Below are 72089 nucleotides of genomic sequence, written 5' to 3'. Positions count from 1 at the left end.
CAAGGGTGTTTAAGAAGACAAATTAGGTTTAATGAACAAATATTAAAAAACAAAAGGTTTAAAGAACCATAAACAAATAAAGACGTGTTATGTATTTAAGGTAGACAATGTGAGATTTCTCGTTTCTTCGACCAGTGATGATAAGAAAAGACAGAAATATTAAAGGACTAGAGGGGGCATGCCCCCTCCCCCAAATTGATTATATATATTAATTTCTTAAGTTTTTTTTTGAATGGAAATGAGCCTAATACGAAGTGTTAGACAAGATTAAAAAGGCGAATATAAGGAGGTCCTAGAACATCATGAGATAAGATCCCAATTAAATCTGTTGGGTAACTGTCTGAGTTTGCCATCGATGTCACCATTGGTCTTGGCCATAAAATCAACAACCATATTAGCTTCAAGTTGGATGAGCTTGGATTCAATCTGTCAATCTCTCTTGATCAAATCAAAGATACTACGGATCAAAGTAATCAAACTATCTTGGGTGGCTGAAGTGACCATCTCAAAAGCATCTAGCTCACCCCATAACTCAGACTGAATTACTGTAGAGGAACCCCAATTTCGATTGAATCTTGTAAAAAATATTCATCATGATTACAAATAATTCTATCGGCTGAACAATTATTATCTATACCTACAGACCCATCCATATTTAAACATATAACATCAAGAGGAGGAGGTTCCCATTGCACTTCGACAACATTAGGTGTAGTGCGAGTAGCAGTAGCTCTGGAGGAATAAATGTTTTCCTATATAAGGCTTTGGTGAAGCAAAGAGTCGATAGATTGAAGATTAATAACAGAAAATTCTGTTGTTTTCCCATAGTTTAGATTTAGTTTTTCAATTTGTTTTATTTTAAAGTTCTTATGTTTTCTTATTTGTTTGGTTAGTAAGAAAATTGAAGAAATGATGAGACAATAGGGAAATAAATTAAAAAAAAAAATTTGAAATGGAATGGATAGGGTTTTTAGTTTAAATTTTGGGTCAGTGTGGGATCGGATGGAATCTTTCAAAATTGGAGACGAGTCGGGAACGGATCAAGGGCAGTACTTCTCTGGTTAGTCGGATGGGTGAAAAATTAAATCGACTCGACCCATGCCCATCCCTAGAACTACGTGATTGAAGACGAAGAAAGGTTACCAATAATCTAGTCATTAAGTTGCAATGTAAAAAAACCTGGAATGTTACTTTGATGAGCTATGGAAGCTCATAGATCCTTGATCGAAGGGTAATCATGAAGAATGTGAACATTTGTTTCCTTTGAAGAACCACAAATGTAGCAGAGGGGTCATGGGCAATACCGCGTTTGCATCTGTTGACATTGGAGAGAAATTTGTCTTGAACCACAAGCCAAAGAAAAGTTCACAATCTTTAAGGAATATCTTGATTTCGAATCAACACCCATATTGATTGTTCATTATCTTATGACTCATGAGCAAGAACATCATAGGCACTACTAACCAAAAAGACAGCCTGAGCATTATGCTTCAAGTGGCAGCGATCAACTCCGAGGATAACATTTAGCGGACGGATACACCGAATATGAGAGATGTTAGTTGAAGCCAATAGAGGATTTCGGCATGACCAGTTCCAATTCCTATTGACATCCACAAATTCTGAGTCTAAGGCATCGTTGGCATCCATTAAATCATACTTTTTCAAAGAGGAAGGGGGACAAGCTACGGGACCCACATATATGCCAAAAATGCATGGAATTTCCATTGCAGACTGAGCAAGAAAGGTTGGCGTAAAATTGTGGCCAAGTTTCTGAGAGTGATCACTATAGCAAGGAACAAGAAGATCTATAAAGAGAGATAGAGGGACCAAATCTGAAACCGAGTATTTTTCACGCGTAACTATGATCCAAAGAGCTTCTGGGATCGTGATTAAGGCATTACAAAATTTTCAAATAAGGCAGTGTTATGCAACAGTTGTTTCTTTAATCCCAAACCACCATCTTTGAAAGGTTGACATACAATGCTCTATTTGACTAAAGAGAAAGCCTTGTCCTTGCGTTTGATTTCCAAATAAAATTTTGGATTAGTTGCTCAATGCTATTACAAACATGAATATGAAGCAAACAAGACTGCATGAAGTATGTCGGAATTGCTGATAAAACAACTTTTGTCATAGTGATCCTCCTCGCAAGGGAAAGAGTGGAAATGACCAGTTGAAGAGTTTTAACCAGACCTTATCAAAGATGGTAGAATAAAGCCTAGAGTTGGATCCTTAATGTCGAACTAAGGTGTCCAAATACGTACCCATCTCATCGACTGTACGAAACCTCAATTGATTGCAAATGACTTGTCTCGCAGCAGAAAGAATGTTTGGTGAAAAATATCTTAGTCTTCCTTTTATTCACAGCGTGACCTGTAAAAACGAACAGAGATGTCAAAAATATTGTAGACACTCATTTTCTTTTAGGGATTTGTTTCGAGTTTTAATTTAATTTAATTTAATTTATCTTAGTATTTTATTATAGTATATATATAGTGTATTATGTAATACATTTTATACATATATAGTTTATATATATATATATATATTATTTGAAAATAAAATATATAGTTATTAATATATATATATATTGTATTATATATTATATATATAATATAGGTTATACTTCAAAATGTATAGTTTTTAAAATACGCACATATATACACACTATTATATTGTATATTATATAATATATATTATATAAGTTATTTATATTGTTATATTATTAATATTTTTATTTTTTATTTTTCTTTTAGGTCCAAAGGTCTAAGTTTAATCCAATCTAATTTGGGGTCCAATTTCAAACGGTCTAGAAGAGGGGTCCAAAGATCCAGGGTCCAAAACATACATACTCGTCTACCTAACCCAACAGAGGGGAGCCTAGCTAGCATACTCGTCTGACCCAGTAGGTTGTTATAGCAAGCCCAATAGATTAGGGTTTCTGATTTTAACAAGGCATCACAATCACAAGGGTCACATAATCAAGGAGTGATAGATAATCAAGATCAAATATGACTAGGGTTAAAAATTATGTCTCATGCGCAGCTCATCAGGAGCCATTAGATATGATCCCATGATCCAATTACTAGAAAACATCCAGGAAACATAATGAGTCACCCAAACAGTGCGTGAAGGCCACACGCTGGATAAAATAGAAAGAAATTACTTTCCCATGATTTTGATCGAAGCCCACAAGGAATCAAAGACCAAATTCGAGATAAAAATGACAACATTATCAAACCATCAATGCCAACATAATCGAAATCAACTCAAAAAGGGAAACATAAACAAATGGCATCTAATCCAAAATCAAAGGAATAGCTAAAAAAAGGAAAAATAAATCTTAGATATGCAAACAAAAACAAGTTAGAATCAAGACAACGGGAAATAATATTTCCCCTAACTTGTCAATCTTGTCGGTTTAGGCAGTGAGATCACCGATTTTCAAAAGGAAATGAATCTCCAAAAAAACAAAAAACAAGGTTTGAAGTGTAGTTTTAGTCTCATTTTTCAATTTAATCCATTAATTTTAATTTTATTTCAATTTAATCCTTTTTATTTTACTTTTATTATATTTTTTTACAAATAGATATCTTGACTCATTTTTTTTTGCAGTGTTTTAATTATTCTTTTAATTAACTTATTTATTTTTTTTACTTATTGCATATTTATTTCTTTTTCTTTTTTAATGTTGATTTTACTTTTTAAGAAACCCACTGAATACCCAAATGATCATCAAAGGTAAATAAATCAGATCAACTTTAAATTAAATTTGTATTTAAGTTTCAATTTTTGTAATTAAGAAAATCGGGTAATCAAATGGTACCAAAAGAGTGACTTGAAGGTGTTCATCATTCCTTGATCGTAAACGACTCTTGAAGCCAAAAAAAATCTGGTAAGACATAGATCCAGTAAATGGTAAGTTATAGTTGTCTGATCCACATAATTCAAAAGCGATCAATGGAGAATCCATCAGAAATCTAAGTTAAAGCGCGAACTTGAGACCACCTGTAGAACAATTGCAATAGCTTGGTGACTCCGCTGGGACTTAAGAGGGTCAGAAAAAAATTCGATTACAGGTTGTCTTCTTAAGAGAAAATTATAAGGTTAAATGTTAATTTATTTATGATCATTTTATTTACGTTTGATCATTTCACTTTCCAAATAAATAGTTGGATTAACTGTTTTCTAATGATTTCAATTTTTTTTTTAAATGAAAAGACTCTCTTTTCAAGCTCTATACCCGAGCTCCAACCTTTTTTAAGTGGAGGTGAAAGCAATGCCTTCGTGAGAATGATTCTCCATGTCAGGCCTAGCAATTAGCCCTTAGGATTTGTAGGAATTTATTCTTCGTGTCAGACATAAAGGAACGTGTCCCATCGAGTTTAACTCGGTTCACATAAGTCTGTGATAGGTTTATGATCGAGGGTTCGTCAGGCCCAAGCGATCACATGCAAACCCAAAGATGCTTGTTTATTCTTCTGCTTTAATTTCACTTTTCCAAGCATGCGAACTAGAACTTCATGCGCTTAGGTTATATTTCTGTTGAAAAAAATGCGAGATAGAAAATCATGATCGAATAGGAATGAAAGCATGTAGGGTAGATATAATGTGGGGTATGAATTGCTATAATGTTTGCCATTATTATTAATTCATCGTACTAACTTATTTTTTATTTTTTTATTTTTCTTTTTATTTTCTATAATTTGCATCATCACATAGAGATGTTGATCTGCAAAGTATTTGTCAACTTCGAATAGTTTTCATTAATGAACAAATGGGTTGTGATGCAAGAGGTTAAAAACACAGAGGTATGACTATGGTCTTAGAAGACTCAAAAAGATAAAGTAGGGAGTTTGAGATAATACTACGTGTCAAGAGTTAGCTGACTACACTTATATCGAGCATAACAACATCTAGGAGCTACGAAGCATGTGGGCAAGCAGAAATATGAGAAGAAGTAGAAATTCTATCAACATTTGACAAATATTGTATGACTTTTTCTATAACAATCTAGACATGTCGGGTCCATTTACAACCTGAAAAAGATTGTGGGAGTAGATCAAGTCAAACAAAATATGATGAGTTTAAAGAAATCTTCCCAAATGCAAAGAATGCATTGGACATGGAATTTTGAAAAAACACAAAACATCATGGAATGACAAAAGAAAAAGAGCGAGCTCCAGATAATCCCATACATTGAAGGACCACAGTATTGCTTTCAATGGGAAAACCCAATAAAAAATGAAGGTAAGAGATTCAGGTTAAGGAGTTCCGAGATCAGGTTTGCATAACTGTTGATCACATGTATAAAGAAGTTGAGGCAGTGAGATAGGATATTCAACTATTGACTACTGAAGCATGTAGACTTGTCGACCTACTGAAGTTGTCTAGTGTTTAGGAGATCTAGATCAAGTGTACCATTAAATGTTTTTGGCCTCATTGTAATAACACTTTTGTCTCAATGAAGGCTATTATATTATGACATGCACTTTTTGGATCAACGCCTCGAATTCGTCATGCATTTTGCATCTTAAATCAACTAACTTCTTACTATGCATTCATGATTAAAACTTAAATTACTAATAAATATTATTTCATTCAAAAAGGAAAAGCACTGGATCCACTATATTTATATAACACCTGACTCAAATCAAAACAAATAGAAGCAAGACTTAAGGAAATTGAGGACTACTTCACTAAGCTTCAAAAAGATCTAGAAAATAGATTAAGCTAGAACCATAAGGACACTATGGATACTATCACTAAAATCAGAGTACTTGGTCGATCAGATTGTGGTCATGTTGGTATGGCGAACTTTACAAACGTCCCTAGGGCAGGGGGATCTGAAGAAATAGTGGAGCCACCACCATCATCAAAGTTAGTGATCACACTCGAAAATTTCCAAGGGCACCTAGGGGACTCTTCTACTAATAAGTCGCAGGTTTACTGACAAACCCTCTGAACGATCCAAAAACTATTGCATCCCGAACTTTGATGAGGAGGCCAATTCTAGAAAGATTAAGTAAAAAATCAAATATTTAGAGGAACAAATGAAAACTGTGAAAGGAGAAGACAGTCCCTACAAAATTGATGCTATGGAATTTATTCTAGTCTCGTATTTGATCCTGCCTTTAAAGTTCAAAGTTCTAAACCTCAAAAAGTTTGATGGGAATAACTGTCACTCTGCCCATATCACAATGTTTTGTCAGAAAATAATAGGACATGTTGGAAACGACCAACTTCTAATCAACTGCTTCCAGGAAAGTTTAACGAGTTCGGTGATATTTTGGTACAATAAGTTGAATCAAGTTCGCATCAGGTCATGGCGGAATCTCGCTAGGTCTTTCCTGGAAAAAAACAAGCACATGAATGATACGATATCAACCATGTTATGTTATAGAGTATGTAGAAGAAAGAAACAAAAAGTTTTTGACAGTACGCATAACAATAGAAAGATGTAGATGTGCAGGTTCATCATTCCTTGGACAAAAAAAAGACAAAGAAACTCTTTGTGCATACCCTGAAAGCTCCTTTCTTTGGATATTTGGTCGCAATCACCTACGGAGGCTTCACATATATTGTGATGATTGGTGAAATAGTAGAAATGGACTTCAAGCAAAAAAATATCGAAGGGAGTGAATCTCATAAAAGGAGAACCTTAAAGGATAAAGTAGGGAGGCCAATAATGTGAGCACCTATAGTTTTGGAAAAGATGTTATTGTCTCTCGGTCAAAGTCAACAATGGCCGAAATCAAAATGTTTGATTCGTTTATTTGATATTTAGTAAATTGATATTTTGCTTCAATTTTTTAGGCATCATCTTTACATTGAACCTTTCAATACTTCTTTTAAAAAAAAGACATTTTTCAAATAAGACATATTTTCTCAAAGATTGACTTAAGAACTTAAAATGAAGCGGGGCAACTCTAGAATCTCGCCATCTTCTATCAACATGTCTCTTCATTACATTGTCAATTATAAAAGAGTTTTGTATGTGACAAAGAATGATATTTAATCACGAGCCAAACTTGAAAATGTTACATCTAAATGCAAACATTGATAGCTATGATGAGCATAAAATGATCAATTCAAACCTTTAAAATAGAGGGAAACCTTGTTAAAAAGGTTTCATACAAGAAACCTGAAGCATCTAATGTGTTTGACATCTTTTCAAGATAATCGGGATGTCGATTAGGTTTTTCGGTTTTTTTCATACATTAGAGTAGATATCCCATGTGGAAGGAGTTATTTTTTATTTTCAAGTCACCTAAGGAGATCTCTAACCTAATATTAATTAATGAAGAAACCCTAACTTGTCAAAATAGCAAAGATTCTAGTCCCATCAATGAATCCAAGACTGAGTAAGTGCCTCGGGATGTGAAAATAAAAGTTAACAAGAGTAGAAGATTTCTGAGTTGAGAATATTGATCAACTTATTTTCTAAAAAGCAATGTCATCTTATTTATAATGGTTGTAATAGTGTTGAGGGAAGATCAACTCCAAGAAACATAAGAGAATATCAAGATTAACAGAAGAAGATCGAGACTTCTCTTTGAAAATTATAATGCCAAAAAATGATACATTTACATACTTTAGGATATTAGATTCATGATATCACATTCATATATACAATTTTGCATATTGTTTGAGTTAATTTCAACTTCACGACAAAGGATATTGCACTCGAAGCACACCTAGGATCGACTTAAATCGCAATTATGAAGTCATCCATAACATAACATAACATAACACAACGATGAGGAGCTATCTTTCAATCAAGGTTTTCTAGTCAAATTTCAACTCCACGATGAAGGATATTTGAAGAAACCCCAAAATTGATGGTGATTTAACTTCAATCAACAACAAGGAGCTCATTTCCAGCCCGAATTTTGAGTTATATGTTAACTTCACGAAAAAGGATATCAAGCTCAAATGACCCAGGATCGATTTAACTCGCAATGGAGGAGTCATCCGTAACACAACTCAACGACGAAGAGCTATTTTCCAATCAAGGTCTTCAATTCGAATTGGAATAGAAGAAGACCCAGAATTGACTCCGGTCTAGCTTACTCAACAGCGAGGAGCTAGTTTCAAGTTGAAGTTTTCAGACCAAGTTTTAACTTCACGACGAATGATACTTCACTCAAAACCAAATTCAAAATTGGTTGCAATTTGGCTTAACTCAGCGATGATGAGCCATCTTCTAGTTAAATCTTTTCGAAGTTAATTTCAACTCCACAATGGAGGATATTGGGTTTGAAAGTCAATTCAGAATCGACTGCAATCTTGTTTAACTCAACGATGAAGAGCTAGTTTTCAGTTGGAGTTTTCAGACCAAGTTTCAACTTCACGACAAAGAATACTTGACCCCGAAGCACATTTAGAACTGACCGCCATCTGGCTTAACTCAACAGCGAGGATTCATCTTCTAGTCAAATCTTTTCGAAGTCAATTTCAACTCCACAATAGAGGATATTGGGTTCGAAATCCAATTCAGAATCGACTGCGGTCTAACATAACTTAGTGACGAGGAACTAGTTTTCAGTTGAAGTATTTAGGCTAAGTTTCAACTTCACGATGAAGGATACTTGACCTGAAAACACATTCAGAACTGAATGCAATTTGGCTTAACTCAGTGGCGAGAAGCCATCTTCTAGTCAAAGCATTTTGAAGTCAATTTCAACTCCACAATGAAGGATATTGGGTTTGAAAGCCAATTCAGAACCGACTGCGATCTAGCTTAACTCCACGATGATGAGCTAATTTTCAGTTGAATTTTTCAGGCGAATTTTCAACTGCATTGTGAAGGATACTTGACCCAGAATTGCATTCAGAATTGACTGCAATTTGGCTTAACTCAGCGGCAAGGAACCATCTTCTGGTGAAATATTTTCGAAGTCAGATTTTAACTCCACAACGGAGGATATCCGTCTTAAAGAACAATCATCTACAACTTCGACTCAGATTTTAACTTCATGACGAAGGATATCGAGTTCAAAGAAAGTCTGATTCGGTAGAAGTTTGATCCGATCCCTAAAGAAAAACTAAATTTCTCAATGCCAGATGAGCAAGCTTGCTTCCGGAATCCATATATTTTTTAAACCGAACAAAAATTCATGTTTTTCTATCTTTGTCCTATTATCGTTACATGATGATAGACAAAGAGGAACAACTATAGACACTCACTTTCGTCTAGGGATTTGTTTTGAGTTTTATTTTTATTTTATTTGTCTTAGTATTTTATTATAGTATATATATATTATATTTGAAAATAAATATATACTTTTTAAAATATATATAGTATATATATATTATATAGTATATATTATATAAGTTATTTATATTATTATATTGTTAATATTTTTATTTTTTGTTTTGCTTTTTGGTCCAAGTTTAGGCCAATCCACTTCGGGGTCCAGTTCCATATGGTCTAAAAGAGGGGTCTAAAGATCCAAGGTCCAAAACACACAAATCGGTCTGCATGACCCAACAAAGGGGAACCCAGCTAGTAGACTCGCATAACCCAACAGGCTGCTATACCAGGCCTAATAGAATTAGGGTTTTTGATTTTAGAAGGCATCGCAATCACAAATGTCGCATTATGAATGATCAATGGATGGTCAAGATCAAAGATGGCTAGGGTAATAAAACCTTAAAAATTATGTCTCATGTTTAGCTCATCAAAGGCCGTTGGATCTGATCCCTTGATCAAACAACTAGAAAACGTATAAGAAACATCACGAGTCACCCAATCTGGCTAAAATGGAAAGAAATTACTTTCCCATATTTTTTTATAGAAGCCCACAAGGAATTCGACGCAAAAAATGACAACATCATCAAACCATCAATGCGAACAAAATCAAAATTAAACCAAAATCAAGGGAAACACAAACAAATGGAAACAAATCCAAAATCAAAGGAAGAAATAAGAACAAAAAGGAAAAGATCTTCGATATGTAAATAGAAACAAGTCAGAATCAAGTTAAGGGAGAAATAATTTTTCCCCGAAGCTGTCAATCCCATCGGTTTAGACAGTGAGATCATCAGTTTTTGAAAGGAAATAAATCTCCCCCATGTTTATTTAATCTCTGCAAAACACGAAGAGAGTGGAGGAGTTCTTCAGAACCCAAAAAAGATTAAAAGATCGAAGGAAGGGAAAAAATTAGCTTTTGGTAAGAACAAACAGCTGCCGGAGAGCCAAAGGTTGTCGAGAAATCTAATAGTCACCGACGAAAGGGTAAGAAAGTTGTGGTTCTTCGTTTAGATCTACGTTGGTGTAATTGTTTTTTTTTTGGGATAAATGGCGGTTTGATTCATGTTTAAGGTGGCTCAAACGCTCTATGGTCATATTGAAAAGGTAAAGAGATAGGGAATCCCTTTGTTGGATGCCCTTCTCAAGAATAAAAAACAAACTTAGATCACCATTCAGTTGGGTTTGCATGGTGTCAGACGAAATGCAACTCATGATAAGGTTAACAAGAGAGACGAGAAAAAAAGCTTCTATGAGAATCTCACGGATAAAGTCCCATTAAAGATATTTGAAGGCCTTCTAGAGGTCAACTTTTATAGTCATTCAACGAAACTTATCTTTCTTCAATCCCTTAGTGTAAATCACCTCTTCGTTGATAATAATATTTCCCTAAATGTTTCTGTCGGCGATGAAGCTTGTTTGGTGTTCACCCACTAGCTTAGGGATAATACTCTTAACTCGTCGAACAATGATTTTTATGACGAGCTTATAGAGGACCGAACAAAGGCAAATAGGTCGAAAATCATTTAACTTTTCGAGCGTCGAAGATTTTGGGATGAGAACGAGGATGGTGTGGTTCAGAGATGGATCCATCATCGAACTCATAAAAATGCCTTGAATTGCCTTGCAAACTGAACCCTCGACAACATCCCAATGCCTTGGAGATTGCGTTGCGAATTATCGATCTCATTGTGATTTAGTTGGTCATTTTGACAAATCTAAAAAAAATTGATTAAAATCGTATATTATAAGGCATTTTTGGTCAATGAGGTTATTTTATCTTTTTTAAATTTCTAGAGGGATCAGAGAGATACGAGCTTCCGAAGAGATTTTCATACGCGACTTCAATTGTGTGAATTTTTATTAAATTCTTAAGTTATTCTTAAAAAATATAATAAGTTATTAGATTTGATTATTTCAAAATATATATACCATTTTAGAATTTGAAAAATTATTCGAATATCGTTTATTAAAAATAATAAACATTTATTTTTGATACATTTGCCTAAAATATTAGTATGATAAACTAATGGGGTCACGTCTTTATTTTTATCAGTATGCTATTTTGATATACAATTTACATTGACAAAACTATTAAAATATAATTAAAATAATCTCTTCAAAAGATAAATTGAATTTAGTCGCTAAGATACACGAAAATGGTCACTTGATGATTCATCAATAAAAAACAAACACGAAGAAGGAAATATGATAGTTTCATGTATAACTGGAGCTCAAGAACTCAGGAGGATATACGACGAGCAGTCGAGAAGGTTCAGTCCTACAAGGAAATGAAGCTTAATGTGAAGATGCGTAGAGAAGAGTGAGTGAGTCAGTGAGCTCTCTTTACTCCGACACTGCATTTTTCTGTTTATAAAACTGCATTTTTTTTTGGGGTTCTGCCTACATGCCTCAAGTAGTGTAAAACTTGGACAAAAAAACTGTGTAGCTCTTAAAAAAAATATCATCAAAGTAGCATTGAAACCAGTTCATATAAATCCAAACATATCTTAGACAAATTATCCTTGAGGTAACATTGAAATCAAATCACACAAATCTAAATAATTCTTAAACAAACACTGTAGTGACGTTGAAATCTAATCACACAAATCCATTAATCAAGCAACACACAATAATAACACTTGGAATCATAGATAAAGCTCATCGAAAGTTTTTGAATATCCTTTCCCTCGCAGTAGGAACGGAATGTGAAATCATTCTTGTTTGTGAACTCCTTGGATTCGATGAGTTCTCTAAACCTTTCGTTTTGAACGAAACACATCTACAATCAGGAACACAATAAGCAAAACCATGCAAAGCCAATAGTAATTGACGAGAATAATGACTCTTTAATTGTTTAAAGAACTTACCATAACATTTTAAATTATATAAATAATCACATTTGCCGTGAATAATAGAGTCGCATATAGACTTGTACACTTGAGAATTTATTTTAAGCAACATTGACCACAAGATGAGCAGTTAGGGAAATCCTGTCTTTCTAAGAAATCGAAGATCATGATGATGTCTGTGACGATCTTGAGGCAATGTGATCCCATCCCCATCCTTCTAAGAATACAATTGGGATGAGTAGAAGTATTAGAGATCAAACAATAATAATATCATAAGCTTAAATCTCTTTTTCCTTCATGGATGTTACACTTCTCCAGAAACTCTGGTTGTTGCCAAAACCATTACACGCTTCCAAAAACAAGTGTTGGTGTCTTCGAGTTTCAATGACATCAAGAACTTTAGCACGCCTTAAGAAAACATGGTAGAATCCTCCGATAACGTAGAAGAAACCACCACAATATCAATTGCACAAGTCATGGTACATGAAGCTTTTGGAGTCGAGAGTGGCGGTAGATTGACGAAACCAAAGACACTTTACTCTTGGCAACTCAGCACAAATTTTGTGAAGATGAAAATGGCATTCTGATTCTGAACAATAAGAAAACAGAGTTGAGACAAGTAGCATGCACCCATCACATTTTCTCTCTGTTTCCTCCATCTTGTTTGCTGCTAACATCGAGCTGTGTTTTTCGAGGTAAGATGGGGATCGATCCAACTTAATTTTAAAAAAAATCAAGTTTTTGAAAATAAATAAAATTAGAATCAACATTGACCTTTGGGGTAAATAGATCGAATAACTCAAAAATATCTTTTTTAAAAAAATAAATTAAAATATAAAATAACTTGCGTATAACCAAAAATTCATTTTTAAGAATTCAAGAATCAGTTACACGTGGAGAAAAATAAACACCTCACAGTGTCCAAAATTGATACCTAAACAATTATACGCCATCTAAATATGAACTTTACGAATTCAAATGTTTTTAAATTATGATCCTTCTAATATGAGGAATTAACATAAATCATCATTTTGTCGGTTAGAACACTATCTTATCAATTTCCTAAATTGTAACCATATTGCCTCGAGATTTATTAAATCAAATGGATGATAACAAATTAAGCAAATGTGACGAATGCATTAGATCAATACATTTGATACTTATTGCAAATGCAAATACGAATGCAGTTGGTATTAATATAGATAACCACTTTTCAGTTCCACATTGAAGCAACGCAAAAATCATAAAGAATCTTATATAAAACTGAAAGGGGAATCGGTTCCCCAAAGATTCTCAACTAAACCAACAATTCCTTTTAAAAATTTCAAACCCTTTTAGTACTACAAAACTTGTACTAAATCTTTAAAAAAATATTTACAATCCGCCGGTATGTTTGTGGTGGAAGCAATTGACAATGTAACAAACAGATTATACTGTAAAAATTAAATTTGAAGTAATTGACAAAGAACATACAAAATTAAGAGTCCAATTGATTACCATGTTACCTCGCTGTACAAATCCAGAAACAGACTCAAAATGTCGCAGCAAAGCCCTCAGCCTTTAGGTGACTCTTTCATGCTTAGAAACTTCGGACGGACTATGCTTTGACACTGCAGGTAGTAAACGTTCCATATGCTCTGAATTAAACTGACAACTTCGTTGGCAGTACTGCAGAATGCTGTTGATTTTTCATCTTTCTCGACATTGGCTTTTAAGGATCATTCTGGTGCAGAAGATGAGGTTTCCTTGTGACCATGTTAAGATGTCATCCATGAGAACTGCAAATTATGGGTCTTCCAGCATGTAGCATTTGCATATGCCTTCTCTGCGGATTGGCGTCTGCTGTAAGTTATAAGAACTGAGCAATTATTTTATGCCTCTGATCCTACTTCATCTTTTTCCATATCTTGTAGTTCCACAGATAGAAGATCCCCATATTGTGAGAAGCGTAGCTTCAAAACATCAACCTAATTGACATACAGATTTCAGTAACCTCTCATTGATAACAAAGAGAAATATGAAAACCTCTCATAGAGTTTATGCCATTGGGTACGTTTTAATTTGAGTTGTTGGTAAGTTTGGGGGACAAGAACATCAGCCCCAAAAATAAAGCCATTATCCTACAATATGCCCAATGGATCAAAATGCTATGGTTAAAAAACAGTGTAGTTCGGTTATAGATATCATGTAAAAATTAAAATCTAGAAAGCATAATTTGGATTATTCATTTTCTTAACGGGTCAAACAGTTTTCAAACATACGCATGTGCATATGAGGACCCTCAAAGTAAATAGGAAAACTCTGAAAAAAATGAACACACCGATATTGGGTTCCGGATACATCCCCGCATCTGACACTCATAAATTTGTCCAAGTAACATAGCATAAGTATATTTGAATGTACACCTATATTTTGTTTAAAAGAAAATAATTAATTATCACATGTTTTATGTTATGCCTTTCAGGCTTTCACCTTTGGAGTAATTATCATTACAAACACACCAAAAAGTCTATGTGATACGTGTTTCCTTTTATTTTTACCATTTTCAAAATAAAATAAAAGAATAATTAAGGTAAAATCTCATTATAAAATATGGATCGAACGTAAATTTATTAGAGGAAAAGGCAAGAGAAAGATAAACTCACATTGGCAAAACCGGAAGGCAATGGTGGAATAACTCGAAAAGCTAGGTCGGTTGTCCAACTTGTATTTGTTCATCGTGACTGCATGCTGAACAGGTGCCGACATCATTGAGGTGGTAGGTTCTAGCAATGCCATGGGGGTAGATTTTGGACTCTGAGACACGTCATTCTCTGTTGATTTGTTTTTATCCGTCATCCCTACAGTGCATGGTGTTACTACAAAAGCACCGGGTTCTGAGGAACTTGAAGTTGAAGCTTTTGCAGGATCAGCCACAATTTCCACCTTCTGCCTCTTAGCAGCCTGCTCAGACAGTAGCTCACCCTTGACAACACTAGACTGCACAAAAACAAAAATAGATGTTTAAACCAACTAAAATAAGGAGTAATTTCCTATATCTAAACTGCAAAACCCTAATGTTCTGTTTTTCCATTGCTACCAACTCATACCGGCATGCTGCATGCGTATGTATTATGTGCATAAATGGCAAATGCCCACCATCGAAATTTTTCATATCACTGGTGAAAGCATTATGGTTCCTTAAAAAAAACTATACTGTGAAAATATGCAACTTCTGAACCTGCTTGCTTTACACAACAGTTCAAGGAACATGTAAATTTACTCAAGCATTTATTAAGAATCATATTAGGACTATAGTATACACAGATAAACTTCTAAACCTGCTTTGCTATACACAACATTCTTGGAACATGTAAATTTACTCAAGCATTTATTCAGAATCATGAATTGTCTGTCTAGCTCAGTTAGTAGAGCGCAAGGCTCTTAACCTTGTGGTCGTGGGATCGAGTCCCACCGAGGGCAATTCATAATGGAGGTCTTCCACGGAAGCTGCTCTCAACCTGGCGTTGGGAGCAGCCTACTACCCTACCTCACCTTACCTCATTACATATGTGTAATGGGAATAGGATCAGCTAATTTTTTTTATTTATTCATAATCATATTAGGACTATGGTATACACATATAAACTTTTAAACCTGCTTTGCTATACACAACAGTTCTTGGAACATGTAAATTTACTCAAGCATTAATTCAGAATCATATTCGGACGATGGTATATATAGGTAAAGAGAATTCTCAGTACTTGTTTCTGAAGCTTGTCTAACTGGTGTCGGAAGTCATTCCGCTTCTGCTCCAGCATTTCCTGCTTCTTGCATAGTTCCTTTTTCATCTGCTTCAGAGTCTCTAACTTTTTCTGCAATGGAGGTGGAACCTTGGGACCATTCATATTAACAGGCTTAGGAGAATTCGGAGAAGGCACATCAGCACCATGGACAACATTGCTTTTATGACCAACTGATTGAAGATTATCCTTTTCTCTATTAGCAAAAGGCTGTACTTGAACAACGGGAGCTGTTAGACCATGTGGATTTACTGCTATGCCAGTGCCACTATTTACAGTATCATCAGGAATGCTATCCCGATTAGCCCACCAGAGCTTAATAAAGCGGTTCCCATTACAGCATCAGGTGACTTCAGAGCAGCTTCTGCCTCTTCCCTCTTTGAGAACTGGACAAAGGCACGCTCACTTTTTGATGGAATATAAATGTCAATAACCTGTCCAAACTTACAAAAATGAGAGAGAATAGCCTCACTTTTGTTGCTTTTTTGGGGAATCCCATTGACAAACAGTGTACGAAGTGCCTTCTGAGTTGGTTTTCTGCTATTATGTGTACTATCATTCTGTGACTTGAGTGACAAATCCATTTTGGAGCCATCATCCTGAGTTCTGGTCTGCTTTACCTGACGGGAAGTGCCTTGAGAACTTGGAAATGTTTCTTGTTTTCCCTTGGTTTCATCCTGTGTGTGGTTGGTCATCTGTTTTGTATATATTCTACTACTACTTGAGCCACAAACTCTACCCCAACCAGGCAAACTTGTTCCCTGTGACCCAGCACTTCTAATTAGCAATTCGTTATCGTGCAAGGACTCCGTTTCATGAACCTTGGGTGAATATAGTCCTGAGAGAGAAGCCATTGCTTCTGTCCCATTGTTATTCCACAAAGGCTGATCAGGATCATATAAATCAGCCCCATTTGCACCAGTAGAAACAGTATGTACACCATTTGAACCTGAGCGTCACCAGTCATTCCGGGTTTGCTACTTTTGCCATGTATACCATCACTGTTCATTAAAGACGTTGAGGGAGGAACACCTGATGGTAGTGGTCCAGGTACAGAAGAGGTTGCCAATAGCTGTGCAGTTGGAACTGTACCAGGAAGGTTAAACTGTGACAGACTATGCAAATCAGAAAAGAAGTAACTGGCAAATTAATAATGGGGAGGGTTAGATGTTTCAAGGTGATAATAAAAAATCAAATTCAAAAGAGTTTCCGACAGCATGTACATTATGAATTGGATGTTCAGTTAGATGACACCATAAATTGGAAAAGAAGCCACTCCACCCGTCAATATAGATCGTGGAGCAAATACCTATGATGTTAGAATAGTCTATTTGCATTGATCTCTATTCATGTAGTGCATTTAGTCAAAAATTAAAGAAGAAATATATATGTAAGAATAAATTTCTTTATTGGTGTAATGCCACCATGCTGTCTGGAGGCATCCCTTCAACAAGATGCTAAAAGAGAAACAGTGAAAGAATTTAATCTACTAGTGAATCGAAGCAGGTAATCTATCTGGTATGCATGTCCCTTTTGTTAGTTAGGGCATTGTCAAAAAGATAAATAGAATAGCAGGGCCCAAGTAATGAAACTAAAGCAACAAGAATATAAGCCCTGCCTTTGGTGGTAGTGAAGCACTGTGATGAAGGTAAATGACAACATAAAATGTGTCAGAAAGGAACTGTTAACAGTCAAAAACCTTCTTAGCACATTGTCCATCCTACACTGCTGGTAGCCTGACAAGATAAACCAGATGAACATGGTAGCCTAACACATCACCATATGAATTTTTTTTATCTATATTATTGTCAAGGCTCTGGAAAACCGAATAAGCCACCACAAGTCAGAATCAAGACAGACATTAGGGAAATCCTTACCTTAACATCTTCCAAAACAATGTGATTGACACCATGCTCCATTGGGCACATGTCTCCTTGTAGACAAAAACCACGCTCCTCAGAATCTCTACAACGCTGGTGGTGAATGCCCATATTCAATGAAGAATTCATCGGATGCCTGAGGACCCCTTGAAAGCCAATAGGATTGAGAGTATCTAGGCCATTTGGTATTCCAGGCATAAGCCCAAAGGCACTCCATGATGAGCTGTGTGCATTTGAAACATTTGGTCATCCCCTTCCTGGAAAGAGACTTGGAGCAACAGATTCTGGCTGAACCATCTGGGAAGCAATATTAACTGAACTGAACCTAGGATCACATTGATTCCAAGAAGAGATATCCCTTCCTCTTCTCCTATCACTACCAGGACCAAAATCTCCACTAAATGCTTGGTTCGACCTAATTCTCTGGTTCAGATCTGAATTTCCTCTGGGAACTAACTTGGGGCGTCCTCTAACAAAATTGGATGTCAAGTCTTTGTCAAGAGGCAAACTGTTATAGTTTTTCCAGGTTTCACCTGCTTGAGATTCATTTTCTCTCATAGGATGGCCATTTTCAAAAGGTTTGTTGTGTTTTCTGTATGACCTTCTAAAAAACTGGATCCATAGAATCTGTCTCTAATGATTGAGAGTGTATCACGCCGGCGATGCTTGGGGTTGTGATCTGTTGGGAAATAAACCGAGTACGATTAATTTTTCCTATAACTATATTAGTGAGAATGTGAAATAAAAGCAAAAAAATAATACTCGAAATTGATAACGGAGTTTAGTCAATTATGCCTACGTCTCCGGACTGCTGCAGATCTTTTACTAAGAGAGAAAATTTATAGGTGTTTACAAAACACTCACAAGAAATCTCTCTAGTAATGGGAGAAATAAATGATTTTTGGGATGATTTTGAAGCTAAATGGGTTAGGGTATTTATACTTGAAGCTTAAGGACTAATCTTGTAAATACCCTAAAGTGTGCAATGGCTAAAATGTAATTAACCCTATTACAAAATAAAAAAACAAATTGATTGCACCGAATTCGGTGGAATTCGGTGCCCCCATGCTCCCCCCATTCGGTGCCCCCATGCTCCCCCCATTCGGTGCCCCCATACACCCACAATTATTGACTTTACAATCTCCCACTTGAATACTGATTTTAATTTGTCTTCACACCTCGATCAATGCAGCAGCATTTCTGGTCTTGTTACTCTAGCATGTCAACTGAAGCTGAACACAACTTCAGTTTGTCCGTAGTCACCGTCTTTGTCAACATGTCTGCCGGATTTTGAGCTCCACTAATCTTTTCAAGTTTCAAAATCCTATCTTCCAGAAGAGATCGGATAAAATGATATCTCAATTGTATGTTCTTCGTTCTGGAATGAAAAGACGGATTCTTTGCTAGATGTCTAGCACTTTGACTATCGCAGTACAATACATTGTTCTATTGTTTCTTGCCTAACTCTTCCAAGAAACTTTGGAGCCAAACCATCTCCTTGCTGGCTTCCGTAACAGCGACATATTCTACTTCAGTTGTGGAGATAGTAACTTTATTTTGTAGTTGAGAAACCCAACTCACTGCAGTACCTCCTAGAGTATAGACATATCATGTAGTGCTCATTCTGATGTCAACATTTCCTGCTAAGTCAGCATCTACATAGCCTGTCAGTATCGTATCTCCACCTTTGAAACAAAAATGCTTTTTTGTGGAACCTCGTAGATAAATGAGGATCCATTTGACTGCTTCCCAGTGTACCTTGCCCGGATTATTCATGTACCTGATAATAGCTCCCACTGCATGAGCAATATCTGGTCTGGTACAAACCATGGCATACATCAGACTTCCAATTGTTGAGGCATACGATACCTTCACCATGTATGCACATTCTTCCTCCATCTTTGGTGACTGTTCTTTGGAGAGTCTAAAATGAACACCTAAAGGTGTACTTACTGGTTTAGCATCTTGCATGTTGAACCTGGAGAGTACTTTGTTGATGTACTCAGCCTGTGATAACATCAAAGTCCCTGACTTTGTGTCTCTCTTAATCCTCATCCCAAGAATCTGCTTGCAGCGCCCAGATCCTTCATAACAAACTGCTTCGACAATTTTTGCTTCAAGTTTATAATCTCTTGCATGTCTAAGCCTGCAACGAGCATGTCATCAACGTACAATAATAAAATAATGAAGTTGTTGTCGAACCTCTTGATATAGCAACAATGATCTGCTTGGCCTCTGGTAAAACCACTGCTACTCATGAAATTATCGAACTTCTTGTACTACTGTCTAGGAACTTGTTTTAAACCATATAAACTCTTCTTCAACCTACATACCAGGTTTTTCTTCCTTGCCTCTATGAAGCATTCTGGCTGCCTCATATAGATTTCTTCCTCCAAATCACCATGAAGGAAAGCTGTCTTTACATCTAACTACTCAAGATGTAAATTCTCTACAACTACAATTTTCAACATCAGTCTGATTGTAGACAATTTTACGACTGGAGAAAAAATTTCATTGTAGTCAATACCTTCTTTTTGCTGAAAACCTTTGACAACCAATCTTGCTTTGTAGCGTTTGCTCCCATCGTGCTCTTCTTTGATCCTGTAAATCCACTTATTATGGAGCGTTTTCTTGCCTGGTGGTAATTCAGCTAATTCTCATGTCTGATTTGACATAAGCAAGTCCATCTCATCTTTCATGTAAGACTCCCACTTGACTAAATCCTCCACCTGCATTGCTTCATCATAGCACTCTGGTTCACCATTGTCAGTCAGCAACAAATAGTGCAAAGAAGGTGAATAACGTTGGGTTGGTTTAGGAATTCTGGAGGAGTGTCTCAGTTCTAGCGTGTGTGGTTCTTCTTGAACTGGTTCAGGATTGATATGAACATCATTTCCAGATATTTCCTCGAACTCAGCAAATTCCTTTGTTTCAGCTTCGGTATTTGAGCTACTTGATTCTATGGTTGACATGTCTTTGTACATCACATTCTCATTGAAAATGACGTCTCTGCTTCTGATGATTTTTCGATTTTCGTAGTCCCAAAACTGGTAATCGAACTCATCACCACCATAACCAACAAAGACGTATTTGTTGGACTTGGCATCAAGTTTATTTCTTTCAGCAGAGTTTATGTGTACATAAGAAATGCAACCAAACACTCTTAAGTGTGAAAGGTTTATTTCTTTCTTGCTTCAAGCTTCTTCTAGTATTCCACCATCCAAGGGAATTGAGGGCCCACAGTTGATCAGGTCTTTTGGTTATGAATTTTGTCAATTTTTTTGCGAGATTATTATTCATTACTATTCATGTGAATAGTGAATTTCATGAATAGTAAAAATTTTATCAGCGATACGAATTTGTCGACGGAAGAGTTCTAATACACAGTGGAATTCGGTGCTCCCATGCGCCCACAATTATTGACTTTACACGATCATCATCCTCTTCATCACTAACTTCCTTCGCCTGGGGATCACCAATACAAGCAGGAGGAGAAAGATCACCAAGTTTAGGTGACGAAACTTTCAGCTCCATTGGATCCTTCAGAAATAAATAAAAAGCACATGTTCCTTTACAGCCTGCACAGTTCCAGTCCAACCAAATGCAGCAGCAGACAACATGAGAAGCAATTTGAAGGAAAATCTAAAATTAAGGGAAAGAGTTAAGGTATGTAATAACAACAGAAAATAGTATTAAAAAATAAAAGCAACTAAACTAAAAGATGTTAACTTGTTAAGAACATTTACAGTAAGGGATGCCTGAGGGTAAAAGACACATGACCATTCAAAGAAACAATATACAGCAGTTCATATGATCACAAACAAGAGAACTTGATCTATAATACAACCATTGCAACGAAGATAAGGACTAAAGCTAAATTAAGGAACACAAACAACACAGATCCACAATCAAACTGAATTTCCATTGTTTTGTTTATGATGACAGATATTAGAAGTCTTTTCAAATAGAAATCTATCTATTGATGCTACGGAACACAAACAAAACAGATCCACAATGCCACTATAGTTTATCTTTGGGTAGTTAGTATGACCTCTATCTAACAATCTTACGTCTCCATCAAAAAGCACCTCATCACTAACTCAGGAAATCAATCTTACATTTTCTAAAAAATATGACTAGCATAAACTCCAAAGAAGACCTTACACTAAAAAAACAAGCAAATCAATCGCCTACAACTGATACTAACATAAATACCAAATAACATACAGCGTACAGCGTACAGTAAATGAAACTAAGAAAACCATTATGTCAGCACTAAAGAGGTTTTCATGGTCCATGAAATCATAGCTAACTAATGTTACAGGAAAAGCATTTGGCGAGTGTCTGTGGAACTTCTTTTTCGTGTGCTTTCAAGTTACCATATCAACATTGTCAAATCAAGGATATCAGTGCATCAATAAACAATAATTTAAACCAAATACTAAACCACCTATCAAGCTCGATCAACCAATGACTTGCAATCATTTACACATTTTAATGAAAACTAAATTCGACATATCAATCAGTTTAAACTTAAATTATGATTCCTCATCTTTAACCTAACGGAAACAACTTTGATAACTATCTCTAAAGTAAACTACTTAAAACCACATATTCCACTTAAACTACAATAAAGCTAGCCTAATCCAAAAATGTCTATGAAATAATGATATTTAAGCTCTTAAACCTATGGATTTTATTCCCATAAAATTTCCAGAAATCTAAATTCGAATAATCAAAGAACCAAAATAATTTCTTTTTCGTAGGAAAAAAACAAAATATATATTAGTTTTTCTTTAAAAAAAGAAAAAAAGCTTACAGAATATTCTAGAAGAATAGGAGCATTGTCTTCGGGGATATCATTTGATTCCGGATTGAATCCAGTCCGACGTCAAAAGAGGGGAGAAGGTAATTTAGGAGGCAACGGTAGGGTATTTCGGGAAGAAAATATATGACGGCGGCAGGAGAAAGGGTCAGGATCGTAAAAAACGTTAGGGTAAAGTATAGTAATGGTCACTGAATATTTTTGAAGTTTGTATTTAGGTCTTTAAACTTTTAAAAATTACAATACAGTATTTTAATATTTATTCTGTTTATAATATGGTCCCGCCGTTAGAAGAAGATGACGTAGCAGTTAGAAACCGTTTGCATCTATGAAAATTAGGGTAAATTATATAAATGATCATTGAACCTTTTAGATACTTGAATTTAGGTCTCTCAACTTTTAAAACTTACAAATTAGTCCTCAATTTCATTTTAAACCCCAAATTCCAAAATAATTCGATTTCATTCTAAACCTTAAATTCTAAAATAATTCAATTATATTCTAAAACCCAAATTCTAAAATACTTCAATTTCTGTCTTTTTTATAAACGACGTCAATGTCGCTAAATTATTAATTAATTTACTTTTTATATTTAAAAATATATGATAATTTTTTAATATTAATTTAAAGACGTGAAATTTTTTCAATAGTAAGTATATATGATAATAATTCATTTATTTAAAAAATAAATATATTTATGATTATTTGTGTATTTTTTATATCTAATCATACGTGTTAATATATTTTATATCTTTCACATAAATATTAAGATTACATAAATAGCAGAGTCAAAATTTTATATATGAGTTATGTTAATTATAGTAATAATGTATAAATATATTGTATTTTTATATTATTTCTATTATAATTAAAATATAAATATTACCATGATAATTAAATATTTATTTACTTATTACATCGAATATATTTTTAGAAAAATTATTTAATAAAATCATAAAAAAACACAATCAAAAAATAAACTCCGAAGTTGACTACTTCAAAAATAAAATTAAAAAATCAATAATTTAATATAATATACCCTAAGTTGATGATAAATTGATAACAATCAACTCAAAAGAGATGGGGTTTGTGCCATGTTTTCGTAACGTACATAAACTTTCTATTTCATGGTCATGTATTCTTTTAGTTCTAGCACGATCTATTTTTTAATTTTCTAATACACTTAACAAAATTATATTATAACTCGTTAAGTGATTTCATAGGTAAAAAAATGTTATTTTCTTTAAAAGTTTTAAATTCAAACAATTGTGTTTGTAGGGTATATCTATATTGTTGATAAATTAAAATTTTTTGAATAAATATTATCTTATAATCACATCAAACTATTAAAAAAATAAAATTATAATTGAAATAAATAAAAAATTATAAGGTTGTCAATTGGGGATTTTGATTCTTAATTTTTTCATTGAGAGATTAGGTTTTTTATTCAATTTCTTTCATAATCATTTTTTATATTTAAATTATTGAAGATCACTAAATTTACGAGGAGAGAGTGTAATTTTTTTCCTTCACAAAAGTAAAAAAATCAAAACGTTATCACATTTTTAAAGATAATCTAGTATATTCCTCCTTAAATTAAAGTATTTTAGAATTTGGGGTTTAGAATGTAATTGAATTATTTTGGAATTTAAGGTTTAGAATGAAATTGAATTACTTCGGAATATGGGTTTAGAATGAAATTGAAGATTATTTTGTAAGTTTTAAAAGTTGGGAGACCTAAATTCAAGTGTCTGAAAAGTTCAGTGACCATTTATATAATTTACCCTAATATTCATAGCTGCAAACGGTATCTAACTACCACGTCATCTTCTTATAACGGAGGTTTAACAGCGGGACCATATTATAAACGGATTAAATGTTTGGGGATTGTATTATAAGTTATAAAAGTTGAGAGACCTAAATGCAATCTTTAGAAATATTCAGTGACCATTACTATATTTTATCATAAAGTTATAACCGATGGTGGGGTTATGAAAGAATTTTAGAGGGTTTGACGAAGCAGTAGGAATTTCTTTTTTCCTTTAAATAAACAAATATATATACTGTCGAGATTTTTGACAGAAAAAGAGAGACACACAGAAGGAGTCCGTAAAAGGAATAAATGAAAATTTGTTTGAGGGCTAATTTTTTGTGTATCTACATTTTGATCCCTTATGTTTTGAATACTATGCTAAGTTAGCTTTAACTCCCCCCCCCCCAACTTTTTAAAATTAAATTTAAATACCTAATTATAACTAGGTTAATATGATTATCGTAGATGAATTCAATTTTTTTAAAATTCATAAAAATATATATTTAAAATCACAATTTTCTTATTATCGTAGTAATAATTTTTTTTAAATACGAAGGAGACATAAGCCATTCGTAATAATAATTTTAATAAAATTAATTTTATTAATTACTTCCCTATATTCCTTAATATATGTTTGGATTCATCCAATAATTGAAAAGATTTGAGTCGAATCAACATATTAGATCGAGTTGAGTAAAAAAAAATGAATTATTGGAGTTACGAGTCTCATTTACAATTCAAATTTTATTTGAAATTTTTTCGAGTCGAGTAAGCTTATGAAATTTGAGTCAAATCAGATCGAGTTATTTGAGTTTCTGTTTAAATTTAACTGAAAAATTTTATAATATTATGTTAATATTTATTTCCAAGTTAAATAATTTTTTATAATCATATATGATAAACATATATATTTTTGTATGTATTTTTTCATATATAATATATATCATGCAAAATTTAGAAATTCGACTCAAATTTAAAAACTAATAACTAATTACTAACAAATTTAAGTTATTCTAATTCTATTTTATAACGCAACTCAAACATAATTTTTTTTAAGTTAAATTAAAAAAAATCAAATTAAAATTTTTAAAATTAAATTAGATCGAAAAATTCAATTTTTAGAAGTCATCGAAATTTGCTTACCCTAATATTCAGCATTCAATAGGTCCAACATGAACCCGATTTTTTGAGCAGGTTCAAATTACATAATTTAATATAAAAAATTATTTATTATTAATAATTTGTAAGTAAATTAATAAAAATAAATTCTTTCAAATATATGTTTATTTATTTGATGGTTTGATGTTAAAAAATCGTAAATAAAAAATAATAAAGCAACGATAAAACAATGATGATTTTCATATGTATATTATCATTAAAAAATGACATTTTTATTACACCACACAATTTAAATTTTGTCTTACAGTAGACAAAATATAGGAAAGATTACCCCTTTATGCACTTAAGTTCCACTTTTTGCTCCACGGCGAGCTCCTAGAAGATACTGTTCAACGGGGGAAAACGAGAATCATATAACATATGCTAGTTAAAGAGACTACTTTACGAGATGACTGTTGGATGGAATATGTAGTCATGTTAAAATGCAAGACTACGATCCGACCCGTCCCCAATACATATTAAAATCGTGCCGCCGGACAAGCATGTGCCATTAGGGCAAGAGAGTCGGAAACAAATAGGACAATGGCTTGGCACATGAATCGTAGACGTCTTGGCACATTGGAAAGACCGTGGTATCATTTACAACAACCTCTGCATGCTTTCTTGTTAGCACAACCCACTGCAAGATAAGAAAATCATATGATGATTATAGTCAAACTGTTGTGAAATTTGGGTTAATTTCCACCAATAACAATTCACCTTGAAAACTATTATCTAGGTGACTAGTGCGAAAACGATTGTACTAAAAATCACCCCAAGGTAGATTCCCAGGAAAGAGGAGGGGTCACAATGGTCCCTCTTAAAACCCACTTTCCTTAGACAGAACTACCAAGACAAGTAATTTTAATAGGACAATAATTAACAACAACTATACCCGACAATAGCTATTAAATAGACATAAAAGAGAACACATAAAAGAGAACACCAAAATATTTCACTAATAGAGGAAATATTACAAAGAGAGAAAGAATACAAATAGCCTTTAAAATAGAAGAAGGTTTATCTTTGTGGGATGATTAACTAAGGAGGAGGAGGGCTTTATTTATAACAAAAGAATTTCCCCTCCTCCTTATACACAACCAATGTTGGACTTTTGCCAAAAAACCAACAAATCTCCACCTTGGCAAATTCCACACACATCTCCAAAAAAACAATCTTTTAATTTGTAACAATATTGACCAAGTCTAAACAATGTTTAAACTTGACCGCAGTTACCACTTTTGTCAACACATCAGCAGGATTCTCAGTGGTCCGAATCTTCTGGATTATGACTCCACCTTCTTCTAGAATCTCTCGTACAAAGTGATATCGAACATCGATGTGCTTCGTCCTTGCATGGTAAACCTGGTTCTTTGCTAAATGAATAGCACTCTGACTATCACAGTGCACTTTGATGTGCTTTTGTTCCATTCCCAATTCACCAAGCAACCCTTGAAGCCAAATTGCCTCATTCACAGCCTCTGTAACTGCCATATACTCTACCTCTGTAGTAGACAAAGCCACTGTTGACTGTAAGGTGGACTTCCAACTGACTGGTGCCTTTGCAAATGTAAACACATAACCAGTAGTTGATCGACGCTTGTCCAAATCACCTGCATAGTCTGAATCACAATACCCAACTACACACTGACCATCTTGTTTGTCCTGCTGAAAGACCAAACCAATATCTACGGTGTTCAGAATATACCGCATAATCCATTTCACAGCTTGCCAATGCTCCTTTCTAGGATCATGCATATACCTGCTCACAACCCCAATTGCATGTGAAATATCGGGTCTCGTACACACCATTGCATACATCAAGCTACCAACAGCACTTGCATACGGAACTTTTGACATGTATTCCCGTTCTGCATCATCCTTAGGTGACATGGATGCACCGAGCTTGAAATGAGGAGCAAGAGGTGTACTAACTGGTTTTGACATCTCATTTATGCCAAAACGTTTTAGTACCTTCCTCAGATATTCTTTCTGAGACAAACAAAGCCTCCCCAATTTCTTATCCCTTGATATCTCCATGCCTAGAATCTTCTTCGCTTCACCAAGATCCTTCATCTCAAACTCCCTGTTCAATTGAGTCTTTAGTTTCGCAATTTCTGTCTGACTCCTGGAAGCTATCAGCATATCATCAACATAAAGAAGAAGATATATATAGGATCTGTCTTCTAGCTCGCGTAAATACACACAATGATCATATTTGCTTCTTGTGTACTTCTGCCCTATCATAAACTTGTCAAATCGCTTGTACCACTGCCTTGGAGATTGCTTCAATCCGTACAACGCTTTTTCTAATTTGCACACCATCTCTTCTTTTTCAGCAACTTTGAATCCATCTGGCTGAGTTATGTAGATTTCCTCATCCAAGTCTCCATGTAAAAATGCAGTTTTTACATCCATCTGAACTAGTTCCAAATCCAACTACGCTACCAAAGCCAACAAAATTCTAATGGACGAATGTTTTACAACTGGAGAAAATACTTCATTATAATCAACTCCCTCCGTTTGAGCGAAGCCTTTAGCCACCAATCTTGCTTTGTAGCGGATGTTATTTTTGTCAGGAAATCCATCTTTCTTTGCATATACCCACTTGCACCCAATTGCCTTCTTTCCCTTCGGGAGACTAGCTAGTTTCCACATCTGATTCTTTTGAAGGGATTGCATTTCTTCATTCATGACGATCCTCCACTTTTTATGTTCTGAACTTTGAACTGCTTCATTAAAAGTGGCAGGAACGTCATCAATTGTAATTGGTGATGCAAAAGAGACCATATCAGCATAACGAGCAGGTTGTCTAATGGTTCTCTTTCCCTTTCTGAGTGCAATTGATTCATGTTGCTGTGGAGGTTCTTGGGTCTGAACCTCTTCTTCATCTGACTCTTCTTCTACCATAGGAGAGTCAACATCAGTTTCTTTACTAGTTGGGACAAATTTGCTTCCTTCAAACTCCACCTGTTTGGGAGTTTCATATGTCTGCTCCAATTTTTCTGAAGTCACCTTTCTCAACATGGTAGATTCATCAAAGGTAACATCCCTGCTGAAGATTATTTTCTTTGTTTCTGGACACCAAAGACGATAGCCTTTTACACCAGAGGTGATCCCCATAAAGATTGCCTTCTTTGCTCTTGGATCCAGCTTTGACTCCTTAACATGGTAGTATGCAGTGGAACCAAACACATGTAAGGAATCATAATCTGTAGCAGGTACCCCAAACCATTTCTCTAATGGTGTTTTACCACCAATAGCAGTCGATGGTAAGCGGTTGACAAGGTGACAAGCATAGACCAAAGCCTCAGCCCAAAATTCTTTGCATAACCCAGCATTAGACAACATACACCGAACCTTCTCCACTAATGTCCGGTTCATACGCTCTGCCACCCCATTCTGTTGTGGTGTACCTCTGACAGTGAAGTGCCTAACAATACCTTCCTCTTCACAGACTTTCAGAAATGGATCATTTTTGTACTCTCCACCATTGTCTGTACGAAGACGTTTGATTTTTCTGCCTGTTTGAGTCTCCATCATCTTTTTCCATTTAAGGAAAAATCCTAGCACCTTATCATTTGTCTTCATTGGATACACCCAAACTCTCCGGGAAAAATCATCAACAAAGGTGACATAATAGTGTGTTCCTCCCAATGAAGTTGTCTTGGAAGGCCCCCATACATCTGAATGAATATAATCCAAAATACCTTTAGTATCATGGATTGCTGTTCCAAATTTCACCCTCGTCTTCTTCCCTTTGATGCAATGCTCACAAAAAGCTAATTTGTAAGCCCGAGCACCCTTCAATAATCCTTGATCTATTAGTAATTTCAAGGATTTTTCACCAACTTGCCCCAAGCGCATATGCCATAACCTGGTTGCTTCTGACTCCTGTTCATCAGTAGAAGCTGCCACTGCTGCTGTCCCAACAATTGTACTACCCAGAAAGTAATACACATTGTTTCTTTTTCGGATTCCCTTCATTATCACCAGTGCACCAGAGATAATCCTCATAATCCCATCTTTTGCCCTCACTTCTAAACCTTTTGACTCTAAGGTTCCCACAGAGATGAGATTTCTCATTAAATCTGGTACATAATGGACACATGTTAAGGTTCTGATTGTTCCATCCTGATTCCTCAAGCGAATTGAACCAATCCCAAGTGTGTTAAGAGGGGAATTATTTGTTGTGTAGACAATTCCACCTTTTAGTTCTTTAAAATCAAAGAACCATTCTCTATTGGGGGTCATATGGTGGCTACAAGCTGAATCTAACAGCCATGAACTGGAACAGCTGGTTGATGGCGTAGCAGCGAATGCGAAATCTGAATCTTCATCATCATACTCGACCACATTTGATTCTGAGATAGCCTTCCCCATTTCAGGTTTGCCTTTATTCTTTATCTTGGGACATTCTTTCTTCCAGTGCCCTTTTTCTCGACAAAAGGCACATTCATATTTGCTCAATCTGGACTTTGACTTCGATCTCCCTCTGCTTCCTTTATTCTGACTCTTGGAACGGCCTCTAACAACAAGAGCTTCTGCTTCGACACTTGTGTTTTCTTGTTTGTCTTTCTTTCTCAATTCATAACTATACAAGGCAGCAGTTATTTCACTGAGAGACACATCAATCTTCCCATGAAGTAGAGTAGTTTCAAGATACTCAAACTCATCAGGAAGTGATCCCATCAACATCAGAGCCAGATCTTCGTCTTCAAAAGTCACATCCATATTCATCAGATTAGTCACCAGCTGATTAAAGCTAGTAATGTGATCATTCATAGTGGTACCTGGTACATAGTTGAAGCGGAACAATCTCTTTTTCATGTAGAGTTTGTTCTGACCGCTTTTCTTCAAAAATTTCTCCTCCAGTGCCTTCCATAATTTACTTGCAGAAGTTTCCTTAGAAAATGCATACTTCTGCTCTCTAGAAAGACACGATCGAATAGTACCACATGCCATTCTATTGATCCTCTTCCATTCTTTCTCCTCAACATCATCTGGTTTCTCTCCTTCAATAGCAATGTCTAGACCATGCTGAAATAGGGCATCTAGAACCTCGCTTTACCACATGCCGAAATGACTGGTGCCATCAAAAATCTCCACTGCAAATCTAACATTTGTCACAGCATTTCTTGCCAAAATTGAATATGAAGAAGCGTCTGCCATTTCTGCTACAAATTCTATTTAATAGCTGCCAATGCGGAATGTCAATTATCCCAAGGAAATTTTTCTGATGTGAAAGATCAGCCTAAGCCGCAACCACAGAGCATATTAAAATAAACCAAGAGCTCTGATACCAATTGTTGTGAAATTTGGGTTAATTTCCACCAATAACAGCTCACCTTGAAAACTATTATCTAGGTGACTAGTGCGAAAACGATTGTACTAAAAATCACCCCAAGGTAGATTCTCAGGAAAGAGGAGGGGTCACAATGGTCCCTCTTAAAACCCACTTTCTTTAGACAGAACTACCAAGACAAATAATTTTAATAGGACGATAATTAACAACAACTATACCCGACAATAGCTATTAAATAGACATAAAAGAGAACACCAAAATATTTCACTAATAGAGGAAATATTACAAAGAGAGAAAGAATACAAATAGCCTTTAAAATAGAAGAAGGTTTATATTTGTGGGATGATTAACTAAGGAGGAGGAGTGCTTTATTTATAACAAAAGAATTTCCCCTCCTCCTTATACACAACCAATGTGGGACTTTTGCCAAAAAACCAACACAAACCACTAGAAATTTCTTGCATCAAGTATACATACTATTTTAGCTTATTATAACGATTAAAACATTCGAAAACATCAATCACAAAAGCTTAACCGTTACCTGAGATCCCTTCCTCCAATTGTAAACAGGAATAACAGGATCCATTTTTGGGTTGTATCAACCCTCTTACGTATCAGCAATGCTGCTCACAAATCATAGGAAGTTTCAGAATGAAATTCCTCAAGGACTCATAGAAGTTTAAGTTTGTTATTAACCAGTTGATTCTTATTAACCAGTTGATTCTGGTTTATTTTGAAAGAGAACAGAATTGTTGGACGATATTGGTGCATCTTGAAGCTAGTTCAGAATTGAGTATTCAAGCTCGTTTTTGGGTTTAAAAACTCTTCCCCCAGAGGAAAAACTATTTAGGTCAGAAAAACAAATATTATAAAAGGTGGAATAACATAAAGTACACATACAGAGTATACTTTCTCAATTTATTGGTCAAGAATCAGGTCTTCAGCTTTTCTTACTTGCAGAGAAAGCATCACAATGCAATATACAACGCCTTTCAAATATGCAGGGAAAAATACATGAGAAATATAAATGCAACAGAAAAGTTATTACCTAATCACCGTTTCACTCTGTAGGTGACGTAAAACTAAGTTCGGTCGTGAAACTATTTGAACACTACAAATTTTAGTTGTATGTTTGTATTACAAATAGATATTAATAATGGATAGCGTGTGATGTACTGATGTACACAAAATGTATCAAAAATTAAAAATCCAAGTTCCACTAACCTGACAACGAAACTAGTTGGTGTTGACATGAAATAGTCGTGCATGTAACTAAAGTTGTAAATAGGTATACAGCTGAGAAGAAACCAAGTAACTGAAGCATCGTTAGATATCAAATTTTCAAAATAGTAGAGTTCTCTTAGCTTCAAACTGAAAACAAAGCAAATAAAGCCTTTACAGCACAATCATCATAGAAATCAATCCTCGCCTATCTGAGGCAAAAACAAATTTTTCGTTATAAGGATCTGTTAATGCATGTCTAAGCAGTATACGCTCAGCCTCAATCATAGTTGCTTCTCCCCAATCTACCTGAAATAGAACACATGGGCGAAATTCTTATCATGTCAAGAAAAACAAAAGTTCGATAATTCACATTCTATCACCAGTTTTCCATAATCCAGTAGGCTACAAGTTAGATTGATTGCATAAGTGAAATTTTCAGACACAAGGCTCCACGATCTTTTCAGATACATCCATAACAGAAACCAACAAACACGTCATTATAACAACTCTATCCTCCCCTCGGACTATTATCCATTATGAAATATTCTACCCTCAGATCTTCAGGCTAAGCTATCGTAGGTCTCAAGTGTAAAAGGTCGGATTCTTTGGCAATTGACCAACAACTCCACGGATCAAGGACGGAAAACAAGTTGATAATTTCATACTGAAAATAGTAAATCTTCCATTCACGGAAAAGATGCTTTACACAAATTGACCATAAGGCAGCAGCAGGAAGGTTGTTACTGGTTCACGATTTCAATTGCAACTTCTAGTATTTGAAAAGAAAATTTTATTACATAATGTTCCTCACCATGTCAGTAAAACCTCGGCAAATAAAAAAAATCAACATGTAATTTACAGTTGCAATATCAGCATAAGCACCGGAATGAAGACAAGTGATAACAAACACATTTATTTCGGAAATAGACACCAAAAACAAAGCATCAATAGCATCTGACAACAACAAAACAAGTAGGAATTTCTTATTATAATAATTAAAAAGACTATAGTCTTAATAAACGGTAGAAAAATTAACCTGTATACTATCATTAACTTGCCGATACAAAAAATGAGGGGATCTCCTTGTTCCTTTGTTTAACAAAAAGCCAGGTCTAGAATGAACATAAATTGAAAATATGTTCTCTTCTCCCTGCAAAAATAAAAAATAACAAAAATACTTGAGGATTATGATGATCAAGATCATAATTCAAAAAGGGACATAACAATTTCTCTAATTTTCAAATCTAGAAAAATGATTAGCAAGTAATTAAGAAAAAATGCAGCTAAAAAGAAAATACAACAAACTTTATCCATATATGCTAAAATTGGAAACATAGTAAAGCACACTACAAAGCATCCAGAGTAAGCAGGATTTTACCAAATTCATGAGTAAGCATCCCAAAGTATTCATATATGATGCGACGTCGTTAGCTCATTCATTCTCATATTGAAAGTGTCCACTCTGTCGACAGTTTGGCTCCAACAATGTCGATAGAATCACTATTTATCCCTCAGACTCCCACTCTCCAAAGGTAAAAAGATATATGTAATTTTGAATTCTCATTTCGTCGAGAATTATATGACCAATTGGTTTTTCAATTCAGTCCTTTGAATTGCAGTTCTTCTGTTCACGAGACTGCAAGGAAATCTACATGGGCATCCATCAAATCCCCAAAATTTCAAAGGGTTCGTTCAAGAATCAGAGAATTCTCAGCAAAGTCAAATCTCAGCAAAGCAATTGTTTTTTTGTTGTTGTGCTAACACTGTTTAGTTGTTTTAAAAAATATACTTCTTTTTGAAGCTATTCATGCTTTGTTTTTAACGACTTTCAGATGAATTTGTGGCCATCTTTGGAGAGAAAACCACCCAATTGTTGAAGCAGCTCATATGGTAGTTCTTTTTCCTTCTTACTATTCAATTCTTTTGGTTCAGTTAAAATCGAGTTGTTAAAAAAACACGGTTTTTTTTTAACAAAGCAATTTGATGACGAAGGTTTTAGCTTTGAAGTTGTCTGTTCTATTTGATTCACCGCATTTTGTTTTCTTAAAGGTAAATGTCAATGTTTTCACTGGTTTTAGAGACGCAATAGTATAATTGTCGTAATCATTTTTTAAAACAATTAAGTTTAAAAAAAAGTTATGACTATATTTAAAAAATTATCGATTTTAAATTAATTTGAATTAAATTGATTGGGGTCGTCATCGATATTTGGGTTAGATAGGTCGAATACATGAAAACGTCTTTTAAAACAATTTTAAGAAAAATCGTTTTTAAGACAAAAATTGGTTTACGTTATCCAAAAAATCATTTTTAAGAGTTCGAAAGTCGATTACGCGTGAAGAATGATAAACACCCCCACAACTCCCAAAATTAATACTTAGTCGCTTACATATCATCGTAAATGGTGGAAAGTATAAATCGAATATAAAGTTAGAATATGATCCATTTATTAAAGTTTAATTAATTTGATTCGAATTAATTATTAGGGAAAATCTTTTAATTCGAAAAGAAATATCGAGATTTGTTCATCCTCTGACGAGAATACTATTTCTTCTATTTCTTGCATAAAAAGAATATTTTCTCCTCGATTTATAAAAAACAAAACGTAAATTAAATATAAATTGAATATCTGTATTTTACATAAAAAAATTACTATATAACAAACATGCATTGCATCATTTGAATTAGAATAAAAACGAATTAATTAGTAAAATAAATTCGATTTATTTCAAGTTCACATTTTGTTTAAATATCGTATCGGATCACACTACTTCAACTAAACAATGATTTCCACGTCCATTCTACAAATATTTGTTCTTGAATATATATATATATATATATATATATATATAACAAATGAATATTGCAAAACACGTGCATATAATATAGTACCTAAAATGCCTTATATGTCATAATACTCATATATACATTATAGCACCCATATATAATTATGCATACGTATATATATATATATATATATATATATATATATATATATATATATATATATATATATATATATATATATATATATATATATATATATATATATATATATATATATATATATATATATATATATAATTATGCATACATATATAAAAGAGAAAATAACCTCAGTGACCAAAAATCCCATATAATATACGATTTTAACCAACTTTTTCCGGATTTGCCAAAATGACCAACAAAATCGCAATGCGATCGCTAATTCGCAACGCGATCTCCATTATCGCAAATTCGCGTTGCATTTTCGCAATGCGATAGTTGAAAATCGCGTTGCGATGGTCTACAGTATCGTTGCGATTTTCCCAATTCGCAATGCGAATAAGTAAATCGCAACGCGAATTGGGAAATTCGCAATGCGAATAAGTAAATCGCAACGCGAATTGGGAAAATCGCAACGATACTGACTATCGCAATGCGATAATAAAAATTCGCAACGAGATACTTACTTTCGCAACACGATACTGACTTTCGCAACGCGATAATACATAATCGCAATGCGATTTTCAAAGCGCCATTAGTATCCTGGCCAAGTATTTTATTTTTAAATTCCAAACATGAATATAAATATATTGGAACACTGAACTGTCCACAGTATATCCCGTAATAGCAACTCATAACCTAAAACCTAAAATCACAACTCAGTCCCATCTCCATCTCTCACTCTCTCACCCATCTCCGACGAAATCCGTCCCCATCTCCGGCGAAATCCGTCTATCTAAATCTCTCAGAGCCACTCTCACAATCAGAAATGGAAAATCAATCAACGAGGGTTTTTAATTATTTTCTTTTTGAAATTTTTGCATTATTATTAGGTTTTTCATATTGAAATTGATGATAGGTTTACTGGTAATTTCAATAATAGATTAACCATTTCACTTAGATTGCTTATTAAATCAACCAAGAATTGCAACGCGAAATGCAAATCGCAACGCGATTTTAGTTTCGCGTTGCGATTCTCTCGTTGCGATAGTCATTTTCGTGTTGCGATTTTCATTTTCAGAAACTATTCTTCTTCTGCAAATTGAAACTTGAATGAATTGCATTACTTCAACCAAAAAACAAAGACAAATACGAAATTCACAGTGTTGCATATTTAAGTTTGAAGAATAAACTACTACTATTTATGTTTATTATTGTTTTTGGTATATCTTCACAGTGTAGTTTTTGGTATATCTAATTTAGTATGTTTATTGTTTTTGTAGAACTTTTATTCGGCTCAATTGACCTTGAGAAATAAAGTCAGCCTGGCCAAAACAATTGCGTCGAAGCTTTCACCTGCACAAAGAAAAATGTTTGAGGATACATGCTTCGAGCCATGGCTGAAAGTACAACATCCCGGTGGAGATGCGATGTTGACACACCTGTTTCTTCAAACCATGACTAGAGATCTACCAGAGACTATACAACGTCGTGATGAAGAGATATGGTTTGATTTTCCACCGGCGTATACGTGTTTTGGGCGGGAGGAGTTTTGCTTAATCACCGGTCTACGCTTCGGACACGATGATGTAGGTCGGTACACTAGACACATTACCCGCCCATCATGGCTATCCCGGGTTTTTCCTGAGCTGGAGAGGCCGAGTCTACACGTAGAATACCTGACAAGATTTTTGAATAATAAAGATGGTTTTACTCGGAAGGATGACATCGACGTTGTCCGAGTATGCCTTCTAATTCTTTTGCATGCCGGCTTTTTAGGCAGAGAGGCCAGACAACCTATTCCAAATGATCTAATCAAATTGGTAGAAGACCTAAATGCGTGGAACCTGTTTCCGTGGGGCTCGTATTTATGGAAAGCTACATGGAATAAGTTATCGTCTGCCTTGGATGATCGAAAAAGTTTGCATGGCGATGGTTCCAAATACACTTTGACAGGCTTTATTTGGGCCTTTAAGGTAAGAATTTTTATATAATGTTTCCAAAATTATAAGTAATTATTTAACAATTACTAATGTTTGTTATTATATTGTTGTAGATTTGGATATTTGAGGCCTTTCCCGCCATGAAGACATATGCAATAAAAACTTCAAATAATATTCCCAGGGCTATTTCCTGGAAGAGGAAACGAACCTTGCAATGGGAAGATTTACTACGGTATACGACAATAAATAATGTAAGTTAACATAAATACTACCATATGTTTATAAACAAGTTATTACTAGTACACATTTAACTTTGTTTAAGCTTTTATATTGTTAGGAGGACAACACTCCTCTACAGAGGCTAACACCCACGGAAGCTGAGCTTGCCACTGATTGGTGGCAAGCTAGTAAGCGTTTTTTTGATGGAACGGTTGATGAGCAGCCTCCACTTCGGGAGCCATCACCTCGCCCAGAGCTATCACCTCACCTAGAGCCATCATCTGATCGACCCGGCTATACACCTCCACAACGACAGCCATCACCTATTCTTTCACATCATCGAGCCTCTTCTCCACCATCACCGCAAGATAGGCGACCGGCAAAGATGTCACGACGTTTATCTCCCTGTCTCCACCTCCACCTCAACGGGATGAGTTAGGGAGTTACGTGATGAGGTCATGCCTTGCGTGAGGAGGTCGGTACTTTACGCAAAGACGATGGTGCATGGCGTGTTGAGGTGTCTACATTACGCGGTGAGGTAGCCGCTCTAAGTGAGATGGTAGCATCGTTGCAGAATGAGGTTTATACTCTACGCAACGAGGTAAGTTTAAGATTTTTCATACTCGTAATTCATTCGGTTGCTGCTAATCTGTTTTTGTTAGTATTTGTTTTTGGTTTTGTTTTTGTCTTTTGGTTGAAGTAATGCAATCCATTCAAGTTTCAATTTGCAGAAGAAGAATAGTTTATTTTCGCAACACGAAAATGACTATCGCAACGCGAAAATGGCTATCGCAACGCGAAATGAAATCGCAACGACAAAATCGCAACGCGAAATGAAATCGCAACGACAAAATCGCAACGCGAAATGAAAATCGCAATGCGATTTGTGTTTCGCGTTGCGATTTTTCGTTGCGATTTCATTTCGCGTTGCGATTTTGTCGTTGCGATTTTCATTTTGCATTGCGATAGCCATTTCCGCGTTGCGATAGTCATTTCGCGTTGCGATTTTAAGTTTCGTGTTGCGAAAGTAAACTATTCTTCTTCTGGAATGTTTATATATGTTGTCCTTTTAAATGTTTATATAAGTGCTTACTTCTGGAATGTTATCTGAGCATTTTGTGAACTATGATAGAATAATGATTTGGGTGAATACAATGCTAGTTTGAAACATATTTGTCTTTGTTTAATATCATGTCTGTTTATTTACTGATTTATGTATTAATTTTTTTAGCGGCCCGATAAGGTGGATGCTTTACGTCGGGTTTTCCTTGCACGACGGAGTTCACGTATCAGACGGCGTGGACGTGCTATTACGTCTCCGTTCACCCCAATGGTGCGAAGACTCCGCAAGAAGAAGCCCGACTCACCGGTCATCCCTCAAGAGTCCCCTCCAATCGTTCAAGAGGCCCCTATTCCCTCAGATTCCCCCCCACCGTTCAAGAGGCCACTGTCATCGTTGAAGAGGTCCCTCCCACCATTCCAGAGCCCGATTCACATGGGGTAATATATCGAAGTATTGAGAAACCCCCACCGGTTCCGGACATGATGGATGAGAGTTGGCTCTCGTATGAGTTACCGGCTAGTACCCTTCCGGTATCTGAAGTGGAGAGGAGACAACTACCGGAAACAATTGTGGATAATACCCTTTGGGCTAAGACCGCAGTTGATTTTTATCTACATGAGCGGAGCCAAGGGTGTTACACTGACATCAGCAAACTCAACGATGAAATGTTTTTGTTGCTTGATCGGTCTTGGTGGGGTGTGCTATTAGGGGTTGAAGACAGTGGCTATTTGGATGGGGAGGTAAGACTATATTTGTCTTATATATGATTTTGATTAATTTGTTTAAAAATTAATGTAATTCACTAATATATGTATTTTTTGTAAAACATATCGATGCATGGGTGTTACGTCTACTAATAATAAGGAAGCTTAGGAAAAAAAAAAAAATTCGCTATATACAATAATGCCGACGGCTTTTCACGCAGTTCACTTGAAGAATCAACGAGATGAATCATTTTTGTTGGGCAATGGACAAGCTAAACTTTATCCTGCATGGTGGGAGGTCGATAAGGTTAGTGTTAATTTTTAAATTTTTTAAAGGTGTTAATAAATAAGTGCGCAAATAAATGAATTATTACTTATGATCGCAGGTGTTTATCCCTGTTTTGGAACGTCGTCACTGGCTTCTCGTCCAACTTCAGCTCCCATCCCTGAAGATAATAGTGTATGACAGCATGATCAATTACATATCACTGTCTGATTTGAGAGATATTTTCAAGGGATGGAGCTCTCATTTGGCTAAATTCTTGGATGGGATTAAGTATTGGAGTCATTCTGGACACAAGAAGCCAAAGAAGTTCAATGTCACAGTTGTCAGAGACGAGACCGCGCCACAGCAATCGCCGGGAGCCAGAGGGGATTGTGGTCCTCTCGTATGCCTTTGCTTGGCGCGTTTGACGACGGGAAGCACAGAGTTTTTACCTCCCACCGATAGAGATAGAGCTGCAGTAGGCTTGTGGTTTTGGCATTATATGGCTAGAGCAATATATTCGAGACGCTGCCTACCTGCATCCGCGTTATGAAAGTGTCCATTGTTAATGGTAAGTCAAATGCAAGTTTTGTTAACATATATACTCCTTTTGGTTTGAAAATGTTTGGTTAAGTACCTAGAATTCAATAATTTGATGTTTGTAGGTTTTAGATGTGTAGGAAGTCTTGTTTGAGCAAATGTTTGGTTTCTGCAGGTTAATCCTTAAGTGAGCTGCGTGAAATGGATGTACGGGGTCACAAAGTTGTTGATTCATTGATTCAATAATTGATGAAGAAATAAGATTATTATTATTTTTTGATTGTTTAATTGATTTGTAAAAGATGATTTGTAAATGTTGATTTGTTTAATTGATGTGTACATAATTTGTGTTGAAATGTAATAGTTGATTTGTTGATTTTCAATCTGCTTTATGTTGAAGGCAAAACAGACTATCGCAACACGAAATGGCTATCGCAACGAGAAAATCGCAATGCGAAATGAAATCGCAATGCGAAATGAAAATCGCAACGAGAAAATCGCAATGCGATTTCATTTCGCGTTGCGATATTCTCGTTGCGATAACCATTTTCGCGTTGCGATAGCCATTTTCACGTTGCGATAGTCAAATGAATGTCTAATAAGTGATGACAACTGAACAGATCATAGCAATGTTCAAACTCAAGTTACTAATACATGCCTAACTGAAAATGTTAAAAATGCACACATAAAATACACATAATGCAAGTTTTGTTAATATATACTCCTTTTGTTTGAAAATGTTTGGTTAAGTACCTAGAATTCAATAATTTGCTGTTTGTAGGTTTAGATGTGTAGGAAGTCTTGTTGAGCAAATGTTTGGTTTCTGCAGGTTAATCCTTAAGTGAGCTGCGTGAAATGGATGTACGGGGTCACAAAGTTGTTGATTCTTGATTCAATAATTGATGAAGAAATAAGAATTATTATTTTTTTTGATTGTTTAATTGATTTGTAAAAGATGATTTGTAAATGTTGATTTGTTTAATTGATGTGTACATAATTTGTGTTGAAATGTAATAGTTGATTTGTTGATTTTCAATCTGCTTTATGTTGAAGGCAAAACAGACTATCGCAACGCGAAATGGTTATCGCAACGAGAAAATCGCAATGCGATTTTCATTTCGCATTGCGATTTTCTCGTTGCGATAACCATTTTCGCGTTGCGATAGTCTAATGAATGTCTAATAAGTGATGACAACTGAACAGATCATAGCAATGTTCAAACTCAAGTTACTAATACATGCCTAACTGAAAATGTTAAAAGTGCACACATAAAATACATATAATGCAAGTTTTGTTAACATATATACTCCTTTTGGTTTGAAAATGTTTGGTTAAGTACCTAGAATTCAATAATAATTGTTAAAAGTTTATGCATGTTAATCCTCGTTGCCTTTTTCATTTCGCATTGCGATTCTATCGTTGCGATTTGCAGTTCGCATTGCGATGGTCAAATGATTGCCTTTCGCAACGCGATTCTGACTTTCGCAACGAGATGAATGCCTTTCGGGGACATGAAATTATGACTGACATGAATGCTCGGTTCAAGATTAGTATATCATATTCTCAAGCTTGGAGAGCCAAATGTTATGCCTTGGAATTGTTGAGGGGGTCGCCAGAAGCATCGTTTGTCCAACTGCCGGCTTATTGTCATAATTTAAAGCTGAAAAATCCTGGGTCGGTAACTCATATCAAAAAAGATAGAGATGGACGCTTTGAGTTGCTGTTTATCGCCATTGGTGCTGCGGTTAGTAAATCAATATAATTCTGTTGACTCATTTCTGTTAGTTACATGCATTTAAAATTTAAATGATTATATTTCTTGTGTATATTATTTTGTAGATTCGTTCGTTTATTACTTGCATGCGCCCAGTTATTATAGTTGACGGAGCACATTTGAAAGGTCGATACCTTGGAGTAAACTTATTAGCAGTAGCCATGGATGCTAACAATGGGATATTGCCAATAGCTTACGGGGTTGCCAAATCTGAAACCTCTGATTCATGGACATGGTTTATGGGGCATCTTAGGGATTGCATAGGTCCTATTAGCAATCTGACAATCATATCCGATAGGGCAAACTCAATTGACAACGCTGTTAGAAGGTGTTTCCCAGATGCTTTTCATGGACTTTGTGGTGTTCATTTGTATAGAAATCTAAAATCAAGGTCTGCTGGTATAAAAAAGCACAAATGGACATACTGGAAGGCTGTAAAGGCTTATCGGGAAGTGGATTTCAATAAGCATATAAACTGTTTAAGACGTGTTTTGCCTCAGTGTGCTCAAACACTAGAAGATGTCGGGTTTGAAAGATGGTCAAGAGTACATCAACTTGGAGCAAGATATGGTTTTATGACGTCTAATAGTGCAGAATCAATTAACGCTCTAAGTCGTCATTCCCGGAAATTACCCATTACTATGTTAATGGAGTTTTTTCGAGCCTCTATTCAACAGTGGTACTACAAGAAAAGAAACCATGCAGGTATTATTTCTTTGAATTTACAGGAACATTGGGATATATTTTACTAAGTATTATTTATTTAAATTTACAGGAACATTGGAACATCGTGTTACACCATGGACTGAAAAAAAGATAACGAAACGTGTTGTGAAGTCAACGTCATGGAGAGTTGAACCATGTTCAAACACTTTGTTTGAAGTACTGGATAATAACTTAAATGGGCTTGTCGATCTAATGCAAGGACGTGTAGTTGTATGAAATGGAAAACATCTGGTTATCCATGTGGCCATGTTATAAAAAGTTGCTCTTCATCTAAACCAAGATGATTCAAGCACATACGCTATGGATTGCTACACTACAGAAGTATATCGACAGACTTATGCCGAGATTGTCTACCCTATTTCACATCCTTCTGAGTGGGACATACCAGATGACTTACAAACAGTTTTGCCACCAACCATGGACAGAAGGCTACCTGGCCGACCAAAAAGTCACGATCGTATACCGTCTAAGGGTGAAGAGAAGAAGAGATCGACATGTAGTCGGTGCAAGGAAAGTGGTCATACAAGGTTGACATGTGGATCACCAGTGCCATCACAATCATCTTTTCCTCTACCAAAATATGGATCATCATCAAAATCCAAAGCTCATATGGTGTCAAGAAAAAGGCAATCAAAATCGCAATCATCTTTAAAATCCCAATCACAACTGGCTTCACCTTTTGGGTCTGTTAACTTAGGTGATTTTTAAATGCAAGCGTTGTATTATGTAGATTTTATGTGTGAACTTTTAACATTTTCAGTTAGGCATGTATTAGTAACTTGAGTTTGAAAATTGCTATGATCTGTTCCAGTTGTTATCACTTAATAGGCAATCATCTTAATGTCCATCGCAACGCGGAAATAACTTTCGCAATGCGAAATGAAAATCGCAACGAGAGAATCGCAATGCGAAATGAAAATCGCAACGAGGGAATCACAATGCGAAATGAAAATCGCAACGCGAATTTAATTTCGCGTTGCGATTTTCATTTTCGCGTTGCGATTCTATCGTTGCGATTTTAATTTCGCATTGCGATAGTACTTTTTGCCTTCAACATAATGCATATTGAAATCAACAAAATCAACCATTACATTTCAATCAATTAAACAAGCACAAATAAGAATTATGTTAACATCAATTAAACAAATCAACTTTTACAAATCACCTTTTACAAATCAATTAAACAATCAAAAAATAAGCAATAATTATTAGAGAAAATAACACTTCTACTATTGAATCAACTTTTGCAGGCATACATCATTTTCACGCAGCTCACTTCTGAGATTAACCTGCATAAACCAAACATTTGCTCAAACAACACTTTCTACACATCTAAAACCTACAAACAGCAAATTATTGAATTCTAGGTACTTAACCAAACATTTTCAAACCACAAGCCTATAAACATACCAATTGTTTATGGACATTTTTATAACGCGGATGCAGGTAGGCAGCGTCTCGTATATATCGATCTAGCCATATAATGTCGAAACCACAAGCCTACTGCAGCTCTATCTATATCGGTGGGAGGTAGATACTTTATACTTCCTGTGATCAAACGGTCCAACGCCAAGCATACGAGAGGACCACAATCCCCTCTGGGTCCTTTCGTTTGTTGTGGTGCGGTCTCGTCTCTGCTAACTGTAATATGAGCTTCTTTGGCTTCTTGTTCCAGAACGAGTCCAATAATTTATCGCATCCAAGTATTTAGCCAAATAAGAGCTCCATTCCTTAATAATATCTCTTAAATCAGCCAATGATATGCAATTTATCATGCTGTCATATACTATTGCCTTAAGGGATGGGATCTGAAGCTCGACGAGAAGCCAATGGTTACGTTCCAAAACAGGGATAAACACCTGCAATCATAAGTAATAATTCATTCATTTGCGCACTTATTTATGAATACCTTTAAACTCAATCTAAAATAAACACTAACCTTATCGACCTCCCACCATGCAGGATAAAGTTTAGCTTGTCCATTGCCCAACGCAAATGATTCATCTCGTTGATTCTTCAAGTGAACTGCGTTAAAAGCCGTCGGCATTATTGTATACCGTGTATTTATTTTATTTTCCTTAAGTTTCCTAATTATTAGTAGACGTGACACCCACGCATCGATATGCTGTTTTACAAAAAATACATATATTAGTGAATTACATTAATTTTTAAACAAATTAATCAAATGAAATATAAGAAAAATATAAGACTTACCCCTCCATCGAAATAGCCATTGTCTTCGACCCCTAATAATACGCCCCACCAAGACCGATCAAGCAACAAATAGATATCATCATTGAGCTTGCATATGTCAGTGAAACACCCTGGCTTCTCTCGTGTAGATAAAAATCAACTGCGGTCTTAGCCCAAAGGGTGTTATCCAGAATTGTGTCCGTAGTTGTTTCCTCTCCTCTTCAGATACCGGTATGGTACTGGCCGGTAACTCATACGAGAGCCAACTTGAATCCATCATGTCCGGCACGTCAGAGGGTTTCTCAAGAATCCTACATATGACGCCATGTGAATCGGGCTCTTGAATGGTGGGAGGGACCTCTTCAACGATGACAGTGGCCTCTTGAACGGTGGGAGGGGACTCTCGAGGAATGATAGGGGCATCTTCAACGATAGGAGTGGACTCTTGAGGGATGATAGGCGAGTCGGCTTCTTCTTGCGGTGTCTTTGCACTATTGGGGTATACGGAGACTTAATAGCACGTGCACGCCGTCTGATGCGTGAACTCTGTCGTGCAAGAAAAACCCGACGTAAAGCATCCACCTTATCGGTCCGCTAAATAAAAATACAAATATCAGTAAATAAACAGACATGATATTTAAACAGTGAAAACAAAGATAAATATATTTCAAACTTTCAACCAAAAGACAAACAAAGACAAATACTAACTTCACAGTGTTAAAGTAAAAAGTTTAGCAGTTTTGGCAGCAACCGAATAAATTTACTAAGCAATCTAAGTGAAATGATTAATTTAAGTGAAATTACGAGTAAATTTATCATCAAGTTAAATATGGAAAATCTTAAACTTACCTCGTTGCGTAGAGTATGAACCTCATTCTGCAATGATACTACCATCTCACGTAGAGCGGCAACCTCACCACGTAAAGTAGACACCTCCACACGCCATGCACTATCGTTATCGCGTAGAGTACCGATCTCCTCACGCAAGGCATTGACCTCATCACGTAACTCCCTTGACTCATCCCGTGGAGGTGGAGAACAGGGAGATAGAAGTCGTGGCATCTTTGTCGGTCGCCTATCATGAGGTGATGGTGGAGAAGAGACTCGATGATGTGACGGGATAGGTGATGGCTCTCGTTGTAGAGGTGTATAGTCGGGTCGATCAGGTGATGGCTCTGGGTGAGGTGATGGCTCTCGAAGTGGAGGAAGTGGAGGCTGCTCATCATTCGTGCCATCAAAAAAACGCTGACTAGCTTGCCACCAATCAGTGGCAAGCTCAGCCTCCGTGGGTGTCAGTCTCATTAATGGAGTGTTGGCCTCCTAATAATATAAAAACTAAAACAAAGTTAAACGTCTACTATTAATAACTTGTTTATATATGATAGTATTTGTGTTAACTTACATTATTTATTTTCGCATATGGTATTAAGTCTTCCCAATCCAACATACGTTTCCTCTTCCAGGAAATAGCCCTAGGAATATCATCTGAGGATTTTAATGCATATGTCCGCATGCTGGGGAAAGCCTCGAATATCCAAATCTACAAACAATATAATAACAAACATTAGTAATTGTTAAATAATTAATTATAATTTTGAAAACATTATATAGAAATTCTTACCTTAAAGGCCCAAACAAAGCCTGACAAAGTGTATTTCGACCCATCGCCCCGCAAACTTTTGCGGTCATCAAAGGCAGACGACAACTTAGTCCAGGTAGCTTTCCATATACGAACCCCACGGAAACAGATTCCATGCATTTAGGTCCTCTACCAATAATATTAGCTCCTGAGGAATAGGTTGTCTGGCCTCTCTACCTAGAAAGCCGGCATACAAAAGTAGTAGAAGGCATACTCGGACAACATCGACGTCATTCATCCGAGTAAACCATCTTTCTTATTAAACAATTTCTTCATGTCGTCGACGTGTAAGTTCGGCTTCTCTATTGACTCATCAGGAAAAACCCTGGATAACCATGATGGGCGGGTGATATGACGAGTGTACCGGCCTACATCATCGTGTCCGAATCGTAGACCAGTGATTAAGCAGAACTCCTTCCGCCCAAAACAAGTATACGCCGGTGGAAAATGAAACCATATCTCTTCCTCACCACGTTGTATACTGTCGGGTAGATCGCTAGTCATGGTCTGAAGCCACAAATGGGTGTAACTAGCATCTCCACCCGGATGCTGTACTCTCAGCCATGGCCCAAAGCAGGTTTCTTCAAACAATTTTCTTTGTGCAGGTGAAAGCTTCGAAGCAATTGTAGTGGCTAGGCTAACTTTATTCCTTAATGTCAATGAAGCCGAAAAAAATTTCTACAAAAAAACAATAAACATACCAAGTTAGATATACCAAAAATTACACTGTCAAGATATACCAAAAACAAAACAATAAACATAAATAGTTGTTTATTCTTGAAACTAAAATTTGCAACACTGTTTCTGTCTTTTGGTTGAAATGAAAATCGCAACGAGATAATGAGAATCGCAACGCGGAAATGACTATCGCAACGAGAGAATCGCAACGCGAAATGACTATCGCGACCAGACAATCGCAACGCGAAATGAAAATCGCAACCGCGAAATTAAAATCGCAACGCGAAATGAAAATCGCAACGCGAAATGAAAATCGCAATGCGATTTTGGTTTCGCGTTGCGATTTTTATTTCGCGTTGCGATTATCTCGTTGCGATAGTCATTTCCGCGTTGCGATTCTCATTCTCGAAACTATTCTTCTTCTGCATTACTTCAACCAAAAGACAAAGCAAAGACAAATACTAACTTCACAGGCTAAACAGTTTAGCAGTGGCAGCAATCGAATGAATTTAATAAGATATCTAAGTGAAATGGTTAATCTATTATTGAAATTACCAGTAAACTTATCATCAATCTCAATATGAAAAACCTAAAATAATGCAAAAATTTCAAATAAAAAAAAAAAACTAACCCTCGGAGGTTGATTTTCCATTTTTGAATGATTGTGAGGGATTTTTGACTGTGAATGGTTGTGAGGGATTTCGCCGGCGATGGAGACGGAAATCTTCGGAGATGGGGACGGATTTCGCCGTAGAGAGTGAGAGATGGAGATGGGATTGAGTGTTGTGTTTTTGGGTTTGAGGTTATGAGTTGCGATTACTGTGGACGGTTCATTTTCCGATTTATTAAAAAAAAATACGTGTTTGGAATTTGAAAAAAAAAATACGCGTTAATACGAATGGCGCTAAGTAAATCGCGTTGCGAAAGTCAGTATCGTGTTGCGAAAGTAAGTATCTCGTTGCGATTTTTTATTATCGCATTGCGATAGTCAGTATCGTTGCGATTTTCCCAATTCGCGTTGCGATTTACTTATTCGCATTGCGAATTTCCCAATTCGCGTTGCGATTTACTTATTCGCATTGCGAATTGGGAAAATCGCAACGATACTGTAGACCATCGCAACACGATTTTCAACTATCGCATTGCGAAAATGCAACGCGAATTTGCGATAATGGAGATCGCGTTGCGAATTAGCGATCGCATTGCGATTTTGTTGGTCATTTTGGCAAATCCGGAAAAAGTTGGTTAAAATCGTATATTATATGGGATTTTTGGTCACTGAGGTTATTTTCTCTATATAAAAATATGTAATCCCCGATAACAAAATAAAAGCTAAGAAACTAAACATACATGATAATATGTAAAGAAACAAAATTTAACTATGCAAAAATTAAATTATAAGAGTAAAATAAACAGATAATAAAATACAATAATTAAATAAATAAAATTAAAGTAAAGAAAAATAAAGAGATAGAAATAAACGATTAGAATATTAAAACAAATAAAATGTAAGTATTGAAATTAAATAAATAAAATAAAAATACGTAAATTTAAAAGCGTATAAAGTTAAATAACAGAAATAAAATGCAATAAAAATAAAATGTTAGTAGTTTGTAATTAGCGGTTAGAAAGGTTAGCTGTTAGAAAAATTAGTGGTTAGCAAAGTCCGAACTATAATAATGTGAATTATACCCCGGATCTGATCACCACAAGATTGAATCAAATAATTCAAACAAAATAACAAAATAAAATAAGATAAATATAAAAAAATTAATGGTTAGCTGAATCTGAACCATAATAATGTGGATCATACCCCGGATCGAGTTACCACAAGATCGATTCAAATATTATAAACAATAAATAAATAAGCAACAGTTAAAATGCAATAAAATAAGTCAGTAGTTAACAGAGTCTGAATCATAATAATGTAGATCATATCCCAGATCTGGTCATCACAAGATCGAATCAAATATTAGAAACAATAAATAAATAACAATTGTTAAAGTGCAATAAAATAAAAGTCAATAGTTAACTTTGAAATAAATAACATATCAAAATAGTGACCAAATTAAAATAAAATAAAATCAACATATATATTCGAATAAATAAAAAAATGACTAGAGTGAAAAAAACTAAAACATAGAGGGCTTAAAGGTGATTTTCCCCCTATAGTGACCAAAACGTAAAATGACACTAAGACTGGGAGTATGGGTGATTTACCCACGAAATAGGTGACTAAACGTAAGAACAAACTAAAGGCCCAGGGACCTTAACGTAATTTACCCAAAAAAAGCAACTCTCCCTGTCTCACGAACAGAGTCACTCAAGGCTCCAATCCAGGCTGAGCCACCACACGCCGTCCCTAGCACACCGGCCACCGGGCCGGTGACACGCACTCCAACTGGCGACCACGAGCACTACCAAAGGAGGACCGCCCAAAAAAACTCTCCCCCGTTATCTTCCTCTCTCTCCCTTACTCGACGGAAAACCACAACCCATAGGCGTCATACGAACTCCGACAGCAACTCCGGCGGCCCGACTACCACGGCGACCCTCTCTCCGGTAGTGGTAACTCGACCGACCGACAAAAACCCACCCCTATGGACTAAGCTTACCCGAAAAAAATAAAGAAAAATGGAATTAAAAAAAGAAGAAAAAAAACAGTCTCTTTTCATTTCCAAACTTTCTGGCAAGGAGGGGCTGTTTTTTACATTCTGATTGGCTTTTAAAGCCCCAACCAAATTACAATTTGGGTAAAATACAAGTTTGGTCCTTATATTTTGTTCCTTTTTATTTTTAGATAATGGTACAATTTAAATTTTGGTCCTTATATTTTGTTTCCTATTTAATTTTAGGACAAAATTAGGGTATTACAATCATATTATATGGCACTGAATTCTTACATTTTTAGCTAATTCAACTAGGAATTGGCTGAGCCATCAATAAGAGACGAATTCGGTTTGTGTGTTCAACGAGGGGCACATCGCGTGATCGTTAGCCCATTCTTTCTTTTCCCTGGAAGGCATTGGTACCAGGTAGCTCATTTTTATTTGCATTTGATGACTTGAAAAAGAACTAATGTGTTTATAGAAGTTTCGGGTAATTCTGTTTTTGCTGAATGTCACTATGTTATTTCTAAGGATATCCCATCTTTAACTGCTGATGCTGCAAAGGATTACCCTGGTGTATCGTATATGATAACTGCACCACTCGGCCTGCACGAGCTGCTTGTGGTATGAACTCTCTTGTTCTCCTTATTGTTCACTGTCGATGTCATATGAGTTTTGTGTGGTTTTCTCCTGCTAAGTTTTCAAATGGTCCACAATTTGATATTTAGCTCGAGTAATATGGTTTTGAAACAAAGGAGCCAGTAAATCATCATCAAGTACACGGTTGTTGTGAAACTTCCTTTGTTATTGCTCAAGCATGTATCATATCTAATAATCACACCGCTTGGCTTGCATGAGCTGCGTGAGGAGCTCTCTTGTTTTCGTTGTTGGCCACCACTGATTTTGTATGAGTTTTGTGTAGTTTTCTCCTGCTGCTTTTTGAAACGGTCCTCAATTTGACATGTACCTCGACTCCTTAAGTGATATGATTTACGAACAAAGGAATCTGTAAGTCGTTGTCAAGTACATGATTGTTGCAAAACGTTCCTTGTTATTGTGCAAACATGTATCGTGAGCAATAACTGCCCTATTGCCTGGCCAAGCTGCTTGTGGTTTGAACTATCTTGTTTCCCTCATTGGTGACCATTGATTTCGAATGACTTTTGTGTAGTTTTCTCCTGCTATGTTTCCAAATGGTCCTTGTTTTGATAGCTAGCTTGACTAATATGGTTTCAAAACAAAGAAGCCTGTGAGTCTTTGTTAACTGCATGATTGTTATGGAACTTTCTTTATTATTGGTCAAACATGTATCAAATATAATAACACCCCATGACATGCTCAAGCTGCTTACGGTATGAACTATCTTGTTTTACTCTATGATTACCATCACTTTTCAAATGAATTTTGTGTATTTTTCTCTTGCTAGATTTTCCATGATCGGTCGTTTCTAGTTAGCTTATATAATTGAAATTTGAAACGGAGGAGTCGGTCAGTGTTGTCAAATACATAATTATTATGAAAGTTGCTTTCGCTATTGCTCAAACATCAATAAGTGAATTGAACTTTCTCTGCATGTCTTGTTTTTGGATTTAACAACACAAAAGGGTAACTTTTGCCCCTGTAATATACTCAATTTATTATTTTCGCCCCTATAATATTTTCGCATCAATTTAACCTTCGAATTTTCTCAATTGTATCATTCTATATCCTACCCTAACTTAATACTCTAAATCATAACCTCATAATCTCTAAACTATAAATTTTAAACCATAAACCATAACTTAGGGTTTTAAGTCAAGGGTAGGATATAGAATTATGTAACTGAACAATTTTGAGTACTAAATTGATGCGAAAACACGATATGAGCGAAAGTGATAAATTGGGTCTACTACATGATAAATGTGAGCCTTAAGCCTTTTAATAACAATGTTGTCCTGTAGATGGTTTCTCTTTCTTGTAAGTTGGCTTTACCTGACTGTCGGATGTCTTCTCTTTTGTTTTCGTATATTGCAGGATGTCATAAATGATAGGATCAAACACTGCTTGAGCCATGTAGCCGGAGAAGCCGATGAGTGTGCGGCTTGTACCGGAACAAGGAAATGCAAGCTCTATGGACTCATGGATGTAATTAGAAATTAAGTTTTTGGGATTGAATATAGGGATCCGAGGGTTCCTATTTTACGAAAGTTGAAATCGTTGCATATGAAATAACCCAACGGTTCATGCAATTGCTGCATATATACTAGTTTTCCCTTTCTTGTCTTTCAGGATGTTTTGTCCGTGACTTCCTCCATGTATTAGACAAAACACGATTTACCTATTTGAGTTTTACTTTTGGAATAAAGCTGTAACACCTCAATTTCATTTGGCTTTAATTTGAATTTTTTAAATTAATTTTGGGACCCATTCGTAAGACTTTGAAAACCCTAAAAATGTAGGGACCCAACTCTGGATTTGCCCTCCCTACAGCCAAAGGAAAAAAGATTGAGAAATGGTTAGATATTTTAATAGGTGAGACTGAGGGGATTTGAACCCTGACTGAAAATATACTCCTATTAGGTCACTGTTTGAATTTATAATAATAAAAATATTTCTTTAAGTTTATCTGGATTGGCTTTTAAACTCCAGAAAGTTTTTTCGGTCAGAAACAAAACCAAGATACCCAAATATTTCCAAGTCTCCCCGTTATTCCCGTCAACCATCGATCGTCATCTCATCCGGTCGACGTAACGTGCACCACCCCACCGTTAGGACCGTCGTGGTCGTGTGATCAAAACCCTAGTGGCTGATTGTCATGAAACATCGTCGAACGCCACAAATTGGCCATGAAGCTTCGTTGGAGAACCAAGCCACCGCAACTATTTTCGTGGTTTCACGCCGTTTTCGAAGCCCGGTGACCACACCGCCCTCACCGTTGAGTTCCCCACTAAATTCCGACCAAAAGTCAACCATCGTGGTCTCTCACCACCATCGTTTCTACCGTCGTCGGCGTTGATAAGCTCCGATTCGTTTTTCTGTTTTCTTGCTTCGTGTTTTGATGGATTTCTAACCATGGTTATTAAATCGGATCGGATCGATCGATTTAATCAGTTGAACCGTGAACCGGTGGCCTGTCCGGTTACTTCAAAAAATCGGACTGGCAATGAATCGGTTGAAATCGGTAGAACCGGATAAAAACCGGTAAAATTAGGGTGAACAGGTTGAAAATCAATAAAACCGGTTTGAATCGTCGGTTCACTTTTTTACTTTTAAAAAAAATTAAACCAAACGGCGTCGTTTGTTCAATGAGCTAAGTCAAATTCGAGTATTGTTAAGTTCGACTCGAACTCAAAAACTTTAAAAGTAAACCCAATTCGACTAAAAAACTCACGAGCTAAAAATTATCAAGTTAAACTCGAACTCGAAATATAATATTAAAATTTAAACTCGAAAAAGTTTGAACCCAAAAAAAATTTAGAAGTTCGATTGAAGCCTAAAATTTGAACTCAATTAAAGCGAAAGAATAGTTCGTTCTGTGCTCACCAAAAGGTTCCATGATTTTGAATGTCAAATTACCTATATTATTTATAGAAGTAAGTTGGGATGCTCTTTTATGTTTATTAGCCATGTGAGATTGTTTTGTTCTTATATTTTTACTCTTTAAACTTTTGGAATGCTCTTCTATGTTTCTTAGTCATGTGAGATTTTTTTATATAAAAAAATTAAACCAAATGACATCATTTGTTATAATTTTTTTAACCCTCATTTTTTTTATTATAGTTATATAATTATATTTATTATTAAATATATTTTACATTAAATATTATGTTGTAGTTATTTGAATCATTTTGTTTCACTTGATTTTATGATTTTTAATTTATATATGTTATGACTTGTGATATTTTTATACCTTTTAATATTGTAAACTTAAAAAACGTGTTACATATATTAATATTACTTTGAATATTATGTAAAATTAAAAAAATATTATTTTATATAAAATTCGGTTTAACCGCAGTTGAACCCGGTTGAACCAGTGAACCAGTACCTTCACCGGTTCAATGTCCAGTCCGATTTTAAAAACATTGTTTCTAACGATGTTTTGAGTTAATCAAGTGAACTGGAGCATTATGAGAAAACGACCGACATCCTTGTTGAGTTAGACCACCGCGTACGTCGTCCATGTGCGTGGGGCTGCTCGATTAGCTGAAAATCCTTTGAACAGGTCTAGTTAGATCAGACCGGATTGAACGATCAACCTTAGAGTGATTAAGGTTAAACGAGTCAACTGGCATGGGTTTGGACCGTTGACTTTAACAAGAGTTGATTTTGACTTTGACAATCTTTGATTTTGATCAAAAGGTCATATTTTTTGAGAAATCATATCAAATATTTTTTGACATTCTGAGTATGTATCCGAAGTATGTTTTATCAAATTCTAACACGAAAGCCTTCAAATTAAATGTTAAACCCCGAGCATGAATATGCATTTAATTAATTTACTTCGTGCATTTAATTTAAGGTCAATGATTGATTTATGATATTGATTGTTGAAGTTACTTGATACTCTCCCGATCGCTCGTCGATTCGACTTAGTTTCTCTCGATCTGTCTGACCGCGCGAGCCTGTGTTTACTCGTTCAATTGTTATTGTTATTGTAATGTAGCAAAGCCGGTGCTCAATAGATTTCCCAATTTAATTCTTATTTGAGGTATGTTCCTTATGTGTTATATAATTGTTTTATCTATTCTAAAAAATGATGGGTTACCTTAAATATTTTACCTGATCGATATCATGATTTCCTGATTTAGCGATTATGAACTATATTTGCTTGATACATTGTCTCTGGTTATTTGTTTTTATTGAAAAATATAATATGTCTGATTTATGGATCATGAAATTATTGTTTAGCATTTGAATTGTTTTATTGGGATATTGTTTGGGTAAAATTATGGAGTATGGAGGTTCAGCTCTGATCAAGCTGGTAAATCTTTACGAACATAAGGTGATCCTTGGCTAGAGTTTTAGGCCTCAAGTTACTCTATTGCATAGGTTCTAAGGCCTCAATGTACTCCTCCAATCCCAAATACATCCTGATTGAACCTAAAAATTAAATTTATTTTATTTGTCATTGTCAATCGTCGGATAATATTAAAATCAAGTTATATTAATTTCATAACCAAACAAATATTTTTCTCGTCGAGATTGATTAAAAACTTATCGAAAATTTGACCTTGACGATGACTGTAAATTTTGAACTTTGAGATTTGTTTAGGAAGAAAACTTTAATGTGTTACACTAGTATTATCGTTACAATAACAATAATGAAAGTAAATTAAAACTTTAGTGATTATAATACAAATTCTAAAAGTTTAGTAATCAAACTAAAAGCACCTTAAAAGTTTATTAAGTATCGGTGTAATTTATTCTTAGTAAAAATAATTACTATAATTTATTTAATAAATATTTTTTTTAACATAATATAATGTGCATCAACACTTAATTTATATGTATATATGTCACATTAATATTTAAATTTATGTAAACTTACCCAACTAACAAGAAACGTTAACTATTTAATTTATGTAAACTTACCCAATTAACAAGAAATGTTATAAATGTTATCACTCTAGGTATTTGGGTCGTCAACGATATTAATTTACAAACGTTATCGCAATCTCTTAATTTTTAAATTTTTTTATTTAAAACTAAAAATTAAAATTATATATTTTAAAAAAAACATAAATATTTTGAAATAACATCAAAAGTTTGAAAACCTTCATCCATCACCCTTTACCGTTGACAAAGCTCTATCCAACCTCACCTCTCCCGATGACCAAAACTCCTGTGAAATCGTGATCGATTGACAACAAATCGACGTTTTATACTCTGTAAAACCTAGGATGAAATCTTACGCGATTTCGACGACAAATCGGTGACAACTACGGTGACATATGACTATGAGGATCATAGAGACTACATCAACGACGTGGTCGTAGCCGGAAAGAACGGCGACGACGGGTCAAGGTTTGAATTTGAGGATTTTTATGATTTATGATAAATTAGTATTTTTCTATAAATATAATAATATTTTAATATTTTTTAAAAAAAATAAAATTATCAGATTATAACACACTTAACTGAAAAAATTAACACCGTTGACGGTCTGAACACCTAAAACTTTAAACACCAGTAAAAAAATACGTTAAAACCCTACTGGTAAAAAACGGTATGTTATAGTTTGGACACAAAATTTAGTTTGGTATTAAGCTTAAATAAAAAACCTAATTTCAACGAACACATTTCCTTTCCGATCTCTTTCTCCTTCCATTTTCATAGCATGAAAACTCCATTGAAAGCCCTTTTCTCGACCAACCCAACCCTAAACTTTAATTCTTATATTAAAAGATGTGCTTCTTTATTAAAGAATTACTCGTATAAAGGCTTGGTCACTGAAGGAACTGTCCTCCATTGCCATTTACTGAAGCAGGGGATTTTTTCTGAGAAATTTGTAGCTATCAAGCTGTTAATAATGTACCTTGATTTTAGACAATTAGATGAAGCTAATCAGATTTTAAAGGAGTTTAATGGGTTTAATTTAGCTGTCCAAAATTGTTTGATTAATGCTAATATTCAGTGGGGAAGTCTGTCTGAAGCTCGGAAGCTATTCGAAGAAATGCCTGAAAGAAACGAGGTTACATGGACTATGCTGATTTCAGGTTCAATGAAATACGGGAGAATGCAAGAATCAATGTGGTATTTTGAAATGAATCCATTCAAGAATGTGGTTTCATGGACCGCGGGGATTAGTGGGTTGTTGAAAAACGGGCTTAGCTTTCATGGTTTGAAGCTTTTTATTAGGTTGCTTGAATCCGGGGTTAAGCCTAATCAAGTTACTTTTACGTCTGTGATTAGCGCGTGTACAGAAACTGGGGACTTCGAGTTGGGAATGAGTGTTTTAGGACTTATAGTGAAAACCGGGTTTGAAGCTAATGTATCAGTTTGCAACTCTTTGATAACATTTTGTTTAAGGGTGCGTCAGTTTGATATGGCCAGGAGGCTGTTCAATCGAATGGATACAAGAGATGTTGTTTCTTGGACAGCGATACTGGATATGTATGTGGAGATGGGGGACTTGGGAGAGGCAAGGAGGATTTTTGATGAGATGCCAGAAAGAAATGAAATTTCTTGGAGTGCAATTATTGCTAGGTATAGTCAGAGTGGTGATCATCTAGAAGCCTTGAAACTCTTTCGAAAAATGGTTCAAGAAGGGTTTAAGCCTACTATATCTTGTTTTTCTTGCATTCTTAGTACATTGGCTAGCCTTGAGAATTTACGAGCAGGGAGGAACATACATGCTCACGTTAAGAAAATGGGGATTCAGGGAGATGTTTTTATTAGTAGTTCTCTTGTTGACTTATACTGTAAATGTGGAGATATCGAAGATGGACGATTGGTTTTTGATTCTATTGAAAACAAGAATGTGGTTTCATGGAATTCTATGCTTGGTGGCTATTGTATGAATGGACAAATTGATGAAGCTAAGTATTTGTTTGATAACATGCCTAGTCGAAATAATGTTTCTTGGGGTGCTATAATCGGTGGCTATGTAGAACATAAGCAGTATGATAAGGTGTTTGAAGTATTCAATGAAATGCTTTTGTCTGGGGAATCTCCAACGAAGCAGACCTTCTCGAGTGTGCTTTCTGCTTGTGCAAGTGTGGCTTCATTGGAGAAAGGCAAGGATATCCATGGAAAGATCTTAAAACAAGGGTTCCATTATGATGTTTACTTGGGCACTGCCTTAACTGATATGTATGCAAAATCTGGAGATATTGAAAGCTCTAAACAGGTTTTTGATAGAATGCCAGGGAGAAATGAGTTTTCGTGGACTGTTATGATTCAAGGACTTGCAGAAAGTGGTCTTGCAAAAGAATCTCTTTCCTTGTTTGGAGAAATCGAAAGAAGTTCCTCTGTTGCACCTAATGAGCTCATGCTTTTATCCATTCTATTTGCATATTCTCATTGTGGGTTGGTTGATAAAGGACTCAAGTTCTTTGGTGAAATGGAGTCAGTATATGGTATACGGCCAAAGGGAAGACATTATACTTGTGTAGTGGATATGCTGTCTCGATCTGGACGCTTATACGAAGCTGAAGAGTTAATTAATTCCATGCCGTTCCAACCTGAAGCTAATGCACTTGCAGCTCTGTTAAGTGGTTGCAAGACATATAAAACGAGGAGATCGCCGAGAGAACAGCTAGGAAGCTCGGTGAACTAGCAGAGAAGAACTCAGCTGGATTTGTTTTGTTGTCAAACATATATGCTTCAGCTGGGAGATGGATCGATGTTTCCAACATTAGGAAGTTAATGAGGGAGAAGGGATTGAAAAAGAGTGGCGGCTGCAGTAGGGTTGAGGTGAGAAACCATGCATATTCTTTTTATTCGGAAGATGGAACACACTCGAAATCAGCTGAGATTTACCATATCTTGGAGCTCTTGCGATCTGAAATGATGGCTCTTTAAAGAGCAGCGGCTGCAGTTGGTTTGTCAATAAAACACACATCGGCATTATCCGATCAGGCAGTTAATACCAGAAACAAAGAAGGGTTTGCGGTTGTTAATACAAGATCGGAGCATTATTCCTTGGTTTCGATTCTCACTACCGTATACTTGGTACCCCAAAATGTCTAACCTTAGGTTTGTCTCGGCTACGATGTCACTGGAATTTATTTATAAAGGCAAGAGCGTTCAGGCTTCAATTATAGAAAGCAATTATAGAAAGCAATGTTGAATGGTCCGAGGCTCCGGGCAAGTAGGCGGATGGCTGCATACATGTCACATTAAGACCATAACTTCATCTTCAACACATGCATAGTCACATGGATAGTCGTCATCTGAAAATTACAAATTAATAATATGTTCTTACATCCTATAATTTTATAAATTCGTCGTCCCTAAAATTTTAAAAAATTATTCTTTAACATAAAATTATACATATGTCATATACTCATATAGACTTGTATAACTTGAAAAGTAGGGTTGGCCGAAAGTTGAACTTAAAAGCAAAAGGACGATGGAGCGATTTTGCAATTTATGGTCTTTCCAACTGATTATCAACGCATCAATCAAATTGTTTTTCATTTCCTGCATGGTGAGTTCTTTATCTTTCTTTTTTCAAGTTGTAGTTGTAGCTCCTTGCAGGTGAAGCAATAAACCAGCTATAAATTATAAATTTGGCATTTGTACTAGATGTAGGCTTCCAGGAGGTAAATACCGAGGGTGACGTGTGTACTACGTGGGTGGTATGGCGTGGACCAAAATGCCGCCATATTAAGTCATCTGTAACATCAATTATTAAATTTTAACTACCATCCGTTTTATTTGCTTTGAAAAATGCCTTTGTATGATAAGCATCAAATATCCAAATCTTTCACGTCAACTGAAAATAAGACGAATTGGTAGTTGGAATGGGAGAAATTGGAATACTGAATAAATAAATAAATTTAAAAATAATTAAATTGTAGTTTAAAATATTATATGATAACATAGTAACAAATTAAAGATATATATATATATATATTATTTGTATTAAATATATCAATAGAGTTTGTTCCAGTGGTAATCAACTTAATTTTACTTAAGTAAGATATCAGGTTCGAGTCCACCAAAACCAGGTATGTGATGCGGGTTGGTCCGAATTAGTTAGGGGCAAAAAAATTGTATTAAACATGATATTAGTATAATAAAAAAATTATTGATGTAAAATATCATTTTTTTTTGTAAAATTATTATTGGTGCAGTGATAAAAAATTATGAGTATTATAAATTATGGAAAATACCGAGTGTCCGATCTACTTAATAGCTTTAAGGATTAAGAAAAATATGAGTATTATAAATTATGGAAAATTTAATTTATACAGATTTATTTATTTTAATGTTACATTTTTCAACTCCATTTCTGCAAAACCTGGTTTTCAACTCCATTCTGCAAATTACGATGGAGTTTTTGATGCATCATCTGAACTACCAGTCCTTGAAGACTCAGAGAAAGTTCCTGAACCTTGAATTTTCCTCACTGCATTTGACACGTAACTATCTGAACTATAATAAGACTTTGTTGAACTTTCTGATTCTTTGACATTAGCGTTTAAGAAAGGAGGCTGGCTTGCTACTGGGATTTCACATTCTTTATCAGTCAGCATGTGCACTACTTCTGCCATTGATGGCCTCAAAGAAACTGAAGCCTGTGTGCATAATAACCCTATTTGAAGCACATAATTTGGTGCCTCTTCTGCTGATATTTCATCTCTTATGCAACAGTCAACTGCTTCACCTAAACTGTTCGATCTGTAAAGTGTCCAAACCTGAGGTTGAAGAAAACACACACACACACATTAGAGCTCTTATTTAATTTCTTCAAGGGTTGAAGTAGTAAATATGGCAGCCATTAACAAAGATTTGGGAGCTTACTGTTTGTACAAGTGAAGCAGAGTCTTTTGAGAAGGTGGTATTCCTTTTACCACATACAATCTCAAGAACCAGAACACCAAAACTGTAAACATCTGCTTTCTCTGTGAGTTGTCCTCGAACGAGATACTCGGGAGCCATATATCCACTGCATAAGGTTAAGTACGATCAAACACATTCGTATCGAACACCTACGTTTGAGTATGTATACTTACAGTGTTCCGGCAACCCCGGTGCTGAGATGACTTCTATCGGGAGCTAAACATCGTACGAGTCCGAAGTCAGCAATCTTTGGATTGAGATTCTCATCTAAAAAGAACATTGCTGCTTTTGATGTCCCTGTGGATTATCCTTGTTTCATACCCTCCTCCATGAAGATGTGCTAAACCCTCTGCTGTTCCAACAATGATTTCAAACCTATGCTTCCACTTTAGATGTTTTGCCTTCTCCTCGTCTGCGTATGCAGGTAAAATCATCAAAAAATTCAAACTAGTCACAAGAATGCAATGTTACTCCGGATTGTAATATTCCCATACCGATGTACGAACATGACTCGGGTACTGATACTTCAAGCAAAATGAAGAGTCCGAGTAACATAGTAAGAACAAACGACCTATAGAGTTTAAGTAAAGGATTGGGGACATATTATGTCGAGAGGAATCTAACTGATTATGTCAGGAAAATGCAAGTTTGAATCATTCAAAGAGCAAACAATTACCAAAAATGAACTGATCGAGGCTCTTGTTCGGTACATACTCATAAACCAGGAGACTCTCAGGACCTTCAATGCTACAACCCAGAAGTTTCACTAGATTTTTGTGTTGAATCCTGCTGATCAGGTTTACTTCATTAAAAAACTCATCAACCCATTGTCTGGTATTGTATATCAATCTCTTTACTGCAACAATTTTCCCATTTGGAAGAATCCCCATGAAAACTGAACCAGCTCCTCCTTGGCCTAATTTTCTTGAAAGACTGAAATAATCTGTTGCTTTCTCAAGGGTTTCATACTTGAACTTCAAACCTGAATTGTCGAAGTTTTTCGAAATCTGGCCGAGATTTTCGAGCTCTAGGAGAAATGCAATGGATTGTTAATACTTAATAATGCATATAAATCTTGAGAAGATTATTTGGAGATTTTACCTCTTTTTCTCTTTGAAAATCTTGCATAAGTTACATAAGCTGCTGCAACAGAGAGCATTATGAATGCAGACGTGGCTGAAACAACGGCTATTATGACTGCAGTTCCTGAAAAGCCTGGAAAATGTAAAAAACAGACATTCCATTATCCATTTTCTCATTAAAACAAACGTAAAGAAGAGTTAAGTTATGGCAAATCAGAAACCTTAAAAAAGACGAGACATACCATGATTATGTTCTGTTTCCCCCCTTTCATTGAAGAACTTCTTGGTTGAGTACCTCAAATAACACCCAGTGTTCAACCCTCTCCCTTCAGCCTTGGGCGAGCAGCCTTTGACCGCCATTGCCGCCTTGTGCAAGCACTCTCGAAACCCTTCGAACGGCACACTTTCCCAACACTGTGCCAATGCAAACACCCCATCAACCGCCACTGCCCCGAATCCACCGTCTCTCAAAGCAATCTTAGTCACCCTCGAAACCACATAATCTACTTTCTTACCGAACAAAACAACTCTCTTGGTACTTTCTTCACCGGTCTTCACTACATCATTAGAACCGCAAATAACTTTATCAAAGCTCGACGAAACAGACTCTCTGTAAAAGCTGTAATTATCGTAACGCAAGAAGCATCCATCGAGAAAGATTCGAGCCGAGTTAAAAGGAAGGCAACGTGGAATCTTGGTCCTTGAGGCTGCATAACAAAGAAGACAATCTGTTTGCGAGAGATCTCGATGACACTGAGCCAACGCGTAGATTGGTGGCGCTGAATTAAGATGATAAGTAGCGAAGTGTCGAGCAGTGATGGCTTCTGATAAGCCTCGCATCTCTTTAACAAAGCTCGGAACAAAGTTGGTTCCATTTAAAGGATTGAATTTCCCACATAGAAGAGTAGAGTTCGAGATTCTTGAATCGGAAACTGAGCTTGAGATCAACAAAGAAACCATAAACATGAAAACCCATTTCCAATATGATTGTTCTGAGCCTGAAAACTGAATCAAATTCATGTTTTGCCTTCACTTTTGCTTACTTTTTTAAATAGAAAAACATGTATAGGAAGAGGAAGATGAATGTGAAAAGGAATATTGGAAAGTGAGCTCCTGCTGAACTGGAACTTTCACTTATAGTAGCATTCATAAAGTCAAATATGAATAAAAACACACCAATATGTTGCTGGAAAGATAAGTAAAAGGGGACCGACCATTCAGGGACGGAGCTCCTTATGGTCCAAGGTGCTCGGCCCATGTTAAAATTTATATGTTTGATATAATTTTAGTTTAATAGTATTTTAGTTTATATAAAAATAAATATTTAAATTTTAAAATATAAAATATAAAAAATTATTAAATATTTAATCAATTAGGAGTCGAACTAAAGAATTATAATTATGTGTTATCAAATTTTTTTATCTAATTACAATTTAAGTCATTATAAGTTTAAATATTAGACAAATTAAAAATTGTCTTTAAGTTTTGAGTTTTTTTTTTAATTTAGGGGGAATACAAAATAATATCTGTACAAATACTTTAAACTATTTGACAATGAACGCTTATACCCTTACATACGTGTTTGAATGCAGGATCGCAAGGATAACAATAATCTCTTAATTACTAAGGTCACTTGATTTACGTTGAATTTTAAATATAAATACCTAATAAATCTTTATATTTTTATTAAATAGTTTAATATTTTGATTCCTACCTATGTTTATTTCTAGATCCGTCCGTACGACCATTTGTGTTCAAAGTATATAATTACGGAGACGAGAAACAGAGCAGAGATTGAAATAACAGCAATGAGTTTAAGCAGTGAGTATGCAAACGAAACACAACACAACACGTTGATGTGCATGTGTATGTGGTGGGTCCCTATTGAATTTAAAGTCCAAACCCACCTTTTCTTTTTCTTTTTTTAGATCGAATGAAATGGAGCATTATCAATTATCATTACCCTGCCTGTATTTGTCGTGTATCCAGAGAGCATTAATAAGTCGGTGAGATTAGAAGAACCTAATTTATGGTTGGAAAATGTGTTGAACCAATTAAGGTTCGCCATTTATGGATGCCGATGTACTATTCTACTACAATGTCCGCGGAAAATTGGTTTAATGCAAATGAATATTAACATACACAGGAGATCTACCCTGTTAACATACAAAGAAGGTCCAGAAGATCTTGTGCCTTAGTTTTTTTTTAGTTTTTTTTCCACATACTTCTGATGTGTTGAATTTAATGGGTAACCTCAGTAGTTAAAGATGTGTTATTCTATTTTAAAATTTCAGATTCGAGTAATTATGTCTATATAAAGGGTATGCATTATTAATAGTTAGATAAAATTATAAACATATATTATCTCATAATCACCTTACACTATTAAAAAGTATATTCGTGATGTGTTTATTTTTACATGTTTTCATGGTACATTTGTTAATCTGCTTTAATGACACGATTTTATGCTAATTGCATCAGTTTGGGTTTGGGTTTAAGCCTTACTTTTTCCGTATCTTGTATTATTCATCGTCCTTTTCACACCGCCTCCATATTTGATCCCCAGTTTCACTGACGTTGTTCCGTTGATTCCTTTGATTGTTTCTTTTCTTCTCGATTGTTTTTCCTTCATCTACTGCTAATATTTTCATTTGTAGTTATCTGCTGTCAATCATAGCTCTAATCTCTCTTTCTTCACTGTTCTTTCAGTTTTCTTCTCTTTTTAAGCTTTCTTTCTGGCGGAGTAACCGCGTTCTTTGCAGATCCAGCGAAAAAAAACATAACTTCTGCTTACAACTCCGAAAAAGTCGACCACTTCAAAACCCAAGGTTGAAAACCAGCTACGCCCCGAACCACGACTCGACCGTCCGGGATTTTTAAAATCGCCCCTGTTTCCCCCTGCTTTGGGTCGATTCCTTGGAGCTCAACAAGCTTCCCGTACGGACGCTGTTAAGCAGATCTGGAACTATATCAAATCCCACAACCTCCAGTTCGATCGGACCACCTTCCTCGTAGAGCAACGATCGCCTTCGTCAGCGGTTTAATTTCTGAACAAAAATTCTGGGTTTTCTCTTTTTCTTCTAATTTCATAAGATTTTGCATGCTAATTTTCTTGATAGGTAAAGGTTTGATTTTGTGTTATAGCACGGTTTTTATCAAATTTTTATCTGAACAAAGAGTGTTAATTTCGCATCCACGAATTTTGATATATCCCTTTTAGCTTTGTCGTTGTTTTGCATATCCCTTGCATATTTTTTGTACTTAATATTTATTAATCTTGTTGTTGTTGGATCTGCTTTCTTTGACTTAGCTTCTTGCTGTTTTTTTCTCTTGTTTTTATACTGATTTTTTTTATCAGCTTTGGGTTTGATGTTTTTCAATTAGTTGAGTAGGATTTCATTACTCTTATATCTCGTGTTACAATTTTAATCCTTTTTTGCTTAGCTCGGATATTTATTGAACTTTTTAAATTATAGTTTCTAGATATTGGCCTATAGTTAAATAAGATAGTATTATTATTTCTTAAAATCCTATTAAGTAACCAACTAGGATTTTTAGTACTCCTCAATTCTCTAGCGTTTTATTAGTGCATATTCTGTCTTATTTGGATTCTTTTTTCATAGTTCCTCATAGCTTCGGTTACAGATGATTACTTGAGGTCATGTCATTCTTTTAGATCCCATGGGGCGTATAGGGGAGGGCTCGACAGAGTGGTGACAAGGAGACTAGATTAAGAGTTTGCTCGCTGAATGTAGGCACATTAAATGCTAGGCTGCTGGAGCTGACCGACGTACTAAATAATAGAAAAATAGATTTTGCATGTATTCAGGAGACTAGGTGGAAAGGGTCTCGCGCCAGAGAGTGTAATGGGTACAAGTTGTGGTATTCAGGCGTAGATAGCGCTAGAAATGGGGTGGGTATCTTGGCATCCTCTAGGCTCAAGGAAAATGTAGTTGAAGTTTGCAGATACCGGGATAGGATCATGATGATTAAGGTTATTATAGAAGAGGAAGTAGTGAATGTCCTTTCAGTGTACGCCCCACACGTTGGCCTAGGGGAGGGGGAGAAACGTTGCTTCTGGGATCAGTTAGATGATATACTTAGGAGCATTCCGGAGGACCAAAGAGTTTTCATAGGGGGAGACTTCAATGGCCATATAGGAAGTGCAACCGACGGGTATGACGGTGTTCATGGGGGTTTCGGTTATGGTAGCAGGAACGATGGGGGGCGTACGTTGCTTGATTTTGCTACTGCTCACGATTTGGTGATCACTAACTCCTTCTTTAATAAGAGAGATGCGAACTTGATTACGTTTCATAGCGGGGGACATTGTACCCAAATCGACTACATCTTGATTAGAAATCAGGAACGATGGGCTTGCATTGACTGTAAGGTGTTTCCTGAAGAGGCATGTGCATCACAACACAATTGTTGGTTTTGGTGTACAGCGTACCCCACGGGCGGAGCACTCATAGGAGGGCTAAACTTGGTCAACCTAGGATCCTCTGGAAGAACTTACATGGAGCGACAACTGATGACTTTAGGAGTAAGGTTTTGTCTAATACAAGTTTTGAAACTACAAACTCAAAAATGCAGATATGTTATGGAAAAATATGGCAAATTCCATCAGAGATGTTGGCAAAAATACCCTTGGGTTGTCGACGGGAAAGGCCAAGGAACATAAAGAATCGTGGTGGTGGAACGACGAAGTCCAAACTAAGGTGAAGACAAAACAAACTTGCTTCAAGGAGTTTCTACAATGCAATGACGACGAAGAAAGGTCGAGAGCTAAACAAAGATACCAGGAGGCAAAGCGGGAAGCCAAGAAAACGGTAGCTAAAGCAAAGGATAAGGCATACGAGGAAATGTACAAGAGATTAGACACCAAGGAAGGACAAAATGGCATCTTCAGACTTGCAAAATCTAGGGAGATTAGGAAAAAGGATCTAGGTAACATTAGGTTTATTAAGGACAACAATGGTGTTCTTTTAGCGAAAGATCACGATATTAAGAGGGTTTGGGGTAGTTACTTCTTTGGCTTATTTAATGACGGTGCCTCTCCATGTAGAGATAGTATCGTTGATGGGTTAGCCGACTATCATACTACGGCCAATGACTGCCCTACAAGTAGGATTGGGTTGGAGGAAGTCAAAATGGCTCTTAGAAAGATGGGAAGGGACAAAGCTGTCGGTCCTGATCAAATTCCTATCACTGTGTGGTTGGCCCTAGGAGAAGAGGGAGTTAAGTGGTTGACCAACATCTTTAATATTATTTAGAGACTGCCAAGATGCCAGAGGAGTGGAGAGAGTCTACGGTGATACCAATCTATAAAAATAAAGGAGATCCCCAACGTTGTGGTAACTACAGAGGTATTAAACTCCTCAGCCATACCATGAAGCTATGGGAAAGGTGATAGAGGCTAGGTTGAGACAAGTTACTAGGGTTTCGGAAAACCAATTTGGCTTTATGCCAGGCAGGTCTACCACGGAGGCGATTCATCTACTTCGACGGCTTATGGAGAAATATAGGGAAAAGTCTAGAGATCTTCACATGGCGTTCATTGACCTTGAGAAGGCTTATGATAGTGTTCCCCGCGATACGATCTGGAAGACTTTGGAAACTAGACGGATCCCAACTGCTTATATCCGGGCGATTCGTGATATGTACTGTAGATCTACTACTTACGTCAGGACTACAGTTGGCGACACCGAGGCATTCCCGGTGGAAATCGGACTCCACCAGGGGTCGGCTCTTAGCCCTTACATCTTCGCCTTGATTATGGACGACATCTATTGTGCGACACCAGACGGTGTACCATGGTGTATGCTTTTCGCTGACGACATTGTCTTAGTTGCTGAAACAAAATCTGAGTTGAATAGTAGACTGGCTACCTGGAAGACTGCTTTGGAAGAAAAAGGTTTAAGGATCAATATTGAAAAGACAGAGTATGTATGTTCAAACTTCAATGGGAACCAAAATGATGAAGATGTAGAAGTATGCATAGAAGGACACGTTCTCCCCTCAAAGGATTGTTTCAAGTACCTAGGGTCTATGATACATAAAGATGAGGGTGTAGATGATGACGTTTCACACCGTATAAAGGCGGGATGGCTAAAGTGGAGGGCCGCTACTGGAGTTCTGTGTGACAAGAAGGTCCCTCTAAAACTTAAGGGAAAATTTTATAGAATGGCAATAAGACCAGCGCTGTTGTATGGATCAGAATGTTGGGCAACCAAGAAGGATCACGTGAGGAGGATTGAGGCCGCAGAAATGAGAATGCTTCGATGGACATGTGGTAGGACACTGAGGGATATGACGACAAACTCTGCTATTAGGATGTCCTTGGGGGTGGTGTCTGTTTCCGAAAAATTGAGGGAGGGAAGACTACGGTGGTTTGGGCATGTCCTTAGGCAACTACCGTCGGATGCGGTAAGGAGGGTAGAGTCGATTACAGTCGACGGTGCCAGAAGGAAAGGACGACCAAGGCGAAAGTGGGAAGACTGCTTGAGATCTGATTTGAGGGATTTAGCCCTTACCGAAGACATGACCTCTGATAGGAAATATGGAGGCTAAAGACTAGGGTAGTCGAGTAGTGTGGGTCACATCTATAGGGTGTATCATCTCTGTCTTCTTTTAATGTCTTTGTAGTATTTTCCATGACTTATACTTTTAATACGTTTCTGTTATTGGTATTTATGAAGGATTAGAACTGGGCTTGCTAACGTTGACTTCTGTGTATCATTCTCTTCATGTTTCCTCTTTTAAATTAGCCGGATCTTATGTTTCTGTCTATATGCAGAGATTCTTTCGCAGGGATTATTATGCAGGGATAAATTCCAGTTACAGACGCACATATGATTTTAATGACTGCATATGAATACTGATTAGCTATGTATTTATGTATTTATTTATACATGCATTGCATTTTATCTAAATTTTTAATTTTCTGACTGCCGGAGGTCTTCCACGGAAGCTACTCTCAACCTGGCGTTGGGGGTAGCCTACTACCCTACCTCCCCCTTACCCCATACATATGGGAATTGGGTTTTGTTGTTGTTGTTGTTGTTGTTGTTGCATCAGTTTGGGTTTACTAAAATTTTAAATTTATTTTTATCCTTATTTTTAATTATTATTTATTATATTGTTGAGATGACGACATAAAATTATCGAGACAAAATTGGTGGGTGCAACAAAAATTAATCTACAAATAAGGATCAATATCTCCCGTTGATATGAGGTAAATAATTCTTTATGTATTTATTTTAGTAATATTTTTAAATTTTTATTTATTTATAATTTATACTAATTATTATAATTTAATTAACGTTTACATTTTTTTGGGATTTCGTATTATGAGTCGGAGATCTACCGATTACTACCATAATCATTTTTGAAGGCTCGGAGTTGTGGTGTACCGTAACACCTTTGTTTCATTTTACGATTATCGAGATGCATGCCACATATAGAGTGTTAAGCTAGTTTGCGTCCCATCAACCGATTCCTATGCAAATATTTGAGATAGACGGACTGTATAGAATTGATACACGTGGGAAGCATAAAGAGAATTTTCCAAGGAAGCATGATGTATACATTCAACAATGGAATGAGCGACATCTATCTGTACCTATGCGTTTTGAGATTACAACTGTCGATATTGATTTCGAAATATCTCCCTACCTCCAAAATTATGAAACAACTAAGAAACCATATTTAACAATACTGAGAGATAGAGCCGATTGAGAAGAATGAAGGTAAAACATACAAAAGTTAAGAAATCATCATCATTATCTTCTTTTGGTTTTGCTTCTAGGAAATATTTTGTATCTCAAACTAATTATGGTTTTTATCCTCCATATCATGCGTCAATGGAGAGCCGATTGAATTGGTTGGAGGTTCATGGGATACAATGCAACACGCTCAACTATCTTCGACAGAACCTACATGTGAATGAGATCATATTTTATATGATCAACGAGGTATTGACTTTGGTAGACAATTTGAGTCAATGACATCATTAATGGCGTCAAATACCTTAAATATTCCATCACCGTCACTTGAAGGTGGAAATCAAAGTGGAGTTTGTTGGATTAAAATCCATAATTATGGGCATATATTTATAATGTATCATAAAGTATGATACAAAATTAAGTGACCAATTATGTTATAAGTGTCATGGGTACTAAAGTATCATGGAACTAAAGTGTAGATACCATAAGTTGTATTTATAATTTGACGAGGGGCATGATTATAAATACTTAATAAATTGACCTAATATTCAATCTATATAAATAGGTAGTGGTCCCCCAAAAATATGTTAACTTGTATTACTCTTGTCTCGTTACAGAGTTTTTATGGTAAGAGTAAACCTATCTTCTTGGAAGATCACAACCAAAGAAAGATTCAAAGATCTCAAGCTTCTGGGTAATCTCTATCAATTAGTTCAGGCAGGCTTATGCAAATCTAGTATTTTATTCTTGATGATTTGACATGATTAAATCTTGGTTATTTTTCTTATTTATTATGATTTTGGTCTATCAAGTGACATTATTGTCAAATCGTGTTAAATCATTGAGAATTAATTTATTTTCTTTTATTTCGATTAATTCGTGTTTTGAGTATGATAAAATTAGGGTGATAATCAAAAGGGGTAAATTTGGTTTTGTTTTATAAATTTGTAATAAGTTATAATGATAATAATTGATTTCTTGTATCATGTTTTGTTTAATTTGGTGAATTCATGATTAATAATTTTTTGAGGAATGGTCAAAGTTTTAAGTTTTTGGATTTTAATAATGTCATTTAGACAATCTTATTATGAGATACTTCGGAAATTATGACGTGATTAAAAAATTCAGTTTTGATTTTTTACTATCATGGATTATAGAATATATGTTTGACATTAATATATTCAATTTAGTTTGATTAAAAAATTATTTTTTTAATCTTTGCTAAAGTTTTAATTCACTAGTATGTACTTTGACCTTGACTTTTAGTTAAATATTGATTATTTTTAATTCAATTTATCTTTGGTGATTTACGAAGTTATGTATTAAATGCATGCTTAAGGATTTCTTCAGAAACAATCAAAAAACTTAAATTTTCTGATTTTTGATAGCACTTTTTATGTAACCTTATTTTGAGTTATTTCGGATATTGTAGTGTAATAAGAAATTTCAGTTTTGACCTTTAATTTTTATAGAAATATTAAATTTGGATACTGATATTTTTTGAGACGACTTAATTAAAGCAATAAGTCGTTAAAGTGATATTAGTTATGGAAAATATTTTTTACACGTTATGTACATGTAACTTAAGATATGTCAGTTTGATCGACACAAAGGAAGATTAATAGTTGACATAATTGCATGTATAAATTTGGTAATAAACATGTGATAATTATTCGGTTTAATGTGTGAGTAATGAATCGACCCAAAGGAAGATTTTTGCTTAACATGTTCTTATTATCAATGTTTGGCTATCACATTAGATATCACTTAAGGTGAATATTTTGTCTAAAGATGAAATATTAATGGAGTATTTGATATGCTGATATAATGTTTAAGTGTATTCAAATTTATTATTATTTTGGTTATCTTTTAATTAAATTAAAAGATAAATTAAGAGAAATTGATTGGTTGACAATATTTCTATGATTTTATTTATATTGTTAATGCAATATATGTATATATTCAAATTTTTTAGTTTTGATTGTTGGTTAATAGAACACACACACATATAAGAAACAAATTAATTCATATTATGACTATGTCTGATATTTTGATAGATCAGTTGAAACAAAATGTCGCTAAAGTGACATCTTTTGTGTAGACTGATTTATTTAAAATATCAAGATGATTATGTGTTTCTTGTGATTAATGCGTTTATTAATTGACCCAAAGGAAAGTTAATATTTAGCCGGATTTCAAATGAAACTTGTGGTAGTAACATGTGACAATTATAAAGGTATTTATTTTATGTGAGCATTACATTAGTCCAAAGATTAGTCTTTTGTTCGACATAGTTTATTGTTAATGTTTGATTACTACAACAAGAGTATCGTTTACTGTTAATATTATTGTCCAAAGACTTGATATTGATGTAGTGTTTGGTATCTTGTGATGGGAATTAGCCATAATTTTGAATTTATTTGTTTACTTAAGATGTGAGCTTCAGTTTTATTTATATTTTGTTTTATATTTAATTTATTTATTTATTTATTACTACCACAATATCTTCTCTATGGAAAATGCACTTAGGAAAATGAATATGAAGGAATAGAAAAATGCACTTACATAAGGTTTTGGCCACCTCTCATGAGGATAGCATTCTTAATTGGTATAAGGGATTTTGAGAGGTAAAATTTGTTTAAATTGCATAAGTCTAGTCATCATGAAGCACACCATTTTAGAAGCTTATAGGGGCACATAATATGAAAAGATTACAAAAGCTAATGGTTTCCTTGACGAAATTAAAAATATTTTCTAAAAACTAAATGACATTACTTTTTGCTTCTTTGATGTCTATAAAGTATAAAGGTCAAGCAAATGAACTCTAAATGAGCTTGTTTTTCTTTGTGTGCAAGAGGAAGAAAGATTAAAGTATAATAAGTTTGAAAGTACTTACTTGAAAAATGCATATAAAAATAAGGGGGGGAAACCATAATGTAGTTATTAAGGGTCAAACTCAAAAGAGACACTAGTATATTATAAAGGGTTGTTCTCTTTTGTAATAAGTTAGGACATATGAGGAGAAATTAAATTCTAAAACAGTAAGCAACTACTTTGATTATTCTACGTGATTTAGGGATTATAAGTTTTATGATCTCATAATTATGAATATTTTTAAGATGAGATCTATAACATTATTTTTGAAGATGTTGAGTTTCGAGGGAGAAATAAAGTTTAAGGAATTTCTTTTGAGGGGGAATCGAATTATAAATAAATTCCTATTATTACTTTTGATAATATTCATGTGATTATACACGTTGTTATTCAATAATTGAATCTAGAACCTCAATAAGATATAATGAACAATTCTCAATTTAAGAAGAGAAATTTGTTATGGAAGAACAAACTCGACAACATCAAAGAATAAATGTCATTAAGAAGATCCGTGATATGAGAGAAATGTTATTTAGATTATTATA

The 72089-nt window shown here is 35.3% G+C and overlaps 1 protein-coding gene and 3 pseudogenes across 1 annotated transcript; 2 read left to right on the top strand and 2 right to left on the bottom strand.

Moving 5' to 3' along the window:
• Positions 1-13604: 13604 nt before the first annotated feature.
• Positions 13605-21449, bottom strand: LOC120210162 (annotated as a pseudogene).
• Positions 21450-48968: 27519 nt separating this feature from the next.
• LOC120210134 (sirohydrochlorin ferrochelatase, chloroplastic-like) lies at positions 48969-51589 on the top strand. The gene is made up of 5 exons (XM_039208933.1): positions 48969-48972; positions 49079-49329; positions 49686-49796; positions 49902-49994; positions 51384-51589. The coding sequence occupies exons 1-5, from the start codon at positions 48969-48971 to the stop codon at positions 51507-51509; spliced, it is 585 nt and encodes a 194-aa protein (XP_039064864.1). The 3' UTR covers positions 51510-51589.
• A 4048-nt stretch (positions 51590-55637) lies between these two features.
• Positions 55638-58015, top strand: LOC120210161 (annotated as a pseudogene).
• A 1304-nt stretch (positions 58016-59319) lies between these two features.
• On the bottom strand, positions 59320-61978 carry LOC120210160 (annotated as a pseudogene).
• Between the last annotated feature and the right edge of the window lie 10111 nt (positions 61979-72089).

The sequence above is a fragment of the Hibiscus syriacus genome, unplaced genomic scaffold (assembly GCF_006381635.1).
Source record: "Hibiscus syriacus cultivar Baekdansim isolate YM2019G1 unplaced genomic scaffold, ASM638163v2 tig00109916_pilon, whole genome shotgun sequence".
NCBI classification, from domain to species: domain Eukaryota; kingdom Viridiplantae; phylum Streptophyta; class Magnoliopsida; order Malvales; family Malvaceae; genus Hibiscus; species Hibiscus syriacus.
The sequence above is the reverse complement of the archived record's forward strand: the minus strand, read 5'-3'. Positions and strand labels throughout refer to the sequence as shown.

Bases quoted from the DNA above. Each gene is read 5' to 3' on its own strand.
- LOC120210134 (XM_039208933.1), top strand. The intron at 49,330-49,685 runs GTAACTCGACCG...TAATTCAACTAG, and splicing joins CGACCCTCTCTCCGGTAGTG to GAATTGGCTGAGCCATCAAT. The intron at 49,797-49,901 runs GTAGCTCATTTT...GTTATTTCTAAG, and splicing joins CTGGAAGGCATTGGTACCAG to GATATCCCATCTTTAACTGC.